Source organism: Xiphophorus hellerii, chromosome 7 (assembly GCF_003331165.1).
Source record: "Xiphophorus hellerii strain 12219 chromosome 7, Xiphophorus_hellerii-4.1, whole genome shotgun sequence".
In the NCBI taxonomy this organism is placed as follows: domain Eukaryota; kingdom Metazoa; phylum Chordata; class Actinopteri; order Cyprinodontiformes; family Poeciliidae; genus Xiphophorus; species Xiphophorus hellerii.
Window position 1 is genome coordinate 17,250,439 of NC_045678.1, and position 72,089 is coordinate 17,322,527.

The window sequence follows — 72,089 nt, forward strand, 5'->3', positions numbered from 1 at the left end:
AACCTCCATACATGGGGCTACTATACTATCTACTGCATCACACAGCCTATATGTTCTACTCAAAGTAGAAACCCAAAATTTTGCCATGTATTCTCAGCTATGTGAAAGGGGTTGAGTTTTTATAAGTCTTGTCAGCCAGTCCATCAAGGAGGACTCATCCAGGTTAACCATAACCATCCATAACCAATTAGTACCCCCAAGTGGTTTCACATTTAGTGGTTTCACATTGCCTTTTCATTTTATCTTATTTGTATTTTGTGCCTAGAGCCAATAATGTTACATTTCTCATCATTCATTGGACAATGTCACATATATGCGTCTATGCAGATTTTGCAATGCAGACTGCACCGAGCTGGATTTTTATTTTGCAATATGTCGTCACACTTTTATAATCACCATGATTCATGACTTTGGTTAAGTATTTCAATGCAACGACTACGTTTTTTTGTATTTGAAGTCGAAAAGAAATTATTTTTCGATTTGTTTTGTTTTTTTGCAACTACAATGCTTTTCTTTTAAATGTTGTGCAAATCTCAGTTTGCTTCATTTAGTTGCTTCCTTTAATCCCGTCACTTATGTGGTTGTTTATGTCAAAAGAACAAAGGCCGTCCCAAATGTGCACTTACACATAAGCCACCATTATCTTTCTGCTTGTGCAGCTGAAAACCTAATGCCTTAGTTCAATAATAATGCAGAGGGGACAGCTTGTTGGTAGCCCAGTGCACAGCAGAAAAAAAGAAAAGCTCCAAAGGAGACCTGCCTCTTTAAAACAAATAAGCAGGTGCTTTAGTTCAGCGTAGGAAAAATGCAGCGAAATATCTTATCCACAAGTGCATAATGTCTCATCAACACCAATCGGTTATCAATTAAAGCAAAAACCATCTCATTATATTAATGAATGGCCTCAGCTAGTAATAGGGCTGTCTTATTGATGTTCGAACGAGGTAAGCACAAAGCCTCTTACACAGCACCAAGATTCACAGCATCAGCAGCTGAGTGCAGATTTGCAAGGATGAAGAAAACAGGACAAAAAAAATGAGAAGCAAATAGAAATTGAAGGACACAACAGGCTACTCTCAGAAGAACTGCATTTATTCCAGCAATTGTCATGCAAGCCTTGTTGTAAGTAATAATGTGGCCTTTAATGACGGAATGATGGACCTGCCAAACACTGGCTCTGCCACGCAGCGCCTGCGTGTCCCCGTCGTCCGCTCCTCGCGTACCCATCTGGGACTCATTAGCATATCCCCGTCAATTCGCCGCCCGTTTTAACATAATCCATATTTGTTGGGTAAAGTCCAACAGCAAGGCTCCCATACAGCGGTCACAGAAAGCCATGACACACTTCAGGAGCCCAGGCCTGCATGAGGCATGCTTGGGCAGCAAAGCAATTCAAAAATGCAAAACAGCAGGGCATACCAACCCCTACCTTCTACCTGGAGGGACAAATCCCTTTTGGCCAGACATCTCCAGACTGTTACCTTGGTATTCCTCCACAACAGTACTTTTTGATTTTTATTCTAAGTGCTCAGGGAAAAAGGAGGAAAAAGAACAAAAAGCAGCCTGCTGTCATAGCTGACAGTGAGTGTGTAGAATACATTGGCCTGCTGAGGCATGTCAAAGTGTATGCTTCACCTATCAGAGAATAATGCCATATTTTGATACACATTTGCTTGGTAAATATTCGTATTCAGATTCTCAAAGAAGTGAGACAGCTATAGATTGCGAGAAAAGAAAGTTTTAAATTAAATCGTGACCCTAAAATAAATACTTACATTTATTTTGTCTAAAATAATTTTGATGGACATCAATTCAGTCAGAGGTAGTTCATCACATAAATATTGAACTATAATTTAAATGGAAAGTTATGTACTGTGATCATTGGACTGTGCAAGAACTAACTAAATTGACCTGACCAGAATCCGGTGACAAATAAATAGATTTGAATTGGATTGAATTTAAAGTATGCAGCAATACAATGCACATCAACTGTGACCAGCTTCATAGTCTCTGCTGAAGAAAAACAAATCGACAACATGATGCTGCCAATACAATGTCTCATGGTTCAGGGTGTTAGAGTTCTGCCAGACATGGTATAGACACGTGAGTCAAAAAGTTACATTTTATCTAAAGTGCACAACAAATAGTTGTACAGTAAACGAATTATTCCACCTGAGCTGTAAATCTCTGTAACTTCATCAAACTTACCAAAGCTGCTGTTCTGTTTATTGTTCTTGTTATTGAGCTTGTAAGTTTAGGTGGATGCCCATGAGTTGGTGGTTTTATTTTCAGAAGTTTGTGAAATGTTCAAAACTTGAAATTTTTGAAAAAAAAATGTAACATTGCTTCTCCTCAAATTTATCCCTGATTTGTCTGCTATGTTACTTGGTCATCATAAAGTTGGTTTACTGGATTCTTTTCTTTCTGTGCGATTAGAGTAACTGGGACTTAATGCAAATCCATGCCACGGTTTTTTATTTTCTTTCCAGTTTACGATTATGCACTACTTCGTGTTGGTCCATCACATAAAATCCTAATTATATGCATTGAAGTTTGTGGTTGTGTTAGCCTCTGTCACACATGGGTAACATCAGTCCACACTCTCATTTCTTTAGTTATGGTTATTCTGTGTTGTCATTAAAAGCTGTTTTATTCATGAATTTAATTATTTCAAGCACAACAGTGATTGCACACACAAAAGCACTGTGTGGTTTTTAAAATAGATTCTGTAATACTAACTTTGTTTTTTTTTTTTTTTTTAGTTTCCTGGTTGAGTGTTGAACTGAGGATTTTTAAATCACAACGGAAGCTCAGCAGGATTTCTAAGTGGTTGTGAGCTAGGGGGTGTTTTAGGTTTAGTTAGGTCAATTTGTGTTTAGCTAGCAGTGATGTCTAGCTGTGTTTCCCCTATTGTTTGTGAATGATTTGACCAAGCTATTATATAAGTTACTCACATGTGTGTTCTTGTGTTATGTCAATCTCATGGGTTTAGTTGTATGTATGTAGGTAATTTAGATATTGTTTTTTTCATTAAGTCAAACTTTTTATAGGATCACAAATTAGTTTTTATATTTGAATTTTTAAATATTTTGGATGAAATAAAAACCCATTTGTAAGATTTTCTTTCTGTTCTTTATGCTATTCTGACTTTCACTGTGGTTATTACGTGACAAATATGCATAATGTATTATATACTTTAAATCCAGACACAAACAAAATACCTCCGAGATCCTGAAATTAATCAGAGACGCTAAATGAACATAGTTTTAATGAATATTACCTGGATCAAAAGTATGACAAACAAATTAAAGCAGCCAAACATGAGCTAAATAACAACAATTCTCCATATTTATTGTGGAGTTCTCTATCGTAAAGAGATTTTAGCAGTATTCCCTCAAACTCGTAAAAGCGATGGCTGTCGTGAGCCATCATCGCACAAGCCTTTTGAGATATAATCTCAGAGAACTTTTAACCCAGAAATTTCAGACCTTCCTGTCAAAGAGAAAGCAGAAATCCTGGGATCATGACACTCAGCCGGCAGCAGTCACACTCCTTTATGCCGAGTGTTTCTCAAGTGCTGGACTATCTGGCAGACTCAAGGGCCAGCGACTGCATTTTTTAATATTAGTTTAGCTGTCTTCTCTTTATGCGTTTTGGCCAACATAAAACCACTGTACTAATTCAAGCATTCTCCCATCTTCCATCAAGATGAGCCTGTAAAATTGTAAATACTGAGAGTGTTAAACATTTTGTGTTGTGTCAGCTGTCAGGTGCACCAAGTGTTTGAACCAGAGCTCGGCTCATGATAATGATATTCACTCACAGCACAATCTATGGAGTATAGAAGATGCCAAATAAATTTTACACTGGAAAATTTTTATATTTGTCCTCCTTCAATTTTCCAGAGCCTTATGCTTGAAAAATGTCACAAAACAAACACATATCTCTCAAATCAAAGAGCAATTTGATTTTCTCGCCAGAGAGGTCAGCCAGTTACCCAGAGGTTCACAGACCCCACCATGCCGCCCCCCACCTCTCCATCTGATTCCCCCAAACGAGGCAGTGAGTGGGACGCTTCTCTGAGGGATGTCATGCTGCATGTCATCAGCTTGGTTAAATTGCACTGCCAGTGGGTAAGCAGCAGGGGTCACATGAGGCCCAGTGTGGACTGCAACATGTAACGCATGGCAGCCCACAGTCTGAAGGCTGGCCAGTAATGACTCCAAAACATTCTGATAAAGATTGAGGAGCAGCTGTTTTCATCTAACACAACTCGTCTCAAACACGCGGTGAAGAGACGGCTATGTAAATCTCTGCGGTAAAACCGTACAAACGCTTTGCTTGTTTGCACAATAGTGATCAATATATCAATACTGACTCATCGGAGCCCGTGTGTTACATGGTAATTGTTTAGGTGATGGTCTGCGCGTGTTTTATTTTAGGAAGGATTAAAAATCTTACAGTGTTGTTTCGGGAGCAGGTCCAAACATTTGCCCTTGTAAACACAAAGCAGCCGTGTGACTGGAAGAGGCCTCAGTTGGGCAGACAGCAGAGGGAGTTAACAAAGCTAATTAGGAGAGGCTGACATGTTAAAGTGAGCTGCGGCTCGGGAGTCGGCTCTATCACATATGTTTCCTTTGTGGTGGGTGAAGTGGCTCCTTTGTTTGTGAATTGATGGCGTTTCGCTCTGCCGTCCCTTTGGGTAGAGGCACTGACCTGCGGAGGCCCCGACAGTGAGAGGAGGCTCCTTTCCCTTTTTTTTTTTTTTTCTGTCTCTTCCAACGCCTGCACCTCCAGCTGTCCCACTCCTTCCCAAACCTACACCTTCCCAGAACCGTGGACGCACAACGAGATGGGCAACACCTGTAAAAGAGTGGACACCCCCTCAGCCCAGGCACCTCAACGCAGCCTGCCCACCTGCTACTGCGCTCTCTGGGCCCTGCAGCTTAAACGCTCATTTTGTGCCTCTCAGCACGGGACTTATTGATATAAATAGCTGTACACAAAGTGCACACTCTGTTTTCTCTTGGTCTGATGCAGTAGGTGTGTGTGTGATTATATTCAATGGCAGCCTCTTTCAGGTGAGGATGAAATATGAGCAGTTTGGACACTGGGTAAATGACAATCTCTGCAAGATTCACTGAAAATTATTGCAGCACGTTTGACATTTATCGAAATGGACAACATGATTGGGGTAGCCATCTTAAACAAGGATTCAATTTCTAATATGTAGACACAAAACACAGTATATTAAACATTACAGATGCAGCAATAGATTTAATGATGACCTTACCATTTGTCTTTATATAGCTTGTCCTTCCTCACTTTTGAATTGCACGGTTTGTCCTTGAATAAGACACTTTATGGCTGCAATGAAAGAGACAATTTAAAGTCCAAATACAGTGCCGGTCAGAAGATTACATACACTCATCATGGGCATGAATGTAATATTTATCATGTGTTTCAAATGATGTATTATAACTTGTGTTTGTCTGGAATAAGGTTATTATATGACAAAAACACTTTTTTTGTCATATTGAAGAATTTTAAGCAAGATTTTTTCTAATTAACCCTGGTTTAAAATATGAATATGTTCACACGTCGCCAATGATACTTCATGAAATGTTCAGTGGCATATCACAAAGATTACAAAATATCACAGAGTAATGCTATCAAAATCAGACATCTCATATCATTTCATGTTATGGTTTAACTTGTTTACCTTGATTTTGAAAATCAAATATAGCAGCTGCTCACATGAACCAATCAAATACGTCCTGACGAAAACTTTTAGAATCAGATGAGGAATAGACTAAGGTATTTTGCAACAATGACAAAAAGAATGTTATCAGGAGCCAAGACAAGGCTTTCAGACCTAAGAACACTGTAATAACTACCAAGTATGGAGGTGGAGGTATGGTGTTCTGGGTCTGTTTTGCAGCCAGAGATACTAAGGGATTTCACAAAGTGAGTAAAATATTAAGGGTAGTTCAGTAAATTCAAGTTACTTCATTGCGTTGGATCTTAATTCTTTAGCAAATGTGTTTGATTTCGCAGGGATAATCTGGGGGTTAGGCTGAGTTTAAACACAAACTACGCCTACATGTAGCTACATGTGTTTATGTATTTGTGGTCTAGTATGTACAGTATGTAGGTGTATGTATATCTTGTTTTGCAGATTTGTGTGTAGCTAGTACTTGTTGCTAAATTATAGTGTTTTATATGGTGAGCACATGTTTAAATATTTAATTCAGAAATAAAGACAAACATATTAAGCAAGAAAAAAAGCAGAAACCCAAAGAAAAAGAAATCAATATAAAATTGTGTTACTTAATACTGGAGAAGCAATTGCTACATTAGACAAGGTTAAAAAATGGCCTCTCTCACCTTTTAAATATTTAAATATTTTAGGTTTTCTTCTTATTTCTTTAATCTGTTCAAATGAAACATGTATTCAACCAAGTTCATGCCTGGACATCAACTAATTTCACATTAGATCCAGTCTTTCTAATGATAAAATTAATCCAGGATGTTGTTGATAGTAAATGGAACAATGTTAATTGGCATTACAGCAATCAAAGTCCTCTTATTTTTATTGACCAATATTTTGCCTGTTTCCTCTGGTCTTTGAAAGAGGTATCTTTAAATTCCATCACTCTAATTTTTTGTCATTCAAAGATTCTCTATCAGTTCTACTTCCAGTCAAAGGAAGCATGTTGGTAAAAAAAAAAAAAAAAAAGAGAGAGACAGAGAGATTCTCCTGAATCTGGATGGACTACACTAGCAAATAATTATAAATATATAATTATAAAGCAAATCAACTATAAACAGCCATTTTTTTTCTTGCGGTTCTTCAGTCGAACAACACAAAGGCTGTTTAATCCCTATTGACTTGACATCACAGTCAGGAACAATAAAATAACTTAATTTTTAAGTATTTTTGTTGCTCCTGTGGGAAGGAGCACTCTGGATGGAATACCATATTGCCTAATTTGGAAAGCCACTACTGGTTGGCCCTGAGAAAAAGAACTATTCACAAATGCACCGTTATAAGCCTCACGGGCCTCATCAGTAAAATGAGCATACATAAACTTCTAAGCGGCGATGCAGTGCAAACCTAACATTTTGTGTCATTTACTCTATTAGTTCTATTTGTTCTGATGGTTTCAGAACAAATAGAAACCAAAGGTTAAGCAGATCTCAGTGAATGAGATCCTAAATTCTGGACATCAATGAGTTAACTTTCCCTTTGAGCATTTGAACAAAGTTGGAAAAAAGGTGAGTCTTTCTCTCTCTCTCTCCCATTCGGCTAAGCCTGCATGGACACAGATTAATCCTACCCCATTAAGATGACAAGACAATTTGTGGAGTAGTTGAGTGTAAATAAATACGTTGAGAAGCAGATAATACATTAGGCTGCGGACCAGGCTATTCCATTACAGCAGCACATTTGTTTCCATCCACGGAGGAAGCCATTCGGGCCGATGGCATCTTTCCTTCATGAGGTGAAAGTGGATTCTTGCCTCTGAGAGGAAAATAAGGACATCAGAACTCAGCCGGTATTAACTTTCATCACAAAAGTCATCTCAGCTACCAGGAATAGAGGCTGTCTCTTTCAAGCTTGCTCATAAAAAACGAACAGATATAATACAGAGCCCTCAGTTTAAGAGGTAACAATAGTTTTGTCTCCATTAGCTCCAAACAAAGAAAAGAAAAAAAAAAACAGCGATAGCAACAACAAGTGCATTTGATGCTTTACTATTTCAACTTCTTGGCTGTAAAAAAAACATCCCAATGATATTTCAGCATCACAAAACAATACTACTTTTTATATGCGTCTTTAAATTCACAAGCTTCTTTACAACTCCAGGTGGTAGTTCTGCTACTAGAGATGAAGCAGCAGAAGCCAAGTGGCTGCATTGATTTTGCAGTAATTGATCTGATGGCTCCTTGTGATAATTGACAATTATCCCTGATTACCAGACAGGAGCTTAAAATCAGTCTAAGAAAATGACCGGCATTATGGGATGTTGTACACTGGGTGAACAAAGGAAAATCAATAGACCTCAGAAACTACTTAGAAAACAAGAAATAAGGGTGTCACACAGGAGCATATGCTGCTCAACCTCCAACAACCCTTCACAGACATTTAAGCTACACATTTACTCAGAAGATGAGAGGCCAACACTGACACAATGGTGAATTAAAAACATGAAGTAGGCTTCTGAGAAGGTCAGTTTAAGATATTTCTGTGTGTGCATATACATGTTGCAAGCTGCAAACTTCTGCATCTTTGTGTTTCCCATGTTAAGCATGTATAGGGGTGCATGTGCTGCATGTCTATTTTTCTCTGTTACTACCCGTCTGACCTCAACTGATTGGTCCTTTTGATTGGAGCGGACAGATGCAACTCATTGCAGCTTAATAAATATTGGGACCCTGGGGATCAAAGCTAAACAGTTCTATTAAGTTGGAAACATGTCAGCCAATATAAAAGCAGTCTGACCCCAGAAAAAGGTCAACTGTGACACGCATGTATACTCTGGAAAACAACCAGAGGCTGGAAGGTCTTGTTTTATCGCATGTCTTCAAAAGAGGATGAGCGGGAGAGCGAGAGAGAGCGCGGGGTCGTCTGGCTGCCCAATTGTTGGTTTTATGTAATTTTTGCGTATTTGAACCCCCAGAGGAAGGGTTGTGTTGTCACCGAGCATCTCATTACACAGGAAAAACACAAAAAGTGATAGATAGATAGATAGATAGATAGATAGATAGATAGATAGATAGATAGATAGATAGATAGATAGATAGATAGATAGATAGATAGATAGATAGATAGATAGATAGATAGATAGATAGATAGATAGATAGATAGATAGATAGATAGATAGATAGATAGATAGATAGATAGATAGATAGATAGATAGATAGATAGATAGATAGATAGATAGATAGAACAGCCCTGCTTTCTGTTGTCACTAATCTGCCTCTTGCATGTGTAATCGGCATATCAAAACATTGAGGGAGAGGAATTTCCGTGCTCTGTGAGCATATTAGGGATGCAGCCGCAGCGCTTAACTAGCATTGATGAACTGTTTGCTTATGCAGTAATAATTAACTTCCATTACATTACTTTGTGTGATTACTTTCTTAATTGCCTGAATTATGCATCAATTTAATATCTAATAACCAGTCCTAGGCATTAGACGCTGATCAGACACACAGTTTCCCTAGCTTTAATTAAACACACCAGAATAAATGAAACGATGTAGGATGGATGTCTTGCAGTGATTTCCTGGGTGCTTAAATATGCTATTTATTATAAAAGCATGTGAAATCCTCCTTCTCCTCAGGAAAGGAAACCACAAGATGCCAATTATAAAACCCAAGTTGCTTTGCCACGGCTTTTCGAGGTTCCAGACTAATAAATTTGTTGAGTGAGACTTATTGTATATTATGCAAATACAAGACTATGGCATTTTTTAAGTTTCAAATCTGCAGAGCAAAACATGTTCCCAAAGATGATTTTAATTACAGTATGTAGCAAAGTGGGCTCCTGTTTTACATTGTTATTGTCCTCCAGTAAGAATCCAGTTAGTAAGGACAATATGAATGAATGGAGATATTGAAATTATTTATATCACTTAACCACTACATATCTCATTTAAACCCACTTTGCGAATTATGTCCATTTGATTACTTGTTAAAGCAACAGATGACCTAATCAGAAATATGAAATCAGTGTGAAGGTATTATGGCCTCAAAGCAATTATATGAATGCTGTTTTGTAAATGTTAGGTTGAGTGTGAAGAAAAACCCAAGTGAAATGACTTTGCTCATCTCTCTCACTGCATTGCAAGAATAAATATAGTGAGATTAGGTCCATCTTTCTCAATTGCAACCTTCATGAAGTCTGATGTAAATTTCATTTACAGGTTGTAAAGCAGCTTTGTGTCAAATGAACAAAATATAATTAAAAAGCAAACCCTTGGAGGTCATTCAATGAATTGATATTACCTTTAAGTCCTCTTGCATCATCATTTTGCCCCCACTCAAAAAGTGACATATGCACTTAAAGAGAAAAATGAGTCCTGTGTTCCTCATCAGCAGTCGTTTTAACAAACATACCTGCATGGATAGGCAGGACTAAAACACCTCCCTACTGTTATTAAACTAAAATATGCAGTGTGTATGACTTATACACGTTTTCAAATTATTGCAAATTAAGGTAAAGTCGTTACTTAAGGAAATTACTTATGGCTTAAGTACAAATCCTATCTAGCTGACCCAAAGTCATGTAAATCCCTGCCACTGGTGTTCGGGTCTGGCAGCATCGTTAGTTTGCCTCCTAAATGATTTCCAGAGCCAGTGAGCTGCTGGCAATGCAAGGTTAGACAGAAAATGATGGCAGCACGAGGATGCTTCACAGACCTCATGATAGTTTCCGTCTGTCATTATTTACGTCTGACTAGTCGCGTCATGTCAGCTACCTAGAGAGACACTTTTAATGTGAACGCCCCTCCTCCGATTGCTCCTCGCAAGCAGTGTAGTATACCATTATTTCTTTGCTTCAGTACCTTTAGGTGAAACTCGCTCTCCCATCAGCCAGAATCAAAGACAGATCCCTGACTTGATATTGCACATGTCCGTGGTCTTACCAAAACTGGCACTGAAGCTACATACCACAGAGAGGGAAGGTGAGGAGGGGGGGACTTTTAACTCATTTGACTAATAACAAAATTGGGAAAGCATACTGGCAGATATGCAGTTAATATTAATACTTAATATTTCAATCTCAGTAGATTTATTCAGCAACTCAATAGTATAAATTTAAAATGTCTTATTCTTACCGTCATATTGTTGTAGTAACAAATACCTCTTAATTCTGGCCTTTCATTTATAGAGGGTTTTTTTGCTGTCCTGCCCACTTCACATGGCCAGCTAGATATTATGATTTTAAAAAATCGAACCCATACATTAATAGATTTCTAAAAATAAGTTGAAAAAAAAGAAAGAAAAAAAAAACATTTTCCAGATCTTCTAATTTGTTGGTCTACTGTTTTTGTTCACAGTGTTCACGGTGTTTTTGTTCACAGTTTTGTTTTTGTTCAGTCATAGCATCGCCGTGGCTGAAATTTGGTGATATTTCCTCCAATGTTAACTTGCTGTTAAACAACAAAAAATCCAAGTCTGATTGTTTGGTTGAAGACATAGAACCAAGCTCTCAAAAAACTAGTGCAACAAAGAAGTTGTGGTTCACCAGGTGAAACCAAGGACGAATTGCACTGATTGGTATCCAGTTAATTTTAATATTTGCTAGATGGCATGATATGCTATGTTCAAGTTGTCTATTTGGAAAGAGATATGTCGTTGATTGGAACAATACTCCTGTAGAAAGCAGTCCAATTCCAAAAAGTGAGGTGAAAAACAGCATGGCTCCAACCAAAAGTAGGGTTTCCTCCACTATCCTACCGTCAACAACCCGATTCTGACAGATGATGGATTGATCTGGTGACTCAGAAACTTGGTGGTTTCTGAAAAAATATGTAATTTTTTCTTCTGTCATGTAGTCTTCCCTCTTAGAATAAAATAGTCAAAAGTTCAAATGACCATCTGACTATGACACTGATTCTTGATCACTTTAAAATCTTTGATCGTCAATAATTCCACTTTAGTTCTTCCCCAATTCATAATATATTACAAAGAAGTTTGTCTTGCAGATTAGTCATACTATAAGGAATAACAACATTTTTAAAAGTTCATAACTATGAGTTAGACCTGTGTAATTTGTCGAGATTTATACCAAATACAGCAACCTTGTCCAAAAACATTCTAGGCTTAGGCTTAAGCATGTCTAAAACAAATCTTTAATGACTTTTTAATAAACATGTAAATAAACATAAAACCAACCAAACATAACTCCTTTCAGTCTAACCACATCAGCATCTACCAATCTAGACAATTTAGTCTAGACTCCTATAAAATTATGAAATTAGACTTTTTTTTTCACATAAAATGCTCATTAGAAATTTTTGTTTTTTGTTGTCCATTACATTCACTATTAGTTTTTTCAGTAGTTCAGCAAAGTGTCAGGTTTTTGTTGATTCTTTCAGCAGCAATCGATTCTTGAAGCATAAAACATGTTCTTTTCTTCCTGGAATTACTTTTAATTACTTTTAATTCTGCGCTAGTGGTGGAGAAACAACTTCCAGCATGTTTGGCCATGCTTATTAATCTATGCATTCACTGCAGGTTCTGCTGTGGGGAATCACAAACGTGATTGACAGAGCTAAGACCTGCCTCCTGGATCTGATTGGTTGTTTCTGACAGAACAGTGAATTTCTGCAGATGGCAGTAGGACCGCAGGGAAGAGGAAGAGGAGCGTGATTTGTTCACAGATTATCTCATACTGACAAGACATGGGGACAGTTTCAACAAAATGTAATAAACATATTTTTTTATAACAGCTACTGCGGCTTTAATTGCTAACCTATGAGGCTGACTTTAGTTTTCATAACCCATTAGAATTTATTGATTAAAGTAGCTAATATTTGTACAATGTTGAATAATAGCAGAGAAAGCATGTTTTCTTCAATAGGAGATACAAAAGGCCACATTGAGCTTCTGATCAACTAATGTAACACTGAAGTCAGATAAAAATATAATCTTATCAGGACTTCCTCACAATATATTATTCCACAACAGTTACCCAGACAGTAAGATGGCCATTTATCACAGCATAACCCATGAATCAAGTCATGTAGTAAGATCGATCATTGATTCACCTTAGTCCCTTGTTTTACCAACGGAGCCAAATAATGATCATTAAACTGACCACTGCATGTCCAAAAATGGATTCCTAATACTCTGAACTCTGTCTGAAGCAACGTAAAAATGGTATCTAGAGGAAAAGCTGACACAGATACACAGAGATAAAACATAAAATAGAGCAGTAAATCTCTGCATCTATTCTTTTGTATCTGCTAGCATGGTTCACTTATTGTAGGAAACCACAGGCCCAAGACCTCTTGGCTGGAGTCCATCTCTACGCTTTGTGCACGTGATCCCAGCCAAGATGAGCATACTTTAATGGGACTGCTTAGCCCCATCATGACCCAATGAGTGCCGGCTGTGGAGTGGATGTGCTCATTGGCGTGTGTGTGTGTGTGTGTGTTCCCAGCAGGGAGACTGGTGCCTTATGAAGGTCACAACTACAGCAGTGTGGGGGCTCTCTAAGTGAACCCTGGAGAGGATAACAAGCCACATCTAACGCTTTCTTTGTGTTCCTCCAGCCACTAATTCACCTGAGGGAAGAGCAGGCTAAAAACACAGTTAGCACAAAGCAAAGCAAAAATCTTTATTTGGGCGGTTTACGAGAAACAGCCACATGCGGAAACATTTTCATTTATGACAGAATTATTATCTCAACCCCGTTTAAAAGGGTATCAGACCTCACTCGAAATGTAGTGTTTTGCAAAGCTATTCTTGTACAGCCTGTATACAAAATGGAAAGATGACGAATACCAATTTCAGCTCAGCCCCAATGTGATAGCATTGCCCTGTCTTATGGCCACCTAATGGACAATGTAGCATTAATTCAGCTTCAGATGAACAGGCAGGACCCCAGAATCAAAAATGAGAAGGGGGAACTAGGTGTATGAATTATGCATATTACATTACCATATCACTACAATACGCTGTGTACCAAAACAAAGCAGCGAAAATTGGCCTTCGACTGAGATATTGAACAATTTTCTACATGGTTCTTGCCTACCATTGAAGTGAAATTGCATTAAGCTGCCTTTATAGCCGTAGAACCCAGGCGAGATTTGTATGTTCACATCAAGCCGGTGAACAAAACACTATGTAAACAAGTCAGGGATAATTGAAAAGAAAGTCTCCTGACCGCTTTACCCGCTACCCATCATTCACATTGATGGGAATTTGGTTAAATGGCAGGTGAGAAATTACTTTTTTCCATTGATTTTCCTTTAGAGATCAAGTGCAAATAAATGAAATGGAGCAAATTACTTTATCAGGTTTTGAAATGGTATTCAAGCAAAACATGTCAGAAACTATTATTTGCAATCATGTTGCTCTTATTAATCTTCAAGAAAGAAAAAGCAATGAATCACACTAAGGAATTTTAGCAGGCAACAGCTTATTTTCAGTATGTGCAGAGCTAAAGAGAGTGGAGAAAAGCAGATGCGGCGAGAGAATATTAAGCAACAAATAAAAGCGGAACTTTATAATAAAGTTATTTTAAAAAATATGTGATTTAAAAATTGAAATAGAACAATTTATTACTATACATTTTGTGTACTTGAAACAACAAAAATAATATGTAATCTGTAGACTTTAGTTTTTTTTGTCTTATTTAAATGTTGTTTCTGATCGTCAAACATATTTTAATATCAAAGATACCCTGAGTAACGACAAAATGCTGTCAGATTACGATTGTATTCATTTTATTCAAGGAAAAAGGCTTGTGAAACTGACCTGACCCTGTGTGAAAAACTTGTCTCTTAAGCTAATAAGTGGCTACGAGGAATCTGTAAGGGAAATAGTTTTAATGGCACTAAACATGGCTGAAATGATATCTCAGATTTTTCAAAGCTCTCTATGAGGGCAGCAGATTTGCCACATACCAAAAACCTCCTTCAATAAATGGTTCACAAATGATTTAGCAACTATTGAAGTAATAGTTGTAGAAGGACTAGAACTGACTATTATTTTGCTGCTTCCTAAAGTTGCTAGCTGTACTGCTTTCCTAACAATAACTTTTAGGGAAACAGATATGCTATGAGGGAAATCAATCCATTAATTCTCACACACTATTCCACAATTTTTTAGGTCATGGCATATGGAAACTTGATGCTGCTAGTTTTATAACCTTCCTGGTGGTTAGCTGTAAAGAAGTGCTATTGCTAAGCATGTAAAATAACACATTCAGATTTAGCAATATTATCTTATTAAAGTGATAAAGACAAACAATGTATGGCTGAGATTACATGCCTGAATTATGTCTCTGATATGTCAATTTGAAAGAGGCCTAAAGGGGTAAGGTCTCAGCCATGTTGCCAAAACTTCTACTTTTCTGTCTTCATGTTGCAGCTGTCTGTGTTGCGGTGCTAACTGTAGCTTCTATACAGCTTCACAACATAGCAAAAAAGCAATAAATAGCAAGAACACAACTTACAAAATAAAAGTTCATGGGCGTTTTAAGAAGTACATTTCTCATTTACTCTAGCAGCTAGCTGTGCTGCATGCAGTGCCTGCAGTACTACTAAATTGTAATAAAAAGAGGGTATTCACTTCCATAGCAGAACTAATATCACTGACAACATTTCTGGTTTCCAAGTAACTCCATGTAGCAGATGATTGCTAAAGTTACAGTTGAGCTAATTTGCTAGGTCGGTCCTTCACCTGCAGCCCAGGCATCTCCCTCCCCCCCATTTCCTACTCTATTATTATTATTATTATGATAAGAACTACACGACTCATCTACATCTCTAGACTATACCTGCAATTCATAAAATAGCCCCATAAAGGCAGCAGCTTTTAGTTATAGCACACACATGGGGTGAGTTGTGTAAAACAGTATGCGGTATTGGTAACTGCTTCTGTTCAAACCTTGTAATCATTACCTGGCATCTTATTGCCTCTGTGGCTTTTAAAGCGGTTGTCTCACCCTCAGAAAAAGGGAGTTATAGCTGATCTTTTATTAAAACTTTAGGAGAGTCTCTCTCTCCGGAGGGGGGCAAAGGAGGAGAGGGACAAATTAGTGTTGACAGTAGACACTTAAAGCAGGAAAATCACAGGCCCACTGGGAGGCAGGAGCCACATGGGGCTCCCCGCCTGTGTAAAGAACACTCCAGATTTCACTTGAGATGCAGTCGCCTTTTAACAGGGCAGGGGGAATGTCAACAGACCCTCTTGAATGAGCCAATAAAGCCACTAAAAGGAGCGGATTAACCAGCTGATATCAGGGACAGCGGTTTGTTTTCAATGCAGCTCCTCCTCCTCTTTGGAGCGCAGCCTGAACACATTGGGCGGAACATTTCCTTTGCCTAACATGCTTTTACGCTTCCATAATTGTGTAGTTAATTGTCCTACTTGCTTGTGGTCACACAAGATTTAACCATGTAATTCTACTGATGTTACAAATACATGACACAAAAGATAATGAAAAAAAAGTGTACATTTTTAACAGATAAGAGTCAAGCTCTGACGTTAAAGGGATCTACCTCAGCTCTTCTGAATTGTCCTTTGTCTATTGTTGCTTTTACTGCCCATTTATCAGGGAGCGATGCTGCTGGTGAGTGAGACTACACAACATGAAACAGTAATTACAAGACATCAGGGGCTTTCAATCTCACTTTAATTTCCCAGCAGCTGTGATCAAACATCCTTAGGCCAATTAACTATAATATGACCCAACAATATCACGACCTTCTCACAACCCCATAAACGCAGAATAAACACGGTGGTTTAAAACAGATGTCTCCGAGCACTGACAACAACTCTGCAAAGCACGAAACAAATAAGCCAAAAAGATAGTAGCTTTTGCTTAGCCACTTGTGCTTAAATGGGGCGCATTTGATGCAAGCATGAATACGTTTTTGGAAAGGTGTATAATTTCAATTTAAGCTATGTGATATTTAAGCAATTGTGATCAATAAAGGTTCAGATCCTTATCAAGGTGGCTTTCATTCATAAAGGCCTTTGTGACATGTTTGCCTGTAGCTGCATTTTTCAAAGATTTAACTGTTCAGTTTTATTTAGACGAAAATATATATCAAATTTTAAACTCAACAGAGGTGAAAATAAATATATTTTTAATTAAGGAATTGTAAGAAAATGTTAGTTACAGTGTTTTGTTAAGAAACAAGAAAATTGGAGATGAAACATGTGTAATAAAAACAGTTAAAGTGTTATTCCTCTGAAAACTGTTTACAAATCTATTGCTTACATTAATCCTTTATCCCATGCGACGGTCTTGCAATTGGCATTACTGTGGTTATGAATGGTCCTTTAAAAGCATTCTATAAAAAATATTTTATGGTTTTACTTTTATAAATTAAATAATATTGTCATAATGAGAAAAAGTATTATTATTTTCATTTATTTATTTGTTTTTAAAGGACAAAGGTAATGGGTATAAAATCAACATTTTGGGGTAAGGAGCAAAAAAATGTCCATTCTTGGTGAATTTCAGTTCATATTCACTATGAGCTGAATATCGGTGCAAAATTTGGTTAAAATCTTGCACCTGAAAACATTATAGTTTGGCTTTATTTTGTTGTGTCTTTTTGTTTGTCTAACTCAGTTAGTTTGAGTTAGATTTTAGTGACTATTATAAGTTAAATATTGTTTAATTTTAGCTTAGTGTTCATCAGTTGTAGTAGTCATTTTGGTGAATTTCAGTTTCAGAAAAAAATTCCATATAACAATATGGAATATTAACATGAGTGTGGAAAAAGAGCTGGAAAACAATTAGTGCTTTTGAGCAGAGATATCTCAAACTTTCTTTTCTATTTCAGGCACGGCGGTGTAAAATGAGTTTCACCATTTGCAGTGTGCAGCCTATTTATTATGGAGAAGGCGAGTCTAAAACATAGAGGGATTTCCCTTTAATCAGATCTCTTAGGAGACCGTGTAGTGGACCAATACCCCAATGAGTTCCCCCTTCAAAAAACAAGCAATATTAGATTGGCTGTGTGCTGCTTTAGTTGGACCATCAATCAGAAGGAATTTGAGAAGATTTTGCTAAATCTAAAAGCCTTTTACGTTTCTGAAAAAGCTCATTTCTTTTAATATATTAACACTGAGCAAGCGGCCATGATCATTTATGCGTTTGTCCATTTAGAAATATTTAAGCTTGTAAGCTCTGGATCTAAGCACAATTTTTTTGAGCTTACGGATGACCAATCACAGAGGTGTGTGAGCCCCAGAGCTCTAAAGCAAATGAATCCTTCACAGCATTGTAAATCAGGACCTCAAAGAGTATTATTTAGCCTCAAGCTAAGAGTGCTTGTTTATCAGATGGTGTCTGAGTCTGGGATAAAAACTTCCTCATAAATTTGGGTACATTTTTATGTGCTCGTGGAGGCGGGCTGGCTCATTCTGGACGCAGCGTTCTCAAGAATGCAAAGATAAGCAGATGTGTTCATGTCAAAGAGCTTGTTGGTGAGATTCCAAACACCTTCTAACTGATTTTAATGTGTTTTCAATTATTTCATTCATTCGCAGCCAAAACATTGACAAATTAAAATGCAATGCAGATTTTTTTCACATTCTCAGGTGCTCTAACTCTAACATGTCCAACAGATGTATTGTTTTATTTATTTATTTTTTGCTTTTTACATTTTATTCAGTTGTCTGATGTATTATCACTCGGATACGACATCGCTAACCCCCAGATGATAAATCAGACGAGCGGCGGCTGCTTCTGATAACTCAATAAGCACCTGGACTCCTCCAAACATGTCACACCTGCACTCCTGCGTAATACCACTCTCATTCTCCAGGCCTCACTGGGGGGCTCAATACACCTGCCTCCTGCATCTCAGCAGCCGAGCAGCTGGGAAAGAAACATCATGCATGCTTAATTAGGAGGCTCAGAAACCACAGGAAGATGTTGGTACTTTTTAATGCACAGGTTTGATGTAAATGCTTCCCTATAATAAAAAAAAACCCTCACTCACATGCTGTGGCATCAGCAAGTGGTTTATTTGTGTAGCTATTTAGTAAACAAAGAAGATGCAGTGGCTGAACAAAAAAATCCAATGATTTCTCTGTACTCAAGTATGCATATATGTGGTGGAAGTTATTTACATCTTTAGCTATTACAATTGGCATTTTCTGCTTCATTTACAAGGTAGAGAATTATAAGACAACTTAATGAGCATGTCTGAACATATTTACCCACATAACACCAAAGGGAGCCTTTGCTGATCAATAATAATGCATTCTTTCTGTTTCGTCAATTTAGTGTCAGTTTAGGTGTCATTACCAAGTATAATGAATCAGCGTTTGTTTAAGAATTAATAACAAACTGGAGACATTAATTCATTTAAACAGAGGCAGGTTCTGAGTCATGTATGGGCAACACACAAAAACACACTGAAGGAATAGATTGTGTTCCATTACACATTGACTAAAATATTTACAATTTTAGCTTCTTGTTTAGCTTGCAGCCATAATTTTGCTGCCACTAGCTCAGCAACAGCGTTTTGACTCTTGCAAAAAAGATGCAAGGAAACAAAATTCAATTTTAGAAAAACGAAAATACATTGGACATATAAAGCTAAATATTTCCTTGAGCTGGAATTTGATATCATATACAAAGCAACTTCAGTTGTGTTACATACACTTCCATCGAGGTAGTGTAATATATAGGAAGCCATCTCAGACAGGAAGGTAAATTTGCAATGCATTTTTGTTGTGCTTCACAAGGACAATCTTGCAGTGTGAGAGGATTGCTTATAGGAAGAGATTGTTTTCAACTCTGCAAAAGCTATGTGTTTATCACAGACTCAGGGTTGTGTATCCAGATCTGATGTTAGGCCCAGAGGCTATAACATCTATAAGGAAGCAGGAAGAGGAGAAGCAGCATGATAACTCAGAACGTCCTGCTGTAATTATGGTATTCATGAAAAGATGAAACTGAGTGCAGACTAAATCTGTAGCTTCGGGCAAAATCAGCAGCTTGGCATTACCGCGTGACCCTGCCTCTCTTGATGGTACTGCAAACATGTCAAAACTTTGCTGCTATCTGCGCCAGGCAGGAGTGAGGGAATGAAGTGCATCGATTGCTTGTGATTATTAACTAGACTGAGATAAGCCCTCTCCTTATTATGCAGATTACTGAGGCTCCCCGCTCCAGCATATTGTACAGATGCAAGGGAGCAGCTGCTCTTACAGATGGTGGGTACACGGATCTATCATTATGCCTCCATTGTCTCCACTTCAATTGTTTGGGGGACAACAGAACTGCATCAAAGAGGAATCCGACTGCAATGAATTAAGAAAGAGAAACAAAACCCATCAGCTAAATTTATACACGGGAGGCCGCGGGATGGAGAGGAGCGTAAAGCCGGAGCTCTCTCATATATGAAACCGTGGAGTCACCCAGTCATGTATACTGTACCCAAATCTGTTGGATGCAGCACTGTGCACGAAACATATGTTGTTGTTTTATTAACAAACTCATATTAATTCAGGATTCACGTATTAATTTGAAAAACAAAAGTCTTTTCACAAACAAACTCAGGCCACACCCGCAGTTGTAATTCTAAAAATATTAAATCAAGAAGAAATCCTTCAAAACATGTTCCATTGTCCCACAAGGGCAACTACAGCAGGGGGAAGAATCTGCAGACGACACCAGTTTTTGCCCTTAAGGGGAACCTCTGGTTGTCCATTTGACTCGCTACAGCTCCTGCTGTGCACTGCTCAGATCAGGACACTAGTAGCTCCTCTGATCAAACATGACATTACACTGGAGGGAACTGCTTGCTCACATTATAACAGAGAAGGTCACACTGTGTTGTAAGTCATGACAGGAGTCTCTTACTGTAATGTAGATCGCGAGGGGTAACATTACCTTAAACTCTTAATGCGGTGACATTGAACTGAGCACCGTACACGATGCAAACTGTTCCCAAGCAAGGTGGGAATTTAAACTTTGATGGGAATGTCCCTGGAAATGCAAGATATATTTACTCCTTGATTTCTAGACTTTTATTCATAGTAGTGGCAGCTTTATAAGGAAGAGAGTAAATGAAGCAAAAAAGCTGCATAAAAAATATAGAAAAACACACAAAAAAATTGTAGTAGAGGCAATAAATATAAAAATAATGTCCAAAATTACACTTATCTAAAAATGTATATTGCACAACTAAAAAATTATGGACAACAAGCAGAAAATGATTTTATTTTCCCTCTAAGTTCCTATTTTCTTGCTTTGTGGAATATTATGGAGACAGAATAAAGGAGCATAATAATAAAATAAGATAAATAGTAACAAAAAGAAATAGGAGATGAAGTTCATAGGTATGTCTCTTGTGCTTAAATTCACAAAGGAATAAATGACTAAATAAATGGTTACTTGTGTCACTTAGATAAACGATGATCATATAGAATTGAAAATATTAGCTTTTTTTTTTCTTTTCCCAGGGAAATGTTCTCTATGAATTGATTTTCCGATGTGTATATCTAAGATGAGCTTAATACTTAAAAAATATTTGACAGTGATTTTTATTTGTTTGTTTTCACAAACAAAATAAGGGTTCATAAACTTAAACTGTGTTTTAAAGAGTCTCTGCTAAGTGTAATACAAAAAATACATATTTTGATCCCAAGAGGAATTAAATAAGTTATTAATGTTAATATAGATATTATAATAGACATTTAAATAAAGATAATCAAATGCAGTCCAGATCTAAAATATTGTAAAATATCCTTTTTAATAAAGCATCATAGATATCACTCAGATGTAGGGCAAGCCAGTATTTTCTCTGTGCTTCACTGCAGCAGAGTGAACTGACTCCCAATTATCCGATGATTAAAACAAGCATTATAAAAGTACTTTGGGGTCCTATGTACAGGTAAGTTTTCCCGTTTTTGACTGCTATGTCCTCCTGCTAGTAGGAGGACACAGTAGATGGAGAGCTGAATTATCCATATCAATAACTACCAGTGCTCATTAAGTTGTAAAATTATATCTTTTTTTTTTTTCAATTATTATCATTAGTTTTAAACCTAATATTTTAGTAACAACATTGCTACAGATGTTTTACAAGTTTTGTCTTCCAGTCAATTGTCACTTTTTTGCCTGAAAAGTCTCAACTTAAAAATGACCAGTCACACTGTTTTTGTATTTTTCTGCTGGAGTTTGAGTTTTAATTTAGAGGACAAATAAACAACGCATTGGAAGAAAACAAAGAAATTGTGATAGTTGGTGACAGCACACCAAACTATATTATGTTGTTTAATAAATAAAATTATAATAACAATAACCAAGAATATTGATTTAAATGTTAGTTTTATCCTAAAGAGAACAAATAAAATGGGCACATTAATCACAATAAGCGGCATTGCAAAAAAATTTGGAAAATCAGTTTTTGTATAAATGCAACAGTCCTGGTCATATAACGTAAGACAAAAACAAGAAGTGTGAAACAAACATGAAAATAAGTTTATACTGAGCTTCAAAAAAACTAGCATCTTAGGAAGACGATTTAAAAACAAGAGGCACTTCGAAAACTAAAGTCACTGCATAAACCCTAATTTTACTCTGCAACTTGTCATGGTGATTTAATTTGAGAAGTTTCGCTTGTTTAAAAAAAAAAAAAAAAAAAAAGCCAAACCATGCAGTTTTTCATCACTCGGCTGCATTAAATATGACAAAGAAGAGAAACTTTGAGTTACGCATTGCACGTTTTCAAATTCCTCACAACTGTAGCAGTGCGGCTGAAACGTCTTGTTAAGTGGGGAAGCTGAAAGGAAGACCCATAAAAATGTCCAGCCTTCGTTATCCAATCATTTTCCCTAATACCGGTGTCAGTGTAGAAAATTAAGCCCAACCCAGCAGATCGACGAGAGCTGGATTCCATTTTATTTCCAGTCGCTGTATAACCGATATAAAGAATGAATGCTGGATCTTTTTTTGTCTTTTGGTGCATTTATTCTGCATAACAGCAGCCATTGATTACAAAGAAAGCATTTCAACCAGAATGCCCACTAGCATCTATACAGTGTTTGCTGTTATTCCCATAAGGTGGAGAGAACAAACATTATTTTCCCCAAATAGAAAATCAATTCCAAGCAGAATATATTCTGTTCTCAATATCCAAAAGAAGCTGTCTGCAGATGGTCTCTCTATGAATTAATAAACTTCTGCGTGCCAACTTCTTCTCGCAAGCTATGTATTTATTCAGTGTTAAAGTAGAAGTCATTGCATAAGTGGTGCTTGCTAACATTTCAAATTCCAATTACGATTTGCATGTATAAAAAGAAAACACATAGGTCACAAAGAAAGTGTTGTAGCAGTAATATTGTAACTTGTATCGGCTTTATTCAAATAAACAACATGCCTTTCTTTACACATGTGTCATGGCTGGATAGATTGAGCTCCTGTCAGAACACAAAGCTCCCCTGGCAAGGCCACATCGCCGCGTCTGTTGTTAGGACCTGGTCCACATGGGGCCAAATTTGATTGGAAAGCCCAAAGGGAGGAGCTCCACCAGTCACAGGGGCATTGTTAGCGCCTCCAAAATGGTCAGAGAAGAATGACTGATTATACAACCACAGCTAGGGTTACTAATAGGAATTCTATTTGAATTTCTAACATAACAGATGTTTGCTGGGCACCTCTATGGAGTGCGCATACACAGTTATGCTAATTTGCCAGTGTTTCCCTTCAAGTTAGCTTAGAGTCATTAGAGCACGCGGCTAGCTTGGATCCCTCTGTCAAACTAATAATTTGCCATTATTGATATTAATTAACATTTTTACTCTCAATGTCCTTTTTGACCCACTATCTGTTAGTAAACCCAGTTAGGGCAATAAAATCCACAGGAATCCATTGTAGCTGTGAGTCATTTATCAGGAGGAAAACATAAAGCCAATTAGGAACGGGTGCAGACAGTTGACTTCATTCTGCACTGACTACTTCTTGATCTCCATTATAAATTGCTAATAGAGCAGATTCTGGTGTAGGGAAGAGGTGGGGGAGTAGAGGGCTGGAACTTTCATCCATAAAACCAGGTGGATAGCTTTCCTCCATGATGGAAGGTGCACAACATAAAGCATCGGTTTCATCTGTCAGTCTTTTTTATGAGGGTTGTCATGGTAAATCTCCCTCTCTATTGCCATGCTAATTGGCATAAATTAGGAATATAACCGAAAGATCTTCATAAGTTGATTATTATTCCTCAAGCAGCCCTGTTTTCTCTTATTTTGCTTTGTGATGAAAAAAAGCATAAAACACATATAGCATTAATGGCTTAGATAAATAAGTCCTAATCGGTATATGTGGAATGGTTTATTTTCCAGAAATCTCCACAGGGACTGAGTGAGAAAATACATCACAAAAGGCTGGTTGGATCTTCCATATAAAATCAATAGCAAACCTTAGCTGGATTTAGTTTTCACACTGCTCTCACATCATTTAGAAGACTACATGGTGCCTGGAAGAACTCACCAACAGTATTTGTCTGAAAGGGACACAACTCAGCAACAACAAAATCTGTCATACTATCCGTCTCCTTTTCTCAGAGATTTTTTTATATAAGATCACAATGACAGAATTTAAACCTCTGATCAAAACTGTATCTGCTTGTGTTAGTATGTGTTCTGCTTTCTGTATCCAATTTTTCCGCATCGTAGCTTTACGACGATGTACACTGGGTGCTACGTAAATGAGTGGTATTTAATAGCCTGGATTGAAGTGTAAAGGCTTTCTCCCTTGAGTATTACTCCAAGAACCTAATTACAAGTTTCATCATCAATCATCAACATTATTTATTCAGCGAGATGAATTTCTAATTAATAACTGATGAGCATTATGGCCTCAAACACTGTAAAGCAATTAATTACATTTGGCAACAGGGGATATCCCTGTAAAGTACTATCTGGTGCACAGTCACAGCAATAGGTGCCAACAGGCTAATGACCCCACCAAGATTGGACATTGGATAGTTGTCATTATTTACTGGGGGATCTCTTTAATACATATTATTAAAGTGACAAATAAGTTCAGAGAAACTGTATACAACTCTTATAAACTGTTAATTTTGATTCAGTTTAATGCAAAAATGTACACAAGGTTACCTCACAAATAATCCAAAGTCAAAAGAATTACACAATAAGCACCGCTGACAGCAGCGCTGTTAATTAAGATTCTGAATACCTGACTTAAATCTAAATGTAATACTTGAAAACTTAAAAGGAGAACTCCAACTAAAACACATTTGGTTCATCAGCACTGGCCACCTCTGTGGGAAGGACATTCTCAGGCCAGCTGATGGTCTCTTTCCTGGATTAAACCACCATATTTTTCATAGATTCCTAGATTACATCAAACAATTTCTAACAGGAAAAGGTCAAATGACTAAGTACAAAAGGTTTTTAAATTATGATTTCATTCATGGTATTAACTTACAAAGCTATGGAAATCAATCTGATTCTATGTTAAAATGTTTTGCCCCATGTTAAATAACGAATCAACTGTTATTACCCGTATTTGTTTTGGAAAACTAACAAATTGCACCTTTGGGTTTTACCCTCGGGCTTTGGGACTTCCGTAAACCAGATTAAGAGCTTCTAACCACAACTAGGCAAAACATGAAACTGCAGTTAACCTTCCCAAGAGTCATGAAGATAAATGTTCAGCCATTGGTTTATGAACTTAAGAGTAAGAGTTCTCGGGTTAGGAGGACAATGATCTGAAGCATGCCGGTAATTCCACCTTTGACAGGCTTAAAAAAAAGGAGATTAGGGAGTGATTTATTCAAAGAGCGTATGATTGACAGGCTGTTTATACTTGAAAATCTGGCGGATGTTTGATAAAGTTATTCAAAAGAGGGAAAGCTGCATGAAACTAGCAAATGTCAACTGGATGCTCATTTAGATAAAAAAGAAAAAATCTTAAAAGATAATCTCACTTTCAGAAGCTAAATATTTGATGATAAACTCAGAGTTAGTTTTGTGTGAACTGCCCAAAGATTTGTTTTTAACATAATAGTGTTGTCATCAACACTACAAATATTCTACAAATATTACCATTTTGATCAATTCATAGTGTCAATGTATTTTATTAATTCCCCTTCTCACTATTGTGTATCTGCCGTAGGTTTCATTAGTGTAAGAATATCAAAGTAAATAAGGCTCAAGAATCACATTACAAAGTATTTGACACTGTAGCATACATAATCAACAGGTTAGACAGGTTGCTACACATTTTTTGGCATGTTTAAAATTCACATCATGGGAGGTTTACAGCTTGAGACACCACCATATACCACTAAGGATAGTGGTATATGGTGCTTTGAGAAGCATGTATGGAGGTACATGCTTCTCAAATGTTACCTCCATAACCTTAAGCCCTTACTTAATCTCATGTTACACTATGCAGACACTCTGTTTGCACTGATGAAAGATCAATTCACCTGAGCATGCTGAATGGTCAAATCGGCTCACACTAATGCACTCTGACCTACTTTATTGATTCATCTAATGATTACTGCATAAATAACTGATGTATAAATACCCTTTAGGGGCAGTTATAGACTACATGAATATCCAGATGTGTAAGTGTGCAAAAAAATAATAAAAAATACAGATGACAGCAGCCTAACTTTTGTTTATTTAAAAAAATATTATAAAAACGGTCAAGTTTGTCATTTTATTCAATTTGGAAATAAAATAACTAATTGTGAGTAATAATTTTGTGTTTACTCACAATCTAAGCAGAGATTCAAAGTGTAAGTACTTTACATCGGTAATATTAACTGCATACTATAGATACAGAACACAGATGGATTTAACCATCTTCTGTACCCATTTAATCCACACTGGGTCTCACGGAGGTTGGTGCATTTCTCGGTCCCCATTACAGGTCACCATCCATCACATTGCAAAAAACAGACAGATACAAAAACAGCAAAGCACAGTTTATAGTGGCCAATTAAACTAACATCTATTTGTTCATCTAAGTTAAAGTACCCATGATTTAGAATTAAATGTAATATTTCTCCCTATAATTTTAAGTAAGCTGAGACTATTTAAAACTTTAAAAACCCATAGCTGATCAATAATGTTACTTTTATCAGAAGAGATTTTTAGAATTTTTATTTTGGCTGGTTTGATTTGTTGAGTTATGGATGCAGTGATCATTTCAAGATATAAATCATGTGAAAAAGCAGACAGATGCTTTCTTGATCATTTTAGTTTCAGCTGTCCTGCCTAAGGTCACAAAAAGGTAGAAGCTCACAGCAAGAAGACACACAATTACTGAGGAAAAATAAATTTTCTTTCCATTTTAGATTATGTAGATGATGGGATGAGAAGATTATAAAGAGTGGGGAAGCTTAAATAAGTCAACGTGTGGCTACCTTTAATTAAAATTATTTAATATCCATTCAAAGTAAACAGTGTCCTGTCATGTTCATGTTATATATGACTCTCTTTCTTATGCTGTTAATGATTATTTGTAGATTTCTTGAATTATGCTATAAATCTTCATATACAAACCAACTGACATTTATGCCACCGCCGCAGTTTGGTCTAATTTATACAAAGTGTTACATCTTCATATCACTATAATTGTGCTGTCTCTAGTTCTTTTCAAGCCTCATTTCAATTGTGGCATCTTTGCAGTAATCATTGGTCAAATCGAGATTGGTTAAAATTAAAGTAGATTATTGTTTCATCTGCCTCCAGACACTAAAATGAAACAATCACATTATGAAAGAAACATGAATAAAGTCCAAAATGATGATAAAGAACCACGAGGAGCAGTAATTCTTTCATTTAGAAAATGAAAATCAGTGAACCAGCAATTTAATTTATCTATTGTTTCCATTTCAGCACAATTTTTGCCCATTTGTGGCATATTTTTAAATACACATGTATTCATCTCACACCCAGCTCTATCTGCATGGAGCAGAGATGGATTGAGTCATGCATGGCTGTGTGAGCCTTTCTGAGTAAATGTAATAAATGTACATGACTTTAATGCTGAATCGCAGTAGTGTCTTAATATGTAGCACTGCTTCTTTATACAACAGAATTGTATTCTGCATATCCCTTAAATGAGTTTTGTGGTGACTTCTTGTGGGTACATAACTTAAAGTTTAAGCCAAATGTTTACATATACCAGTATAAAAAACACAGCCTTTTTTTCCCTCACTGACTTTAAATCTGACTCAACTTTACCTTTTGTATGGCAGTGATAACAATTATTTCTAATTGCTACATTTCAAATGCAAGATAAGTTAGTAGAGAATTTTTTTATACTTACTGACAAAAAGAAAGCGTAACTTTACTTACTTTTTTAGTGGAATTGCCTTTTAAACTGCAAGACATGGGTCAACCGTTTTCTGCATTCTTTCACAAGTTTCTCACAACAGCTTGCTGGACTTCTTGCTCATTCCTATGGACAGAACTGTACTTTAGTCTCAGAAAGTGACAAAAACAACAGTTAAAAGCCTTTAGCTGATCTAAAATGGTGCAACAAAAGTTCTGAAACTTCCCTCTTTTAGATTCCTCACAGAATAAAATTGAAACATATAAAGGCCTAAAGAATCCATGTGTCTAAAAATGTGAATGTTGAACTATCTGGTGAGTTCAAACTGAAGTTGTGTTCATATTCATATTTTTAACGGTATTTTTTATTGAATATAAATCAATAAATCCCCTACCTTTCATTAGCCATAATTACATTATACTTTTATTTTATACTTATCGGTATTTTTAAATAACTGGCTGTAAAACTTGACAAAGAGCTCCAACTCACTCTTGCCTTGTACTTCTGGATGAGTGAGACATATAAGAGACAAGACTGGACTCATTCTATAAGAGTCCCTCTCTGTAGGTCTACAAAACACACATGCACGCCCCTCCAAACACACACACTCCAATCTCTTGTCTTTCCATCTGGTAAAGTGGGCTGTTGTGATTGATTTGTGGATTTGCTCCCTCTTTTTTTCTCTCCATTTAAGTGAAATAATGTATGGAAGCAATCTGGCGACAGACATTTTGGAAAATCTATTTGAAATCATTTCACTTGAAGCCGTGGCAGTTTGTCTTCTTAGGGGAGAGGACCAAAGTATAATTGTCTGCAGTCTAGTAAAACACAGTATAACTGCCATCACACTTGACTGAGCTTATAGCCAGCTAGTCCCGTGGCCTCTAGAAGATAGAGCAGTTAATGTTCCCTTTTATTTTAGAGGATATGTCACTTGTATCGCAGATTTATACCATGATACAGCAATTTTGTCCAAACAGATGGATAATGGTGTCACCAGCAAAAAAAGCCCTGCTTTATTGGGTTTAGAGCATATTGTTTAGATAGGGGGATGTGCAGAACAGATCCTACAGCATTTTCTCTCTTTATCTCTCTAATCTTGCCCGTATTAGATTTGATCATTTTACTTTGAAGGAGGAAAATGTGGCTGTAATGGCTTCCTAATAGCAAACACAAGGGATACAAATCCAGGGACCTTGTTCTCTAGTGCTTCCATAAGCACCACTGATTTATAGAGGTCTTTATGACAGAAAAGAAAATGATCTGCTGCAGGTATAAATCAGGTGAGGAGTAGGAAATTGAACTTAGATATCATCTTGTCAGATGCTTAATGCTCTTCCTCCTGTCACATTCGATAGGACCAATTTGGAGAATCCTGCAGAGGTAAAAAGAAGACAATTAACAATGACAGTGTGGTAATAGATGAAGCTATAAAATGAACCCTGCTGCCTGCAGGATGCTTTGTATGATTTCCACATGAGGTGGTGGAAGTAGTTGGCTGTTTTAGCCTTCCGCTTCTTCCCCTCTCGTTGCAGTTTTTAGTATCCTTTTGAGTGTCATTTCTCAAATACAGGCAACATGAAGCAAGTGGAGATAAATTTATAGTTTAGCATGCTTTATAATTGAGTTATTATTCATCATATAATAGAGCTTGGGAATTTAGATGTACTTTTATGTTATTGAATGCCAGCGCATATTACCCCCTGAAGGTTTATTGATAAGTTTGTCAGTGGGGTGAGTGTAAAGTAATTATCTCACAAACAACCAAAATAAAACCCACTTATTGTGTTGAATTTTGACGTAAATACACCAATTTAAGTAACACCTACTAGAGGATAAGCTTTGGAAGGTGTTAAAATATTTGGAAATATTTAGCAATATAGATATAGATATTTCGGTCAACCCTATTAGTTTCAAAGTGTAACATTTAATAATGACTTCATTTTGGCATTAGCAACTGTGTTGGATTCAGACTTAAATAAACTAATTTAAATAAGATACACAACAAAAAACTAATTTTCAAGTGTGTTAATATTAAATTTTAAACTTACTTAAGTTTCAAACTGTCGTTATTTTTGTATGTATTTTCAATAAAGAAAATTTTAAATATTAAAGCTTTTTGGAGACAAATCCTAAACAATTGTACTTAAGACTGTAAGTTTCCTTTATTGCATTGAAACAAGAGTTCGTATCCAGATTTAATAACAGTGCTAATACTGCAAACTGAGATTCTTAACTCTGAGTTACTTATTGCTAACAATGAGTAGAACTCAGATCTGACTGTCATGGAAAAGGTTTACATTTCACATTGTTGAAAATGGAGTTGAGGCGTGCCGTGGTGGCGTAGGGGTGACCCATGTTTGGAGGCCTTGAGTCCTCGACGCGGACCTGGCGATGTTTGCCGCATGTTTTCTCCCCTCTGCTTCCCCCTTTTCTGTCAGCCTACTTTCATATAAGGGACACTAGAGCCCACAAAAGACCCCTGGAGGGGTACAAAAAAAAAAGAAAATGGAGTTGAAAGATTATGTCTAGCTTTAACTAGTTTAGCAACAGTGCTAATGTTAAAGTCAAACCAGCTTGCATGTGCTGAGGCATGTGCTTGCTAATAATCAACAAGTAAAAGCTTCACGTTACTTTGTCAACCTGGATTCACACTGTGCAATCATTGGCCGTCTTAGTCAAAATCGTTCATTGTAAGTTCTCTTCATACAAGATATTGTGATATTAAAACATCTCAGTATTTCTCAATGAAGTGACTTCTGTCTTGCAAGCACTAACCAGATGTAGTCAGAATGACTGTCTGACAAAGTTGTGATAGAAAATGCCACAGCTACTCGTAAAGCATCTTTTTGGCAACATTTTGGATTTCCAGTAGGAACGATAAATGGCAACAGAGTGAAAGACAAGACACACAATATGTAAGCACAGAAAGTTGTTCAGACACTGAAGGATACAAGACACGTTGCTGTTAAAAACAATGGTTGCATGTCTAGAGGTACATTGAGTTTGTAGCAAAATTGTTAAAAAGGTTTTTTAGCATAGTAAATTTGATCTTTAAAATTTTCTTGAAAGTAATATTAAAATCCCATCCCATCTCATTCTGATGAAGTCAATAACTAGTCTTGTCTTGTGAGTTTTAAGTATCGTTACATCCCTACTGACCCCACCAAAGACTAAAATTAGAAAGTGTTACGAATTATCAGGAAACATTTTTGCAGTGAGACAGCTACTAAACCAGATATCTGATTTATTTTTCTTCTTTTGCCTAGACAAGAGTGTTTCTGCCACTGTCTTTTTTTATTTCCTTCTCTCCCTTTTACCAACCTCTGCCAATAAGAAGTTTATTAACATCTGTAACTTTTGTAACAAATTACTGATGAACAGCATCTAGTGGGTTTTAGAATAGTTTTTAAAAGATAAGCAACTTTAGCTAGCTTTGCGACCGCAGTAATGTTAAAGACATCCTTGCTAATAAGTTGAGCTGCTTCTCCCTACAGAGCTGTTGTCAGTGAAAGTATTTTATCTGCTCTTACTCAGATGTTCAAAACAGTTTTTTGAGCAAATGTTTTTTTTTTTGTTTTTTTTTTTACTTCAAGTTAATTAACAAAATTTTCTGACTAATATTATCTGCTTTGTTTAATACTGGCGGTAAGCCTAGGCTATCACAGGCTAGTTGATTTAGGCTTTTTGATTACATTCAGCCTTTGGAGTTTTTAAAATCAATAAGAAATTAACCAATTATGTTGAGTTAATACACTTTAGAAAGTGTGGACTTTTACTTATTAGAATTAGTTTAGCTTTTAAACGTACATAATTTGTCTTCAAATATTTTGAGTCAAAGATGACATCTTATTGGTTGAATTACAGCTGTTTTTAGTTTGCGGTTTTAATAGTAACTCTGCTTATTTGTTTTCTTCACGTTTTCTAAATGTTTTAGAATTTTGTTTAGTTTACAGATGTATCTGCTGAGGCGTTACGGTTCTCAAACATGTCATAACTCAGCGGTATAATGAGTACAGGGTGGGACAGAGAATGACAATGCTCTCTGATCCCTGAATGTCACTTTGGTCTAAATGCAACACACAGTTTTATAGATAGGATCATGCATTTGGCCGCATGCAGTGACATTTGACAGATACAACTGAGGGGGGGGGGAAATGAAACCCATCTATCTGGGTGTTTAGGTTTCCACTGACTTAAATCTTTTTAAAAATCTGATTTCTTGGTAAGTGATGACCTTTAGTGAAAAGCTCTGTCAAGTGGCAATTCATGCCCAGGCACCCAAAGAGCTTTAGAGCAATAACCAGAGAACCACAGCTTGGGAACCATCAGCCCTCGCAGCTCATCAAGCCAGGCGCTTGTATAATCTAATTTGATTTTAATGCTTCTCCGAAGGAGATTGTGCTCTTATTACTGTGTAATGATGCTGTTGTCAAGATCCAGTGGTGATGTCTAATATCACACCCATGTTAACTACTTCTGTGACACTCATCTCAGCATTGTCTCACTCCAAGATGGCTTCTGCTGTACACTTATGACTTTGTTTTTCTTTCTGTTGCATTTGGCTTCATGACTGACAGAAACAAAAGCTTTTTTGCACAGCTCCCTTCCTTATTACCTCTGCCTGATGTGGTACTTTTTTCGTATTCAGTACAGTAGATAGAGCATAACGATGAAGGTCTTATCTGAGATGAGGAGAATTTCAAGTTGCTCTCACTCGGGGGCAGCAAATGGAAAAGTGACAAGCCTGGTGCACTTGTCTATTTTACTTATTCTGGCGCCTCTGTTTCATATTCCGCCTCGCACCGCAGGGTTATTTTCCTCCAGGGTTCAGGAGGCCACGCTCCTTCATTTCTTCAGAAAATTGTTTCGCAGGATTTCAATCTTTGGTGGCTAGATATGACAAAACTCAGTATCAAGAACACTTATGTATCTTATCTGCCATTTTTTCTAGGTATAAATAAAAGATCAGTATAAATTTAAGTCAAGTGGCCTCCAATACACATGTGAGAGATGAGCATATGAAGAACTATGAACCTTGGGACAGCCACACTGTACATTTTTATTGCCTGCTCAAAATTACCTTGGAACAGATTTTTTTCCCCCATCATTTGTCATCCTTGGAAAAAAATGAGTCTTTACGTGAGAACACTAAATGTCATCTTTAAACGTAAATAAAAAGCTACAATGTAAGTAACTATCGATTAACTAATGAAATTTTGATGCTAGAAAATCATTTGACCAGTCAGAGGTGCATCTCAAAAAATGAGTAAAGTAGAGCAGCATTTCAGGAAATTATTTGTGTTCATTTTGATAATTATGGCTTCCTGCTATACAGCTGGAGACCATAATTTTAAAGTTCAGACAAAATGAACATAGCACAGGACCAACATCTTTAAATCTGTAATGTTTAAAGATCCATCTTTAAATACATTTGGTCCTTTGTTTTTCTTCCACTCAATTTTTCATAAATTTGCTTGGATACAGCACTCTTCTTCAGCAGTAACTTTTGGTGGCTTACCAACAATAACACCAATCACTCTGTGTGCAATTAATGTCTATACTATGAATTTTACTAAAGAAATTGAATTACTGAAATAAAAAAAAAACATTTTATTGATATTCTAATTCATTGAGATGGACCTTAAGGGACTTTGCCCCACATAGATCACTGCAGACAATATACTGCCAAAGTACCAGAAATAATATGTTCTGTGATTATTTACCTCTCTTTATAAATTATGAAAAGAAAGAAATCAGCAACAAATACTTGGACAAAAAGAAATGCATTGTGCTAAAACTTCGTGGAAAGATTAACAGCTTTAAAATCTTTTTTTTTTTTTTCTTTAAACATAAGAAGAATACAGTACAGCAATCTTTTGTAATATACCATACATCACATGAGGATGCACATACAAGCAGACTATGTATACTGAACAGCATCCCAGCAGTGTGACAAAATCTAAACATTGTCCTATTGATGTCCCATTTTTTCCCCCTTTCTGTTCGGCTCTTGTCAGAGGTCAACCTCAAACAGCATGCGGTGGAATCAGGCGTTACTGTTGGGTGTCACATTGATGCATTACAAGGCCCAGGAGGTCACGTCTCAGTAAACATACATTATCAAAACCCATAGAAGATGTGGGATGTTGACCCCCACAAACACTTTACACGGCGTAGTCAGGAGGAGAGAAAAAGAGGTCACATGACGGCAGAGAGCAACTTTATTTGGAGCAATGACTTTTCTCGTCACAAATCAAGAGGGTCAAGCAATCAAGACTGGTCAGGCTCTATGTCAAGCAGCATTATCTCACACTGTCTGAAATGATCAATGAGCAAAAATAAAATAATCACAAGTTTGGTAATGAAAACAGGCTGTTAAACTATGGGGGAGCAGCTGGATAAATAGAAGACTGGACGGCACATTGAAAAGATACTTTAAACTAGTTTATGTTATTTGGATTGTTAAGAGTGCACAATAAATTATTCTTTCAACCCAAATTCTAGCATTATGTTGCTGGAGCAGAAGGTTTAAAGTTTTAACCCAAAAATTTGTGAAATGTTGTGATTCAGCTTGCTAAATAAGAGGCTAAATGAGCCTCATCGTTCTTGACAAGCAGACATTTTCAACTATATAATGACCTGTGCAGACTTTATAGAACCTCTACAACAGGGTGGAAGTCTGAAATGTTAAAATGACACATTTATGTTTCAAGCTTGAGGAATCTGCTTTTTAAAATCATGAAGAATTTTAATAAAGGTGAAAAGCAAAAACACCAGGCAACCTGTAAATTTTGTCCACTGACCGGATTAACGACAAGAGCCGGACGACATTTTAATTACAGCGGCCATAACGACAAGCAAGTAGCAATGCTACATGCACGAAACCCAGTTTCAACACTATGCAGATAAATAATAATACGTAAATTATAAACATATAGCATAAAAACACACAGCAAGGCTAGTGCAACACTGCTTTAGCCATGGCTAACAGCTTGTGCCTTCATTTCTGCTCTTTTTGGTGTTTCGGAATCGCCGCTCTAAGTGGAAACTCACTAAACCAGCAGCCGACAAAGAGGGAAAATAAGGCTAATTTCATCAAGCCAAAAACATAAATCCAGTCTGACCTTCGGTGTTTGTGTTAGAGAATATCAACTTGGCTCCAGTAATCTGTTGTCCTTGTGTTATCGCCGTGACCAACACTATTCCAATTAGCCCCTTGTTTTAGCAACTTTAGCATTTGCTATACTTACAGTCTAAAACAGGGCAGAAAATGAACGTCATTGTTCATAATTTCTCCTTCTGTTCGTTGATTGGCACGGACAAAAATCAACCTGAGATATTCTGAGTCAGGTGGTGAAAACCCAGATTGTGTTTGAAGCTAGAATTTTGTCCAGGCTAGGATTCTATTGGCTCTGAGGAAATTTGCGTGTTTACATGGACTAAAAACGTTCAAATGCTGAATAATTTACTGATATGTCCAAGATACGTGTTTTTAGGACACATATCTTTGACATATCAGAGTATCAGATGCTTTTTAACAGCATGATACTGATACTCTACTTGCCTTTAATCAGAGGATCATATAAAAAGGATTTTTTTTAAATATGACAAATCTATTTGTCATATTTTGTTTTCTAAATTTGGCATGCAACTAGTGTCTAGGGTGAAGTTTCGTTTTTGGCCATATCAAAACTGGTTTGTTTACAACTGGATGTTGCCACTGACGCAAACCACGAAGATGATAGGAGGTGGTAAGAAGATGTCACCACGTGTTTTTTAATGACTTGTCTGTAAAGAAACCTAAGTGTCATTTTGATTTAGTTTCTTGTTTAATGGAAACACCAAGAGCAAGCCCTTTGAGGTGGACACCAACAATACTTTTAGTGCTTTTGGATATGTATTAACCTAACAGTTTTAAGTTTAAAATTGTCAATTTATCAAAGCACAACCTGAACCAGGTGTTGTAATCAGGAACCAGTTCACACAGGTTTTTCTCAAAAGTTTATTGTGTGTAATTTCTACAGCACATGAATTTATACATCAATAGTCTAATAAAAACAGGTAGGTAATATTGTCTATTAAAATGTTTCATTTTATTGACAAAAAAACAAAAACATATAAAATAGGCACTTGGGAGAAGAGTACAGTTGTAACAAGCCTATTTTCCTTGCTTTTAGTGATAAATACATAATGTTCTGCATGTGCATTGGGTCAACAGTACCATATCTGTGTAAAAACATATTTCCACCTACAGGCTGCCAAATATCCCAGTAAGCACTGTAAACAACAAGTCCAGCTATAAAAGACAATTGGCTATAAATATGTCATAAATAACACTTTTCTCGCAAAATACTTCATGCTTTGCACTATTTCCTGCTTACTGAAACAAAACGCCAAAAGTTCAGTTTATCACAAATAAAATAAGACCAAATGACAATGACCACAACATACAATTAAACTTTGAAAATAACATATCTGGCATAATCCTTTGCTCTATTATTTTATATAGACAACTTGTTACTTCTGCTACAATTTTAAAAGCTGTTTTTAGCATCAAGAAGTTCAGCAGGTTTTAAGAGCTTGATTATTATTGTATCTTTGTAACTCGAAGGATATTTACTTGTAAACTGACTTATTTAATTCCCTCAAACAAACCCTGTTACAGTGTACCATGCTGAAATCACCACCCTGCTATTTTATTCCACTTCCATAGCAGAAATATCCTGCTCATCATCAGATTTCTCAGAAGGCGAGTCATGTGGCTCTGAGCTGTTTTGGCTGCCCAATGCAGAACCAGGCTCGGTGGTTGTTATTGTGCCTGGCTCCTGGGCATCACTTCCAAGCGGGACATCAGCAAGCTTGGCTTTTCCTGAGAATTAGACAAATGCTTCATTTTACATGTGAATGTGTCCCAAACAAGTATATAAAAAAAGGAAAAAGAGCAAAACCGATACAACAGATTAATATTGCTAATATTCCTATCACATTATCTGTCTTAAGGCCCCCAAATACTTGGGTGTACTTCTCTCAGCGGAGATACCCACATGCTGAAAGGAGACATACGAGCAAAGGTACATTTTTACAATGGTGTACTCCAAGTTGCACAGTAAACTGCCTAGTAAGAAACTGTATTCATATCATATTGTTTTGTAAGCGCCACCGAGCTGATGAGGTTGAGAATCGGCGCAACCAGTCAGCCAGATTGCTACTTTGTTCTGCAACAGATGTATGGCGGCTGCCCTGGTGGAGAAGAACTGGGGTTAAAGGTCCAGCTAGCTCTGCGAACTTCCCAATATCTATTTGGATATTGGGAAATGAAGGAATTTGTCACGAGAAATGTAGGCAATCGGTACGCTCAATTATGAAATTTCAACTGTCCGCAAAATTTCGGACAGTTGTGTGTGTGTGGAAGCTTTATGGCTTCAAAAGCGTGCAAAACCACAGCTTTATGAAAATAACATTCCAGCATTGCCCATCTATACACCTGAAAACAGCAGATTTCATTTACAATTTGTAGGTCAGCTTTGAGCTTTTATTTAAGAAGGGTCAGAGTTTTAGTCAGGACTCACTTTTGTTGACCCAAACTCTGAGACTCTAACCAAAAACAAAAAATCAGATTTTTTTTCTAAATACCTGAAAGAGGCTGATCCCCTTCACCGGTAGCAGATGATGACGAGGCTGCATCGCCTGCTGGCATCTTTAGTTCAGCAGCGAGCTCAGGGAGTCTGGGAGCCTGAGGTCTGGTCTTTCTTGCAGGGTTCAAGAAGTAACAATATGCACATCGGAAGGCTGAAACGACACAAATAAAAGTGCCATGTATCTAGTTAATGCATACTCTCTAATACACTGCCAAAGAGACAGATTAATCTAAATAAATTTTAACCAACGACAAAATTTGACTCAGATGCATAAACATTTCAGACTGATGCGACTTTGTGCATTCAATCGTGTTCTGTTTTCGCTTACAGGAGCTTGTAGCAGAGGAGGCATTTAAGAGCCGTGTGATATACTGTGCTGCCAAACGCTAGAGGGCAAATGAAGGCCCGGCCTTTGATTGAGACTGATAAACAGTGCTGTGATTCTCCAAGTCTTACCGATGTATTCAAATTCTTCTTTTAATGCCATGCCGTTATGGGAGAGACATTGCTGGCAGATGAGAGCATACCTACAAGAGAGCAAAGGCAATTCTGTGAAAATGGCAATGTTGTACAAGATTAGGAGAACGTGAAGGGAATTGCTAATGAATACAATGATTGCATTAAATGTTGCTCCTTTAAGGTCTGTACGGTCAACATTTGGAAAAAAAAAAAACATTATTAATATATAAAAACTACAATCACCGAGTTTTCAAAACTGCATGTCAGCTTCACCATCTTTCCATCAACTCAAATCAGGAAACATGAGGAAGTTTTGTAAATACTTTTACCAAACGTATTTTATTCAAAAGAAAACAAGTAATTTTTAGTATGTTTAAGTACATATTGCGCACCTGTTCTGAGGGCCGTCTCCGACAAGATACTCAATGACTCTGTCCATCGCACCCCTTTCCCTTGGGAGTACAGATCTGACCAGTGGTGGACCTGGGGGGTGCATCCCTGATTTAAAAAAAAAAAAAAAAAGTTTGTTAAATATAGTCTTATCTTAACTACTAACCTAAATGTAGAATGACCTCTCAGAGAAACGGCGTGTTGCACAAACCTTTGACTGATTTCCCAAAAACCAGCATATTTCCCCTTAATGATGCCACACCTGATCTCACTAGGAAAACATGTTGTGAACCCCTGCTATGTTAGTGGGTAGTAATTAATATAATTCAACATCAAGAGCAATCATAGGAAGATGACTGGTCATTTCTATGAGACTTGGCAGAGTCTCAGTGTCCTGCTGCTTATTAATTTACCAACATATGGAAACTCTGTGGTGACTCTTTGTATCAAATTGCTTTTCACTTTCAATTTTCAACAGACGCAGGTGATAACATGAAGTCATGTAAGCCATTTGTGAGGTGTTCCTGATGCCAAAAGCAATTTCACCAGGAATTATAAGGCACTTAGTGAGAACCCCACCACCACTGCCCACAGAAGAAATGCAGATCTGGTTAATTAATCATACTTAATGTTATCCAGTATTGTGCATACCTCAGTTGGCATTCCACTTGGCAATTACAAAATGCAAAGTCCTTTACTTCAAAAACATCTCTTTAACCATTTATCCTTTTTTTAATGCAGAGTAGTGATTTCATAGATTTCTATTAAATATATAAATCTAAACTAAGAAGCTCTGTAGCATGCTGGTGAGACATTTTTCTTTGCAAGTTGCCAACAGTCATTTTTATTTTGTGATAAACATTATATTATTGCCTTGCAGAAGTGTTAGTACCCCTCGATTTTTACAACATTGTGTTACAACCTCAAAATTTAAATCTCAATAATATACATTAAGCGGCAACGAAACAAAACAGAGGATACCTGAAACTGAACAAAAAAAAAGACATGATTTAAAGTTTTCACAAATAATCTAAAAAGTGTGGTGTGCATTTGTGTTAAATGGTTGGCACACCAGGGACATAGAGATGGAGAGAAGGGTTGCATGTATAGACAACCCATGAAAACTTTCTAATAAAAAATATATTGTTTCAATCTAGTTCTGAAATATTCACAAGAAAACAAAGAATTACAATCTCATCCCTAATTTGCACAATTTCATTGTAGCTCTGTCTGCAGGTCGAGGTCCCTCCCCCGAGGTCCCTGCAAAATAATAAATATTTTGCAGCCTCTAACATGTTCTCTCCCAGGATTGCACTGGATGTAGTTCCCTGTACCTGCTGGACAAAAACATTGCCACAGCATCATGCTGCCACCACTACAAAACACAGTGCAGCGCAAGTTTTCTGAAAAAAGGTGACCAATCAGCAGATGAAGGCATGGGGCTGAAAAACTTAGCAGTAACGTTTGGAGTGAAGCGCACATATAGGAGCATTACTGGTAATGTTGTTAATAAATGCTGTGAAGATCAGATGTCTGGGCATCTCACCATCCATAGGGTTTTCTGTCACACAGAACTTTGCATAAGCCATAAAGTCAAATATTACACCTTCTGATTAGAGCAAATGTTTGCTCTGTTCTCTACATATTTGCTGCGTCTCCTGTAAGACTCGTGGCAAACTGCAAACAAGACTACTCAAGGCTCTCTTTCTGTGTTGGTCTAACACAAACCCTCCCTTCCAACAACCCCCCCACCCTTCCAAGAAAAAACATTGCAGTTTGTGTTTGCCACATCCCTAAATGTAAAACTTACTTGCAAGGCACTACATGCAATTTCAGGGACTGACCATATGCCTTTTCTTATTTCATAATAACACCCTATTTTAAGAAAGGTTGAATCGTTTTAAAAGACATTTGAATACAACATTTATGCAATTATCTTTTACAGCTACTGCATTACATACCACAACCTTGGCGAAAACACAAACCACAGAGCTTTGAGCAACTGGGGACACAAAGCCGGGGATGAGTAAATCATACCTTAATCGACCACATTATGATCTGGTCCCCTTGTGTGCAGGTAACTCACCGACTCCTGGAACAGGTGTTCCTGGGGTCATGGGCCTCCTCATCAAACTCTGCTGAGCAGCGACTGCTGACAGGCCCCTCTCTGGGGGTCCACCTGGAGCAGAATGGGAAGCTCGGCCAGGATAGCTGGGCCCAGAGGCGAGAGGAGGGCGGGCAGCAGAACCGTTTGCAGGATTCGGCGCCACCAGTGACATGTTTGGAGTGACAATCCGCTGACGGAGCTCTAACAAAGAAAGATTGCAGACAATATAACAGTAGGCAATCCTGGATTTAAAATAGCATCTGAAGTGGCATCTTCCAGCCAGTAAAGACTAATTCATACCTTGTCCTGGTTTGGGAGTCAGCTGGGGTCCAACTGGAGTGGATTCAAGTTCCTTTACACAAACGGCAAGATAATAGAAGAACATGATTTAACAGGAGGTAATTAGTTTAATGGCCAAGCTATTTGAGAAAAAAAAAAAATCCTGACAACTCACATTTTTTTTCTTAGACTCAGGATCAAACCTTTCCAAAATCATTTTGGCATTCTTATACGTCTCAGTTTCCATAACTTCCTCAAGCTTGGAAAGAAAAAACAACATCAACAAATATTAAAAACACAAGCAGACTGCACTAAATAATTCCTCACGTATTAATCTGACGGTACACCAGTGTTTTAGTAATCGTTTGATCAATACAACGCAAGCAGATTGAATTCATTGCAACAGTTACTCCCTTCAAAACTATATTCTAAATAAAATATTGAACACTTGTGCATGTTTGCATTTAATATGAAGAATAATTGGATTCACTACTTCGATAATGGGGAGTGTGAAAATTCATCAGCCCTAATTATTGAAAGTTATTAGAACTTGACAGAGGATGACAAGCAATTTATCAGATTTATCTCCTTTCTCTATTAAATGCCATTAATTAAAGTGACATTAGTGGATTGGCTCGTTGGGTTAACAAACTCAAACTGTCTGCATAAATTCTACATGAGCTAAAGTTGCAAAATGCCCTGACCTACATTAAGAGCCAGGATAAAATCACCAACAATTCCGTCAAATGGTTAAGAATAACAATTTGAACTAAAACTTAAAGAAAATAAGATTACTTACAATTTTCCTTTTTTGTTCTTTAAGATCTTCCAGTTTGTCATCTGAAAAACCAAAATATTGAAATTGCAATCTTTGTAACAAAATCCTTCAAAGAATAGTTATGCGTAGAAATCAGGAAGGATCTTACTATTTCTTTCAGTTCTTCGTGAAAAAATAACGACAAGTGCCTTACGAAGTAGCCACACTCTGAAATTCGGATTTCAAAAAGAGTTACTCGGCTTTGTCACGTTTAGGTTTTAGTGAACTTTCCATCAGTTCTGTTGTATACTTACAAAGCTGGAAATACTAAAAAGAGTAGAGTCAATACGAGTCGTCCCATTAACTGTTCAGGCATGTACCACAAATACACAACAACGAGTGTGACCAAATACAGCAAACATGAGTAGAGCAGCATTCCTCCGGCCCATTTCTTTAACTGCTTTTGATACTTTTCACTGTAATCTTCAAGAGTCTGGATTTCCTGCAATGAAACAAAAAAATTCAAATTCTATTTGATCATCAATATGATTTTACCCATCTTAATCTTGATACATCTTAATTCAAAAACATGCCCAACAATGTAAATGTGTCAATCTTACACAGCATTTGAAACTAAAAATATTTATGGTGACATACAAGTTCATCTAAATGATGCTTGGTATATTCAGATATATGTTTAGATCAACTTCCAGATACACAATTGTGGGGAAGCCTGTAACTTGGCAACAGCAGACACTCATCCACACCTTCCACAAGCTACACATTTGTTTTCTAAAGAAGATTGTTGTTCAAGTTGGTATATCAAAGAATAATAACTGAGTGAAAGAAGAAAAAAAACATTGTGGAAAAAGGTGAACCACCAAAAAGAACAACAATCCTGCCTTTTCAAGAGTTTGGGGAAGATTCACAGGCTGAGCACTTGAGCTGAGTATGTACAATATGTAATGTTCCAATTTTCAAAAAAAAAAAAGGATTTGTTTAGGTTTTCATTACCTGTAAGCAATACATATCAAAACTAACAGAAAAATGCTTGAAATAAAACACTGTTCATGATCAATATAATACAAATTGTACTGAAATAAAATAATCTTTTAAATGCATTAGAATTGAATGAGATCCAACTCCATCCCTACCTTACAGAAGGCATTCCTCTATATTATTTTACCTTACGACACTGAAATAAATTTTAAACAGCACAATCCAGAAATTACAGACTGACGCTGCTTTAAGACTAGACACTGTTTAGCTTTCACATTCAAACCACATCTCTTAATATTGTATTGCATTTGTGCTTAAATGCAAATGAAGGCAAATTCATGTAAGGTTTGAAGGTCTACTTCTGAGAAAGAACCCAATTGTCTGGCATAGGAGTCAAGATTCAAAGGTCACTGTATTACACAGAAGCAGTAATGCAAATACCACATAACAAGGGAACGTCCAATCAGAAAATAATTAGGACAAAAAAAAAAAAAATTACCAACCAATTACATTTTAAAGTTAAACTACTAATTAATATTCTGATTCTCTAAATGGAAAATGTAAGCCCTGCTTCAAAGTGCTGACCAGGCTAGCTAAAAATAGCCAGTGGACAGAATAGGTCCCCCTCCTGATCCCTGGCATGTCACTGGAACATGTGTGTCTGTCACTCTAGGCAACAAATGAGCAGATTTAATTTTCTGTTTTACTATACAGTAGATCCTGCAAGATTATCCTTTCTTGTGCTGTAAACCAGCAGATAAAAAACTATATTCTGACAGAATTACAAGGGAAGACACAAATAGGTCTAATTCCCATCGCTTCACAACCTAAATACCACTCGACATCTTTCCGACGTGCAGACCTCTTGTGAATACTACTCCAAGAACACAAGCTGAAAATAGCCCAACGGTGGCTTGGTTTCAATACAGCAATGAAGCTCAGTCACTCAGCAAATCAATCAAAAATGTTGCCTGTGTTTTCAGTTCTTTGGTATTACAAACTGACTGAATGCAGCAGCTTTGAAATGCTATACAATAGTTTTATAACCTGGAGAAAAAAAAACCTACATGAAATAATTTCACTAAATTGTAAATAAATGTAAAGATTATGATCAAATTAAAAATATACTGAGATATTAATAAATTATTTTCCCTATTATGTTCAGAAATAACTTCCCTTTCAATTAACTTTACCTTTTCAAGTCTTTCCAAAGTTTCCACAGTGGAAGGTTTAGCCTGAAAGACAAAGAAATTCAACAGAGTAACTTATTTTCTGAAACAAAAGTCAATTTCCTTGCAAATAGCTTCTTTGTCATTTTCTTTGTCACCTTTGCTTGCTCAATACTTTAAAAAGTCTCAGTACATTACATTATTCAGGTTTAATGCAAAAGGGAGACAAGAGAACTTTGTCATATGCCCCGGTTACATGATAAATCTACATACCGGTAAAGACTTTCAAATGCAATATTAGATGGTTGCAATCAAGTTGAGTGTTAATCAACCAATACTCAGCACTCTGGAGGACACATAGAGAAGTGATATGCAGACTCTGTTGTGCATAAAAATGTATAATTTAAAAAACACGAAGTTTCAAAGTTTCTGTAAACTGTGGAAATGATGAGTGGAAACGTTTTTACTTTAGTTCTGATCAGAAACTAGGAGAATAAACTGGAGAATTCTCAAAACAAGAATAGTATGGGAGGATTTGTAGATTTATTCCTATTTTTTGTGCTGCCAGATTTAATATAGCTAATAAGCCCAAATTACTCTGCTGGTAATAACAGCCATGCTTCCTTGTGGGATGGCCACTAACACACTTCTTACCTAAATGACCAAATAAACTGATGTTGTGCTTCACTGACAACACTTTCCCACACGGATATGCAAAATGTTCGGTAGCAAACCACTCATAAACTGGGCTACATTTGTTAGTTGGAATTGGGTGTCCATTGATTCCCTACAACTTAAACAAAAAACTAACTTTATGATGTATGTTTTGCTCTCCAAGAAGATCCAAAGCGTACAATCTGTGTTGATTTTGCAACCGTCTAATCTAGAAACATAACTAGGAATACAAACCCTCCATCGTGAAATTGCAGACCCCATGCTTCTCCTCTTCTTAGGATCCTTCCCTGTCACTGGTTTTATATCTCCACCTGGGTACAGAAGTGGTTATCACTGAAACCCAAAACTAATTTTAACTCAGCCCCCCCCCCCCCCCCCTTTTTGAGGAACTGAAACATTTGACATTGCTTCATCTTCGTGTGTTTCATGGAAGAAACACACGAAACACTCCGTGTGAGGCAGTTTACCAACTTTGCCAACCAAATTAAACACGTTAATACTTTTTGGCATGGCTTCAGCAGAGGACGTGGTGCCCCTTGCTAACTCCTATTAGCAAATCTTTACCAACGTAGCTCTGTTTTCGATGGCATTAGCAACAAAAGACAGATATTTAACGCTTTGTGTATGTTTGAACGTGGATGTTACAGCAATATGTCACTAAAACAACGTCACAAACTCCAACACACACGCTCAATTATTACCCGCAAGCGCTGTTGTTACTCTGGCTAACTTTTGGATAGCCGCTAGCTAGCAGTAATGCCCCTGTCTACAGCGGCAATCAAAACAACTATCAAGCTGAAGTTTCTGCAGAGGTTGACGTTAAATCGGTTACAAAAGTAGCTTTTTTCTATACGGGTACACACGGCGAAGTTACCTTAGCAGTCGAGAAGCCCAGTTTCAGTAGCCTACAACGAAACAACAGCCCGTCTTGTCTTTACTCCGAGTTAACATGGGGGAGTGTCTTCCAGAGGGCAGAGCAGAGGAACAAGACAAACAGGGTTCACTTCTCTACCCTGGGCGACTCTTTATGCTTTAGTCATTTAAGTAGAACCACAAGGCTCAAATCCACATGATTGATAACTAAATTGTGGATAGTTATTCTGGTTATGTACCTAATTGATTCCTGAACCTTCATGTTTGTCAACAGGGCCGTGCAAACGTTTTAAGGATATGTGGGTGCCCAAAGTTTGAGAAGGAACCACACACAGTAAAACAAAAGATGCTAAAAACAGAGGTGGGTGGTAAGTAAGTAGATACATTTACTGAGTTATATTTACTAGAGTAACTTGGGAGAGGGGGAGATATTTTTAGGAGTTGGTTTACAGCACTGTATCTTTTACTTGGGTAATGTTATTATAAAGTATTGCTACTCTATGGAAAAAATTTAGTCTCATTATAATCAGACTTTTTTTTTTAGAAAATGAATTTATAATACTGATTTGCTTTTTTTTTTTATCTTGTGCAATGATGTATGTGATATTTTATCCCTTTAACTCCAAAACTCAGAAAATTAATGGCTTTATTAGTGAGGCCCAGTAGTAGGCAAGAAATTTGGGAATACCAAAATAGCAATTCTCTTTTCTAACACGCAACATCCTTACTTCTAACAGATCCAATTGTTTATTGCAGAAACCAACTGGATCTGTTACACACACACATACATACACACAAAAAAGGGTTTTTAATCTGAGTATGTAATGTTTTGCATAATCTCTTTTTGCCAACAGGACAGCCCTTTAGTCTTTAACTATATCATTGAGGTTTGAGCATAAAGAGGAAGATCTTTGAGAAATCCTCTTTGCAAAACCCTTCTAAATATTTTAGTCCACTTTATTCAGTTTACCATTTAGGCCTGTGGGTCAAAATGCTCACACACAAAAACTTATTTTGTATGTGGTGAACCATTTCTTTGTTAAATTGACCTTTATGGTTTGGATCATATGGCAAAACCTATGGCACGGCTGAAAGACCCAATGACATTTTTCCTTTTCAATCTCCTTGTATTTCAAAGAATTAATTGATGCTACTCTAATAACGCCCTTTGGAAAAGAAATAGTACACAAAATAATAGATCTTTTACCTTGCTTAACAGCCAACATGGGGTACTATTCTCTTTCATTCTTTGTTTAAAGTCAAACCCACCTGAGTGCTCCAGTGAAACTCAATCTGATTTTACTAAGCCCTTATCCACTTATACCTATGAGTAACGATTGAGTGGAAAAAGCCCCTTTTTCAATACCTACTTTGCTGGGGTTCTAAGCATGCTAAGTGGGGCTGAAAATGTCAGAAGACTGCCATTCACTTATTAGCTAGATGTGGAGTCGGTTGTCTCACAAAAGCAACTTGGGTACAAGAATTGTTTCTTTCATTTGTAAAAACTCACAACAGCGACAATTTAAAGCTTTAAGGAATTGACAATACTGAAAACAAAACTGTGGTCCAACGACAAGGTGCACATGTTTTATGCTTGGTGCATTGTATTGCATATGTCATGTTTCTTTTCAGTCTCACTGGCTGCCCAGCTGTGACTACAACATCACATAGAGTTCCAGGTATTGAGATAAATAAATAATTAAATAAATGGGTTTTCCACCCCACTGGCAAATTGTACCCAAACTAAAAGATGGATTTTTCAATAGGAGATCTTTTGTGAGATTTTGCAGCTGCAATAAAGGATGAATTTATTCAGATTTGTACACATATTTACTGGGGTTTTCTAAGAGTGAGAAAAGTTATATACTGTTTATGTAATGATGGTGCAATATCTGATTGTATTTTAATGGTAACTATAACTACTAATTTAGACAATGTTATCTGGTTCAGTTTATTTTAGATAATTCTTCTTTCAGCTAGTTTACAATCTGGAGCATCAAGATTATTTCAGCATCTGTGTTAGATTTAATGACATTCTGTTCAGAATTGGTGTGCCACTTTACTCAGTTAGCCTTCTGATGGTGTTAGAAGAAAATTTGGGGAAACACCAAACTTATTAACATTTATTGTAGACTGACCCTTGGTAGCTATAAAAAAAGGGATGCAGCTATTATCCAGCAGATGTGGAGATAAATCGGCCTTTTGGTGAAGTAATAGATCAACAACCTAACATTATCATTTTTAAAGCCATCTTATGCCTTTTTAGCTGTGCAGCTAAAAAGCACCAGATGGTGCATTGACGTTTTTCATTGATTTAATTTTCACAAGTGTTAGAGGCACATTGTTTGTAGAGAAAACTGTAAATAAACACATCCCCATTAGTGAGGCAGTCCAAGAATGTGTTTAGTTAAAAAGATAAGTCGGGCATCCTATTCAATCAGGCATCCTTGTAAGGACTGAGAAGGCTCATAGTAAAAAACATTCTGCAGTGGTTAGTGAGTGGGACCAGTAACAAATAAGATGTATATGAACAACTAACAGGATTTTTGTGAACACAATTCAAGCCAGCCTTTTAGATGGTTTTTATGTAATGTTGTCATAGGAAAGACGAGTGCAAAATTATCTTCAGTGACGTGATTAAATGGTCCCAACAAAATGTGACTATGCTGTTTTGTATGTTTGCCCAGTTAGTGTACTGTGGTTACTCACCAAAATCTGAGGATAATCAAGGTATTTCAAAGATCTGATCAAGGAACGAATACAAGAACTGATTTAATCCATGCCCTCTTCACGTTTTCCCAGTTATAACTAATATAAAACCAACCAAGCTTCTTAGAAGAATGTTGTTGTTTTTTTAGCCAAATGTACTGATGAAGCAGACATCCTGTCCCATAAGGGTTTCTCATTCTAACTTATCAGTGTGCTGTTTGTGTGTTTAACCTGTTTTCTACCATCATCAACAAGACACAGTGGATTTATAAACCTTATCATGTACATGTATGAAAATGTCATGTTTTGTAATGTGAAAAGCCGAAAAAAAATGAACAAATCTGTCACAGAATAAATGAAAAGAAAAAGTTTAAAACATTTGTAAATTTGTACAATTTAAGTCTGTCTTGCAACATAATTGAGGAAAGTGGTAAACAATCTAGCAGGAAAAGCATAAACAAAAGACAAAACCCATTTTTATGGTATAAGAAGAAATTACAAGGGAAGGCTGCAAGGTTTGCTAATTAAATCGATGTGATTTACTACCATTGTAAACTGTGAATCTAAGAAAAGACATTTTAGGAAGTGTCATGATTTCATTGTCTTGAAGAAATAATATCAGCAATGACTTTAGAGGATATTGTAAAGGTGCCCATTGATTTGAGCAAGTGTTTTGAGGTTTTTTTTTCCAAACAATTGACAGTTGTTCTAGTGTGAAAAAGGATTAAGTTTATAGCTTTCAAGACAACCAATTGTTACAAGATTGACGGTTCACTGTGTAATGCTTGACAAATAGTAAAAAAGCAACAAGTTAGAAACCATGGGCTTCAGTTAATATGCTGAAGGTTGGTTTGTTTGGAGAAGTTTCCAGGATAATAGATGTAGAGGATTGGTGGATTAAACTGTGACTTTTGTGATTTTCTTCAGTGAGCCAGTCTCAATCTTTTGTCCTTCAATTCTTATCAGAACAGCGAGGTCTTGAAAACACACAGATCAGATCTAAAGCCTTAAAAAAACATTTTGAAAAGTCTCAATTAAATATGCGGAAAAGATTAGATCTGATGAGCTTATATGCATATGTATAAAAAGAAGATGGTGTCGGGGTTTATTGTAGGTTTGCAAAGTTGCATCCAAGGACATTTGCACTACTGGAGCAATGTTCTTTGGACATTGCTCCAACCAATGTCCAAACCAATGAGCACAAAACCATTGTGCTCAGTTGGTTTTCTTCCAGCTGAGCACAATGCCCAGCTGGAAGAAAACCAACAGATTGGAGGCATCTTAAGGTCACTTAGATGACCCTGAACACTTCTGAATGCATACTGTGAGTTATGACATGCAGCATTTTAATTTTACAATGTAGCAGCAATGAAAAAATGACAGTACTGGATGCAATCAAGACAATGAAATGATTGAATAAAACGAGATGACATTACTTTTGGGCCATTTTTACTTCTACAATCTCCAGCAAGCATCATTTGACCAATAGTCAGGTATAACTTCTTCATATCAGTATCAGAGATTTGATTAGTAAGTCACTTGGATCCCAATCTTCATTAACAGAAATTAGCATTTAAATAAGGAATTTCTTATGTAGGAAAATAAATGAATTTTGCATTGAGTTCCTGAATTATTTAGATAACTATTTGGTTATTTGCTTTTTAAAAAAAATTGTTTATTGTTAAAAATGTGGAGTCGTAAAATATTTTTGATACACTGAAAGTATAGCTCCAATTTATATTACCACCTTAAATAAATCCAGGCGGAATGAGCCATTGAAGTAAAAACTCATAAACCAATAAACAGCAATTTCCAAAATAATTGAGAACATGTTTCAATACATATGCATGAAAAAGGCATTTTCCATACCACCGGCTCATATGCACAGCGTAATTGATTGAGGGAATGACCTGCTGTATTAAATGTTATTTCAAAACCATCAAAACGCTACAAAATTGCAAATTGCCCAGCTTGTATCTGAATTAATACCTCATTCATCATCATTATGAGCTGATAAGTTAATTTAACCATTTCATTCTGTCTTAATGAGCTATAGTTGAATTAATGTCATGTAATATATGAAAGTAACATTTGAACAGAGGCAATGATTTGAGACAAACAGAGCAGAGACTGCTTTAGATGCATAATAGTGACATGGATCTCTGCAGGCTGTACATAGTCCATAGTGCACAACACAAAAGCAGAGCATTCTACAACATAAATTATGTTTTTATGTATAAATTGCAGTAGAATAATCATGTAATTACATAGCTGCGCAAATGAATTTGCACCAGTTAAGCTGTCACAATTTTAACCATTTAATCACTGCAACTACAAATTTCAGTTAATGTTTTTTTTTTTCAATAGGTCAAAGCAAACTAGTGCATAATTATGAAATGGAAGAAAAATCCTAAGATTTTCAAAAGCTTTTTTTTTTATAAATAATAAGTGTGACATGAATTTGTACTTACCACCTTTTAACTCTGATACCCCTAAATAAAATCCAGTGTGAGAAGACTTTAGAAGTCACCAAGTCATGTAGTAAATAAAATCCAAATTTGTGTAGCTATATCGCTATATAAATACATCTAGGCAGAGAACTGCTTGGTGAACTAACAGCATCATAAAAATTAAGGAACACACTAAACAGTTCAGGAATATTAGTTGTGAAGATGTTTGAAGCAGAATGTTTTGATCACATCTGAAAATGAAAAGAGTGTGGTACAAGCGTAAACTTAAAAGGTCCAAGATTAAGAGGCGTTTAGCTTTGGAGGAGCTGTAGATATCCAAAGCTTAGGTGGAAGTATCTGTCGACAGAACAACTCTGATATGAACTCCACAAATCTGGAGTAACAAAAAGGCCATTTCCTAGGAAATCCCTAAGAACTGTGGTTTCTTAGGGATTTGACTTAGGTCAAACATGGGGAAGAGATTTTCTGGTCACATAAGACGAAATGGAAACTTTTTGGCATTTGTACAAGATGCTATGTGTGGTTGGACGACTAACTCTGCACATCTGCTGAAAACACAATGGCCACTCTGAAACATGGTGGTGGCTGCATCATGATGTGGGACTCTTGTCTTTAACAGGAGCACGAACACTGATGGGAAGATTGTTGAAGCTAAATACAGTCCAAGAAAAAAAAAATCCAGTGAAGTCTGCAGAAGACTTTAGACTGTGGCAGAGGTTCTCCTCCAGGAACCCTAAACATACAGCTAGAACTACAATGAAATGGTTCAGATTGCTGCATATTCACGTGGTAGAATGGACCAGTCAATGTCCCAACATAAATTCAATTTAGAGTCGGTGGCAAGGCTTAAAATTTGATTTTCACAGTTTGACTGATCTTGAGCTATTTTGAAAAAAAAAAACCACCTATATATATATATATATATATATATATATATATATATATATATATATATATATATATATATATATATATATATATATATATGTGTGTGTGTGTGTGTGTGTGTGTTTGGCAAGAAAAAATTATGTTTTCCTTCTACTTATCAATGATCTGCTACTGTATGTTGGTCCACATAAAGTCTCATTAAAATACTTTGACATATTTGGGTGTAACTGCACAAGATGTAAAAAAAATAAAAAATTAAAAAAAAGAACACTGTGAGAGTTGAATACTTTGAATACTATCCAGGATACTGCATAATAAATAATGATGTACTTTTCCCATCCCCAGTAAGCAGCCAGTCCCTCCTCTGTTGAGCGATTTGACCGTGCATGTGTGCTCTGTGCTGTCTTCCAGTTCCACCTTAAACGCGTTTTGGCCCCGCTTGCTCCCTGTAGTTTAGCTTTTTTTTTTTGTCCTCCCTGCAGCAGCTGTCACCCTGCATTACTCGCAGTCAGCTAAATGAAACATTATTCTAAACATATGCATCGTAATCAGTCCGGTCACACTTACAAGAACACGCGTTAATAAGGCAATCAATCACTCTGGAACAAGCGAGTTGTTCTGTAACAGCTCATAAACAGTGTGTAATGAAGAATTGGAGGTTGGCATGACACGGCGCTGATCAGATAATCAATGTCAAAGATGCGATGAATGTCAGTAAATGCAGTTTTCATGTCGTTTCTATAAAATCCACCAATTTACCACAAGCAGTTCAATTACCCTGAAAATACAGTCAATTAAACGTTGGGGGGGAGAGGGGGAGGGTGATTGGACAGTAAGGTGCAGGATCATCGATCTTTGCATTTCTATCTCGCTGCTGGACGTTTAATTTGGTTTTTCTATTAGCACCAAAATAAAGAAAATATAAAATATATTAAACAAGCCAAAGATTTATTTTCTTGTCAAAAACCATTCAGTAAGGGTGACAGACAGTCTTCTACATTATCATGAGGTGTTTTTTTTCTCTCTCTTACTGTCGCGCACATTGGATAGAAAACTCATCACGTTATAGTGGGCAGTGTTTTTCTGGCCTCTGTCTTTTCCCCTTTGCACCCCCCATCTATCTCGTTCCAACCCTCTGTTTAGTAAAGAGCAAGCAAACCTGGTGATATATCACAGCCCCTAATCCTATTTCTTTTAATGGGGACGTTCAAAAAAGCAACTTATCTTAAAGTCCCCCGGGGACAACTCATGGTGTTGGCTATATTTTTAAACCAAGTGCAATTAACGACAGTATCAGCTTGTATCATTTAGAGGTAATGTAAAAATAATGGTAAATTATAGGGCCGGAATGACCCGTGATGGCAGGCCTCATATTCCCTGCAGCTTTCTGCGTATTTTTAATTAATGTTTGAGGATTTCTTTTGATTTACCACACTCTCCAAATAAGCCTAGATATCTTCAAATAAGTTAAACATTTAGGTTATATTTATTTTCTTAAATGTGACAAGTCAATTGATAATTATGATTTAAAATTAATCTTGATCTTTCACTTATTTTTGCAATAATAAACAAATTTATGTAAAGATTTTTTTTTATTTATTTTTCAAGAACAAACACGATCAATAAATAACAGGATTTACATTTCATATTGCACATTTTTTTTTCAAGTTAAAATATTTTACTTCATACAGTCATTGATATTTTAAATACAGAGTTTAACATAGACCCAAAATGAAAAAGACTAATAAAAAATAAAAATAAAAAAATAAAAATTAGAGGGCCGTGAAGAAATGTTCTCCATCTCAATATTAATTCTCAATTTCGCTCAGGAATTTGGACTATTGTTGAATTTACAGACCAATAGGCAGCTCCTTCCAGTGTTTAAACATTAAAAAAACATTCATCAGGTCACACAAAATAAATTATATATATATATATATATGAAAGGAAAAGTGTTTGGAAAATTGCCTACCATTTACATTTAATTGTTTGTTTGTTTTTTCCAGATCAATAATCCAGTTCTCAGCTATCAGTAGGAATATTTGCATTTTTTTTTCTTTTACTTTTTTTTTTTTTAAACAATTCACATGTTTTAGAATTAACATATTGTTGATGTCCCAACAGGAACAACTAAAATGCACATTTTAAAAAAAATTCTTACTGCTTTTTTTTTCTTTTCTTTTCTTTTTTTTTTTTTTTTTACAGGTGCAGTCACGTTGTGAAGCATTGTGGGGCCATCTGATCGGAGTCCAATCCCATCACTGTGTGTGCAGAACAGGTCCTATAGGAATTATATATATACTGGACTGATGTAATGAGGTTCGGTAATGTAAATAAAGCACGTCCTGCTGTGTAAATCCAGTTTCCCCCCCTTGTTTGGAGCAGAAGATTATTCAAGGAGCTCTTGGAAAGCTGCTTTATCTGAAACATTTTAAAGCCTCCATGTGTCAGCCGGTCTCCTCGTACAGGGCGCCAGGAGTGTCGCTTTGTTCCAGCTCTTTTGTATGTCTAATGACTTCCCTCCGCGGGTTGTTAGCACTTGACAGCGGGTCTCAAAACGACGAACTTTTCTTGCGGCCGTGTATTCAAAGGAGCTCCATCTAGGTGCGATGATTGGCAATTTTTGTCATGATGCTCTCGTTATTAACATAAAAATTGACACGGAAGACGCGATGTGAAATTATATGCACCTTCTAGCTGATTAGGGACGTCCCCACAGAGCAGGGACTGGGTGTTGGAGAAGCTATATTGCTGCCAAAATATCAGTCTGTTAGAGGCCTTAGTGAAGAAAGATGGACCAAGCTAAACATAATAATATGAACACCTTCTGCTTTTTTAAAGTTTGACGGAATGTACTTTAAAGCTGACGTAAATAGTCAGGTAAAAGTTTGATTTTCAAACCTTAGAAATGTAGGACTCCTTTATGGAGTACATTAGTATGAAATGGCACCCTGGTTGAAAAAGCCGATGTAAACTAATTAAAGTGGGGGGGTGTTTTGTTTTTGTTTGCAATCGGACAATTCGTCACGTTGCAGCTTCTACGTCCAGTTCGTACCCAGACAGGTCAATCGGGTTCCCTTCTATTTGCGTATCAGTTCATTTCTGTGGATAGGGTTTTATTGAACTTTGTGTCAGTTGTCCCCTTACAACAGTACATCAGTTTCGTACACAATTATTACCATTTCATTTATTTATTTTTGCTTCCATTTTTTGTTAAAAATAAAAATGTTGAATGAGTTGCTAATTTCTCCAGGTGGGTGTTTCTGGGATGAATTATGGATGTTTTAATTCTTGTGTAATTCATAGGAATATGTAAGATTTTACCTCCCTCATATTTCCATTGACTATGACTCCAATTCATATGTGATCCAGTCCGAGTAATGGCAATTTCGTCATTCAATACTTTTCTCATTTTGTTCGTTTCGTATGCAACTTTCTTTTTGGGTACGAAACAGTGTTGTCTCAGGGGACATATCACTTTGTAAGCCAGCAGATGGAAGTTTTCTGTCGCTTTAACAACCCATTATTTAAAGCTACTTTCTATGTTCTATTTTAAGGAAATGTGGTCTTATGTCTTCAAGTCAGTGCAGAAGGTTGCATCGAATTGTTTTGATTTCATCAGATAATCTTTCAGATTTTATAAGAATAAGCTGGTCTTTAAAAGGAGATACGAACGAATCTAAATGGGTACTGGGTTCCAACAGGGTGCTAATATTACGTATTTAACTAATAATCTAACACTGAATTAAAGTAAATGGGAAATTTGAGCATTATGATTTTTATCTCCAATAATAAAAATATTTACGAACAAAACTAAATTCATATGCAGTCGTGAAATAAGCAAAAATGGAGGTAATGGACGAAATATGGGAATAATTGACCATGAAAATACTCCTTCAGAATTTTTCAACATGTTATATTATTAATTTTTAAATATTTCTTAGAACCCTTTAATATCACTGATTTTGATTTTGATCTGTATCTCAACCAATATTGCAGATTTTGACTCGGATCAAAATAAATATCTCTGAACGACCTCGTGCTGGTTTTAAACTTAATCATAACACATTCCCTTACAAATTACAGGAGCAGACTGAGGAAAACCGCAATAAATCATCGCTTCTCGAAGCAGGAAGGAATGGACTCGGGGTCAACACGAAACATCCGGTGGAAGATAAAAATGTTGGGCACGAAACAACCAAAAAAGCAAAAGTAAAGAAAAAAAAAATGGTGGAAGGGCGAAATAACCAGCCAAGAAAAACTGGTCTACTCGCATGACGGGGGCACGTCTTTTGAAAACTGTTGGCTATATGAATTGCAATATTTGATGTCCACTTTTGCTGTTGCTGTCGTTGTTTTTTAGAAATAATACTTAGAAATGAAACATTGTGTCTGTTTACAACGCTTGACGCACACGTGTCTTTTAAAAACAGAGGCAGGGTGACCAGTTATCTGTTAAGTGAGCTCTCCTCTCGCTGATCAGGTGATGGGACTGATGTCTTACTGAGAACAGCGGCGGAATACGGTAGAAAGCTGCTCTCTGATCTCTGCGTGGAAGCCGTGCAGGTAAAGTCAGCGCCGGCGCTCCTGGAGCCCAGCGCGCTAGCTGCCTGGCTGCTGCTGTGGCAGCTCAAACACGAACAGGGCCCGGAGGCGGACGGAGCGCTAACCGCGGCCGCCGCCGCAGCCGCCGCCGCCGCCGCGGAGGCCGCAGCCGAGCTGTTTAGGCCCGCGGGCGACTGGTAGAGTCCCGGGTGTCTGAAGCTGCACAGGAGCTCTGGCCGCGAATATGGATGGGAGAGGGCGCGGAAGGTATCAAGAGGCCGGATGGAGGTGGCGAAGGGTGAAGAGGCGGCTCCGGTGGCCGCGGCGGCCGCTGCTGCCGCCGTGACGCCGACGTGCGGATAGTAGTGCAGAGGCATGTGCGAGTGGAAGGGGTATGGTAGACTTCCTGTGGCGGCCGCATGCGTCATCATGTAAGTGTAGAAGCTGGGGTCTGCAGGATGGGGCCAGGACATGGCCAAGCGCTGCCTCTTATCCTTCATCCGCCTGTTCTGGAACCACACCTGCGCACAGAGTCAGAACAAGGCCCATATTGAAGCTGCCGTGTTGCTTTCAAGCACCACATTTAGAAAGGGGAAGTGTGTGCTTGAGCGTGTGCAGCAGGAGGGACACACACACACACCCCTGCTTTGACGATAAATATTTATTAGAAACGCTCCCGTTTTTATGAAATAGCAATAAAAGTGGGATTTAGATAAGATGCAGCACTTCATATGAGCAAATTCGTTTTGCTTGTGCAGTTTATTTATAAAAAATATCCTAAATGCAAAAAAATAATAAATAAATAATAATAATAATAATTTTGCGTGCACGTTGGATTAAAAAAATCCCCCAAAGACTTGCAATAATTATTAAAACATTTGCATAAAATTGTTAACTTGTAAGATCTGTTTCAGCTATTTACACAGCGACCACAGTTCTTTTTACTCCCATCGAGCATCATGATTTGCAGCCTCACCTTAATTGTTGTTTCGGGTAGATTCAGCGCTGCGGCTAATTCGCACCTCCTCGGTCTGGAAACGTAGTTTTCCCGATAAAACTCCTTTTCCAGTCTCCCGATCTGTTCCCGGGTGAAAGCAGTCCGATACCTCCTGACCTGGTCGGTGTTGGAATTGTTGGATCCTCCCGCCGAGTTTCCGTTCATGTTCTGGAGGGAGTTCGAGCTTGTGTTGGAGGACGCTGAATTACTGTCAGAAAAGACTGAAAAATAAGAAGAATTATAGGCCTATGCTTTATTAATTATTATTATTATTATTATTAAGAGCTCACTAAACTGCAAGACAAAATGGACTCTTGTGCGCCTGTGTGGTCCCACAACTGCATATCTTTTGATAATTTTATTTTTCTTATTGTACCAGTTTACGGTGCACACGCAAAAGAGCATGCTCAAAAAACGAGAAAAAGAAAGAAAAATAAGAAAAGATCTGAAAATTGATTGCACTATTTTTTGCTGGAATTGGGAGAAATTTAAATGTAAAATTATGGAAACAAAACACATTTTCAATTGTGTGATTTAAATTTTTGTAAATAACTCCGAAAAAAAAAGTAATAATATTAAAGAGCGGTGTGCAGGCAACACAAAATCTCACCCTTGTTGTTTTCCTTGTGCTGGCTCGGCGAGCGATGCGCAGGGCATCCCACCTCCACATCACTATTTATGTCTGATTCTTGCGAAACTTCGGAGTAAAGACTCATTTTCTTTCTGCTCTCCGACGATGAAATCTCCGCAGAAGAGGCGTTCTCGCTGCCGTGGTGCGTCCCGAAAAGACTTTCTATTTCAAATTTGCCTTTCGTCGGGATGTCCCCGAGATTCCCATGAAGGGAAGCGGAGGTTATTCTCGGACTGAGTCGTCCACCGTGTTGGGAGTTTTCCAGGGCCTCCAGAACTGAATTTCCCGGCGCGTCCCCGAGCCTCTTCCCCGCAACAGGACTGTGCAGACCCCTCTCCATCAATATCATCTCTTTTCTTATCCTCTCCATCATTGAGTCGTGCCAAAAAAAAAAAAAAAAAAAAAAAAAGAAAAGAAAAGAAAAAGAAAGGGGAGGAAAAGGCACTAAGACACAACACTTGTCCAGGGATGGGCTGGCGCACAAATGAGTTGTGTCAGAGCTAAATCCGCATGCAACTCTGCTTTACCGTGTCTGGATCAACCGTTTTATAAGCAAGACGCAAAAAAATGTAAGAATCTGAATGCAACCGAGCTGCAGGCGCGCATCCTTCCTTACACGCAGCAGCGGGAGGGGAGAGAAAAAAAAGTCATTCATCAAAAAAGTGCTCGATGTCCGTTGTTAAAATGCTGCGCTGACGCTGCTCCAATGATCATTTATTGTAACAGGTTTATAAGCAAATAAATAGGAGAGGGCTGTCACTTGATGATGGAGGCGGCCTTCGGTCAGACGAATAATATCCAAGTGGAGAGGGAAGAGAGGAGTGAGGAGCGAGGTGCGCGTCCCTGGCTTGATCTCTGAGTCTGTTTCAGATCGCTCTTGGGTTTGGCCTCTTGGGGGGGAATTGACAGTCTGATTAATAAAATGAGCCGAGCAGCATTTCCCTCTTCATTTAGGAATATTATTATGCTTTGATTCTCTATTGTTTGCCTCCTCTCTTTTCGCCCTCCCCCTCTCTAATCCTTGTTCTTTTATTTATCCCGCTTATTACTTTTTTTAAATTTTTTTGTAATTATTATTATTTTTGCAACTCCCTTTGATAAAATGTGCATTTTAGTTCCAAGATTAAAGGGAAAAACAATCATCTTTTTCACCTATTGATAAAACTATTTCGTCTTTTTTGTCTTTAGTTGAAATATGTCAATTTTTCCACCTATAAAGCTCACAACTATAAGTTATTATGCTTTACAGACGCAGCTTCAGGAAGACAAAATGCACGTTTTCATGGATCCCCTGACAAAAGCACAAAATATCTATAGACCTTGGATAAAAACGCAAATGATATTTAAAAAGCCTGAACGTGTCAGTCGATCATTTAATGACACACTGTTAAACAAAAAATAAAAATTCGTTTCGTTGACGGATTGCTATTTTATTTGGTCTTTTATTTCTGCATTTAAATCGAATTCAACAACTTAATTTTTATCGTGTTTTTGCCTTAATCTTTGAATGAATTTAATTAATGATTTCTTCTGATCCTGAACAAGTTTCTTAGCTTTCAGTAGTTGTCTATTATAACTGTAGTTTTATTTGTTTAACATGCTTTCTTTATGTAATAAACAATATTAATACTCATGCATCGACGCATTGTTTCACGATTTGAGAGGAATATGAAGACGCCTTCAGAGTTTCCTCTGCGCGTCCTCTGGCGCCCCCTACAGGTTTTTAGTATCAACTACTGGCTTTGATATCAGAAGCGGTTCATTATAGGCTATGTCCTGACTTGTCTCTTTCTTGACCTTTATTCGGAATATTCGCAGGAATTGTTTTGCATGCCAATGTCTGTAGTTATTTTGATGAAGCAGTTGCAAAAGGGAAACAGTCTGTAGCTCAGACTGAATTTTGAATTATAAACGTGCCTTGATATCAACATGTCTAAATTATGTAAGTTAAGTTAAAATTGTTCAAATAATAATCATGCTTTGACAGAAATATTTATTCAGTTTTTTAAATCTTTTTTTTTTTTTTTTAAATCTCAAAACATAGATGAAATAACACACAAATATGTTTCTGCAGGGCCGTTCAGAGGCATAAGTAAATATAGAAACTGCTGTGGGCCCCCTACATATCTGTAGCAGGAATTGTTCACAAAGAGCAAATTGACAAAGGCATCAGCTGTATGCCAATTACAATCACCACAGTTTGAAAGTTATGATGACAAAGACAAAATAATTAATTAATTTCTGCTTTTCGTGTGTTACCTTAGAAAATATTTTATTTGCACTTGTGAATTGATTAGCGAGTAATGGATTTTTTTCTGTGATTGTGAGTAGAACATCAAACTTACCTCTTCTCTGGCACGTTAAATAAGTAAATAAATAAATAAATCATGAACAGCATAAATGGAAAGTTAGTGATTTGTGTATTTATCTGGAGGTACAGTATGTGCACAATCTTATACTGGAAATGATAGAAAAAAAAAATCATATCCACTAATATGTAATTTATATTTTATGTGAAAGTGAATGCACCTCAGTTATTGCCACCACAGCTCTTAATTCTTTGTATGCCCCCTATTTGCCAGTATAATAGTACTGATCTCTTGTAACTTTTCACAAGTTTGCAGTCTTGGATCCTCTCTTATTCCAGATTCTTCTCAGTTTAGGAAAATGTCTCTACGGTACTAAGATGACCATGGCAAAATGACTTGTCTGGTGAAAAGTTTCTTGTGTTTGGAAGTGATCCATACGTTTTTGATTAACTCCCAAATCCCAATGGGTCACCACCAGACTAGTGGTGACCCATTTTTCATTTTTTACACAGTTTAATTTAATATCTTGGTATTTTTTAAATAATTAATAGCACCACAAACAAGGTTTTAATAAGGTATTCAGTGAGTTTGGAATAAAAACAAGTCCACTGCATCGTAGATCCTCCACCATCTTTAGCAGGTCTGAGGCTCTTTGTTTCACACTAAACTCGCATGGAGTGTTTAATTCTCTGACAAATAGGAAGCAAAGTTTAAATTCTGCTAAAGGGCTCAAATTCTTTGTTCTGTTAAAGTTCTGGTGATTTACATCTAGCATAATTAGATTATTTGCTCAATGAATCAGATGTCACAAACACATACAAATGTTTGCACTAAAGGCAAACCAAACGAAGTAAGACAAAAAGTTTCAAACTCCGTGACAAGAAGGTAACATGTTATTTTTTTTATGTCTATCAAACTCTTGGCAGTGTATATACAGCATAGTTCCCAGAGAAATTGAAGAACAATTTTGCAGTTCAGAAAAATTCTCTCTTTATTTATTAGGTCTAAGGGAATAGATCTAAGCTTTTATAGTGAGTGTGTTTACAATGATTGCACTTAGCGGATCATAATTTTTTTTAAAGAGTAAAATTCTGTTGTTGTGGTACAGCTTAATTCTTCTTTCTCTTATAATAAAGATTATGGGAACAAGTGAACATAGATAAATACATTTCTTTTTCATGACAAAGAAGAGCCTTTTAACCTTCTTCGTATTGTTTAAAAGGTTCCGTTTGAACCATCTCTTGATTGATGCGATGATGTGATACTCTGGGTGTGAAATAGCTCTAAATTTTATTTATGCTGTGCTATTATGAACTGTAGGAAGTACATGTAGGGAAAAAGTTAGATTTTCAAGTGAAATATTGCAACAACAATAAACTTATACAGTGATAACACCAACCTCATCCTTAGTAACCTGTATCATTGGACTACAAAGAGGTTGTACATTTGAATACCACATTTAGAAGGAATTTGTACTGAAGACAGAGATAAAAAAAAAATAGACCATGACCCAAATCCATGTTGTTTCACTGAAAATAAACAAAAGCTTTTATATCTTTTGTTATTATAAAAAGAAAGGTTTGGCAAACTAATTAACATATTCTGTCTGATTTAAAAAGGAACCTGTCAACTTTTCACAAAAAATATACTTTCTTTGTGTGAGTAAAACAATGAATCCCATTGGTTTATTACTATCATATTTCATGGCTGCTGATGATCCATTCAGAAACTTGCCAGAAAAAGATTTTGGAAATGACAGATGAAAAATGACTTTAGTCTGACCAGTTTTGTTGGACTCAGTCTCTCTCCAGTGGTCAATGGAGGAACTGCAACATATCCCGCTAAGGAGCTATTTGTTCCAAAGGTCCAGAATCCTGGTTTCCAGAACTTACTGTTCTTCATGTTTTAGGCATTTTAGAAATGCATAGTTATGCTTCTGCAGAATTTGTTGACATACTGAGGAGCAAATACAATTTCTTGTGACTCCACAACCTGCATAAAGGTTCTTTAATTGATCCCCCCTTTATTGCACCAAGAACTGGCAACAGTTATGTAGATTTTTACTTTGGTCATTTTTGACAAGAGTTAAACTAATGAAGTCTGAATCCCGTCATTTGAAAAACTTTGCAAGAACAAAAACTGGCAACCATTATTTTGCTTTTTATTAGTATTGCATGTAAGATTGTGTCTTTTTTAGTCTTTTGTGTGACCTACGTACATATGTAACTTATAGACCAAGGATTCTGAACTTCATATGCACCTTTTTTTATCATATCTGCAGAGAATTTTGATCACATATTAAAACCTTTAAGAATTCACCCCAAAACAAAACTAATTTAATGCACTTTTTTGATCAAATCATTTTATTAGAACAAAAACACATATTTAAATAGAGTTAAATACTACAGATTCCATTAATTACATTGAAATCTAAATCATCCTTAGCTGTTATGCAAAATCAGATATTATTTTCCCTTTGCACAACAAAAGGAAGCACCACAAAATACTTTTATGTGGTTGTGTTGCCCTGGGCAGAAAGCCACATCACCCATTTTCAGGATTGTCAGTGAAATTCCAGTTCCAATATGGAGGTTTAGAAATGTTTTTTTTTTTTTTTAAACCTTCCTTTCCTACCTTCTGTGTGGTGAAAAGATAAATACGGGCAATGTTTGTCCAATTTCCAGTTCTTTACCACCTTCAATTGTTGGTATATTGATATGGGCTGCTGTCTGGAAGTAGTCTCAAAACTGTGGGAAAGTATATGCCCCTTTACAAATTCTTCTGTTTTTGCTGTTCTTGTCTCACCCAAATGTTCTGGATTATCAAGTAAATTTGAATATCTGACAAAGATAACCCAGATAAAAACAAAAAAGTAGTTTTAAAGTTATAATATAATTTATTGATGAACAAATCCATTCAAACTAACATGGGCCTGTGTATAAAAAGGGCTTTGTTGAGTCAAAAAATTGTGAATAGCCATTTATTTGGAAAGCCAACTTCAAGTTCACCAGCATGTCCAGGTGTGATGAAAAACACATTTAAATAGAACCAGTCTGACTAAATGAAGTAGGCTACAATATATTAAGCATGCGGTAATATGAGACATTCACAACACAAATGAGAAAGTCAATGGTGTCCATTAGTCTGGAAAGGTTTGTACAGTGATTCAAAAGACTTTGTGACTCCAGTGAATAACAGGAAGAGCCATTGTCCACAAATGGGAAAAACATGGAATATCGCTGAACTTTCCCCAGACTGGTTAGCCTACCAAACTTGCTCTGTGAGTGCAATGCATGCACATCCAGGAGGACAGAAAAAAAAATCCCAGAACAGCATCTAAATACTCATAGGTCTCACTTGCCTCAATTAGGTTCAATGTTCATTATTCAACAACAAGAAAGAAATGGGGCAAAAGTGGCTTCCGTGGGAGAGTTACAAGACCAAAACCCCTGTTGAAACAAAGAATACAAAGACTCTTCTCACACTTACCAAGATGCATCTTAATGATCTTTTACCATGTAGCTCCAGCTCTGGAGTCAGTGTCCTGACAGGTTTAGATGTGTTAGTGCTCACACAGCTGATTCAGATATGTCCAACATATATCAAACTTCTGCAGAGGCCTCCTAATGAACCTCATTTGAATCTGGTGTGTTGGCCCAGGGAAAGGGCTAAAACATACCGGCCCTTGAGGACTGACTTTGAAAAATATCCTGTGGATGGGTTTGACAACATTTTGGAAGGTGTGTTTCCCATTACATCTGGAATTAAATGAACACTTTGGAAAAATAGAATATAATGCTGACCAACGTGATAGTGGTAAAGTCATTGTCTGGTTTGTTGATTCAGGATTACTCAACATAGTTTATGGAACTCTTCTGTTCTCTTGTAGAAGATCTGGTCACTAATTCATGACCATTAACTCAAGCACACTGGGTTGAAGAGTAGACTTTAAAAAAACAACAAAAAATAAATAAAATGAAAACTTTGGAGTGGCCAAATTTAATCTTTGACTTACATCCAATTAAGTGTTTTTACCTAAACAGGCTCTAAAACATCCCAGTGTCATAAAATTTAAACAATTTTGCAGAGAAAATTGGACCAAAACTCCTCCTGAGGAGCCAATACTGCTGGCAAAGGTAATTACATTTAGGATACAGTTATGTTTTTCTTAAATGATCAGGTTGGCCTAGATTACAATTTTTGCTCAATAAGCTAAATCATACACTGCCCTTTATATTTGGAAGAAATTTGTCTGATATTTAAATTTGTTTTATTATATGAAACCTATTAATGAGACAAAAAGGCAAAACTTTGAGAAAGGACAAATTGCAATGTCAAATGTAAGCATTGTTGTATTTGGTATACTTTTGGAAAAGAGAATCTGATCAAAGCAGATGGGAAGAAGGACAAAATGCATAGAAATCTTGGAAAAAAATATGAAGTTTGGAAAGACTTGAGAGTGGAGTGGTTCACCTTCCAGCATGGGAATGACATTAAATGTACAGCTGTGGAATGGTTTAGATACATGATTCTCAAAATAGTAGTCCTTTTGCAGCTCACTATACTTAAAGGTCATTAACTGAACTACAATTTAAATCTAAAAAGCAGTGGTCACCAAGTGGATAAGTACCTCATGGAAATATTATAATATTACAATATGATATTGCCTGGAAATACAATTACTGAAAATACAAACTCCTTTGGTTGACATGAAAGGAAATTGTATTAGCATCTATCAAGGGCAGAGCTAAGAAACAGCTGGAAACTGAAGATGCACAGTGGTGAGAATATTTATTACAAGTTATTTCATATTTGTATACAAGTGAAATACAACACAGCAGGAAACTTCTCTAGTCACAATTTTCCAGAAATGTGACAGATTATTGTTGAAAAAGACTTACAAACAGCTTAATAAATATGTCCTGCAAGAGTAAATACCACTACTGATTTTTACACCCAGCTTGATGACATTTGAATAGTTTGGTTGTCTACTAGAGACAGAAGAGAAGCTTGTGCTACAATCCTCTAGTGTCTTTCACTGTGGTGGTAATAGTGAAAGACACTATTTCACAACAAAATACCCAACAGTATTTTATTGGGTGGCATGTGGGAATAGTTTGGATCAATGCAAATTGATGTGAATTTGGCCTAATCAAAGTCCAAAGAAATCCAGTTGAGAATCTGGGGCAAGATTTGAAAACTGACATTCACAGACTGTCTCCTTCAAATCTCACTGAATTTGATTTATGCAAAAATGAAGAAAAATGTTACAAATATACAAGAGGAAGTAGTAATTTAGTGAAGCTGACTAGAATTACTTCAGACTTTTATTATAAAATATATTTAAACCATGCATCCTTTCCCTAATTCATAATATGCACTTATATGTGCTGGTCTATTGCAGAAAGTCCCATAAAAACATGTAACCCTAATCAGAAAACAACTCGTGTTGAAATCAATATGGGTTGGTATAGTAAAAAAGGCTACATTAATCCATTAAATCAATTTTTGTTCTTATACACGTTACCTCTTTAACACTAGGAGGGCTCTCCTAGTGTTAAATAAGCTTCAATCATTATTAAAATAACTATTTTTGAAAATAATTTTTGAAAAATTGTATAACCTTTTAATGCCATAATAACATGATCATAATTACAACCTCTATTTGTTATTTATAAAACCAGACAATATATTGTACGGAAACTTAAGCAGAATGTTTGTGGTATTTGTGTTAAAGTCAAATGTTTCTATTGTATGAAATATGCAACAAAACATAGAGGGGAGGGGGGAAGTAGCGTAGACACTTTCATCAGCAGTGTAGTTGGCATTTCATTTTGACTTGATCCAAATCATTACTCTGCAGAAAATCTGACTCCAATAGCAAATTAACAAATATTGAATATTAAAAATTAAAAAGTGGTTCAAAGGATCCGGGTGGGTCCACACGGAGGGATAAGTATTGGGTCGAAACATGGTAAAATGTGTAAATCTTAAAACATAATATCGTCTTAACCAACAAGAAGATTATATTTACTTATCAAACTGTCTAATTGTCAGTGTTGGTGTAGTTTAGTACATTTGTCTTCCACAAAAGAGTTTAGCCATTAACTACTCTGATAGCTATTCACCCAGGTTTCTGTAAACTAAAAACGGTCAGTAGGACGAACCCCCCTTTGTTACAGGAGCCGCATAATCAATTTTCTTTCCTTAAGAGAGAGGGCCATCTAGTGGCAGCTTCTTGCAAGTGCAGAAAACACAACCAGCAAAATGGTTGTTCAGGCCAACCTCTTTTTTTTTTTTTTCTTTTTTTAAAAATAAATTATAAGTCTTTCTATGTAGATTCAAACATTTTACTGTTTACCGTAGAAATTGGTTACAGGAGATTTACTTTTTATTTTTCCCGAACCTTGGAGGGTTTTCTCAGATTGTCTCACATTCTCAAAAACATTAGATATTACCGAGTCACGGATTATTTCTTAAAAGTGCATTTGGTGTCTCAATTTTTGCTTAAGTTTGCTTAAATGGCGCTAATACACATTTGTTTAATATCATGGCGTTTTTTCTTTTTTTTGTGCTCTGTTTGACGCTTTGTTGCTTTGTTTAATTTCAGGACGTTTTGCAACAGAAATAAAACATTATGTTGCTTTCGACCAGGTCCAAGGTTCAGTTCATATCAAATTAATGCATTTTAACATTCCATAAAATCATTACAAACTATATATGCAAGTTAATTTATTTATAAAATGTGTTTTATATATAAAACCACACATATAAATGTATTTGTTTTCTAAAAACAATAAGTGGTTCTAAAAACACAAAATAGAACTGTTTGTATATGACCATAACCTGCTTATATGGAATTGGTTGCTGTTAACTCATTGCAGCCAATCGAGAAATGCTTTCAGAAGCAGCACCTCTTTCTGCTCCTCAGCAGCAGCTTGAACCAAGACTCTTCCGTTTGTTTAATTCTCCACTTTTCCTCGTGGTTTACTATTTCCTCATTTAAAACCCGTGATCGTATTGTTCTCAGTGAGCTCCATATTAAAGTGGGAGCTGCATCACAGCGGATTATTATCACCGGCGATAATAAACAAGCCGCGTTTTTACATCAAACGAGCTGTTTAATTTTCCACTCAGTAAAATTAAATTGCTTATTCGAGAAATCACTCTCCGCAGCGAGTCTCAGCCCGCTTCCGTCTCCTCACTGTAATAACAGACAGATCGGAAAAATATTTAGCTGGAAATTATCTGTTTTGTTTTTTTTTAATTAGTGCCTAATGGCTCTTCTTTTGAGATTTAATTTGTTTGAGCATGATTAACTCACGGCTTCATAATTAACTTTGCAAATATGATAAAAAATAATTCAGTTTGCTCCTGATAATGAACACTCGGGTCTACTTTTGGTTTAATGCGCAATAAAGCTTATGATTGTTTGTGTTTAGCGAAATAAAGGTGATTTTCCAAATCCAAAGCGCGTTGCTTATTAACATGTGTGTCTTAATATTAGGCGAAATGAAAAGACTATTTTTTTTTCTTTTCGTCTGTTGTGCTTATATCTTATGTCCTCTCACTAGCTGTACGCTGCTGAGAGTCTGGACGCTTCGACACGTTTCTCAGTGCAAAGAACTTGAACGAGGGGAGCAGCAAGTTTATTACCAAGGACAAAGGACGAGGAAGCGCTTCAGTCAAAGGCCATGGAAATCAGCCAGACTTGAGCTCCTCACTTTGGCTACTGGCACCGTAAACACGGGGATTGAGGAGCTGTAAACGGCACTAAAACGTTGTCTAATTTTGCAATTTGGGCGTTTATGAGGAGAGTCCGTAGCTTTGGAGCCAAAATCAACTCAGAAAAAGTTAATTGGCTAAACAGGCAAATACTAACATTCGCATTTGTTGCGTTTGATGTGATTCAAGGAAAGATCAAAACAATCACACGTTGCACCAGCGGCGTGGCGCTGAATTAATGTCCGTTTGGCTGTAAAAAATAAATATATATATATATATATATAAGGGGCCCAGACAGTTGTCCAAGGATATATTATAACTTGAATTCCTTTTCTAAACGTCTGCGTAGAGCACATTTTGAGGCGCGTACAAAAATAATATGACTGTTGTCCAACCTTTGTATCCAAGCGAGGCATCAAACAGTGTGGAAACAATCATAACATTTCTGATTTAGATGAACCCCATGCCAATGATGAGAAAGCTGAAACTCCGCCATTAATGAAGAACTGACTCCAAGGTTACCATCTAAATGCGCTTCTATTTAACTGAGAAAAGGGAGGAAGAAGTCGGACACACTTGTAAAACAGCTTGTTGCAATTTGATCAATACGACTGAGTTTAACACCTAAAAGACACTTTAGTAAATTAGTTGAATTTGATTTATTGTTATTTTTAAATACATTTCTAACTAATAAGACAATTTTGCTTAACTCATCATCGGGCCTCAAATGCTGACGAGACTGAGAATTGTTTTCTGATTTCGGCGTGAAACGTTGCTGAAACATTAACAAAGCTTTTTAAGGTTAAATAAAACCAACTGGACATGTTTTATTGTAATATTTACATTAACAAGCTGAAAAGGGAAATATGAGGATTGTGTCAGGCTGGGGGAGGGAATGTTACATTAGAAGGGTTTAGAAACTGTTCTGTATGAATTGCTATGTGAATTGTCACACGCACACACACACACACACACCCACACACACACATAAAAGAATAATAAAAATAAAACAAATCTATTCCACCGAGGTGCATATAAGCCCTTTCCCTGACAACCAAAGCTAGAATGTCCTGCTTATTGGGAGCGACTGTCTGAAGGTTAAAAAGCCCCACTTATTATTTTGTCTTGACTTCAGCATAGCAACGTGGTTAAAGTTGTTAAAGAAGAACTTAAACTTTTATTATCACATCTACAGAAACTTTCTCAACCGGAAACGTATGAAAACTTTTCATTTATTCATTCAGTGTTGCTCATTACATATCAGCCTCACTGTTATGGATTGAACTTTGGACACAAGGGATGAGAATAAAGATGACTGAATTAACATGTTCAATGGAATTAAACTTAGTTTGGATTCGTCATAAAAAGAGATGTGGCTACTAAGTAAACAAGGAGTTTCTGTTTTCACTAATTATTGCTGGAAAAATGATTTTCCTCCTGAAATGAATGAAGTGTCTAATTTAGTTTAATCGAATCCAGTCTAGTCTGATGTAGGTAACATTTTATTCTAACTTTGATTAAGGAAAACAAACTAATATGTCTGATTGAAACATAAATAATTTCATCGCCGAATATTGAATACCTTCCAAAATTCATTTCTACAGTGTGGCGTTCACTGTAGAAATGAATTTTCTACAGTGTCTCCGAAATGTGAATTCTCCGAAATGTCTTGAAAAGCATGTTGAACAATGTGTGGACACACCCTGCATGCGTATGAAAGCCTTAGTTTTGAACGACATAAATGCACACGTACAATTGGGTATAGAGTACAATACAATATTATCATTCTTTGGCAGGATGCATGGGAAAATAGGAAACATTCCGAGCAAGAGCTCACAATCTGTAATTGAGTGCGTCTTCTCTCCAACTGTGTTGTGTGATGTGAACATTTGCCTGAATCATTAAGCACAATCAGAGATGGAAATGTGAGTTCCTTGCAGAATCATTTACAGAGAAATGATGCGGTTCTTGTGTTCTTCTTACTGTTGAAGGTTACTTGCGATAGAACTGCCGTTTTTAATTAAACTGTGAATATTTGCTCCACAGCGGATGTAGATGGAACATTTGGAAACTGAGTCAACAATTTTTATGAACAAAACATTAAAGGAAGAAGAAGAAGAAGAAAAACGTTGTTGGCCAAACCAAACCCAGCGGAGCTTTTCGTGCTGATGTGTGTAATTATAACTGTGCCTTTTCCCGCAGCTTTAAGGCCTTTATACGAATAAAACGTGGCTTGAACAGCCTGTAAAATGGAAACCACAAAGAAAGAATCAACAGCAGCAGGTCTGTTACCACAGCGGCTCGGAATCTTTCATGTGCGGCTCCCATAATATGCTTATGTTGCGCTTTATGTGAAAGAAGAATCGTTCCTTGTGTTCCCCTCTTGACTTTCAGTCACCCTGGTCATGTTATAGGTTCTGTGATAAAACTTATATTCTTAAGAGCTGAACAGAAAATAAAAAGTTTCATAGGATGTTGTAATTTAGAGGTTCCAGTGTGAGAAAAGCTGCCTGTTCTAGTTTATACCAACATATTACCCCATGGATTAATTTTGCTTTGTAAGACTGAGACAAGGGTGGGTCGGACAACATATTTTGCATATCACGTGATTCCGCATTAACAAATCAACAATTACCTTCCCTTTATTCTTCTGGAGTTGCAAAAGGACCTTGCAAGAAAGCGGTTTGTGCAAAGCTCCATGGAAATGTGTGAACGGAATCCCTTAAATCCCGGCTATGTTGGTTCTCTGCTGAATTTCGCTGCCCCAGAATCGCTCTACTTCACCAACCTTTGCGGCAATGGGGCCCATATACCAGGGCTGCATCAGCTCCCTGCGTATAGCAGAAGAGAGGTTTGCGCGCACCCGTGGTCTCCATCAAGTTCGTGTGCGGCGGCTCCTCCGACTCAGAGCCGCCCCTTCGGAGGCTTCTGCCCGCCGTTCACCAGCTCCACCGGCGGCCTTGTCAAGGCGCACCCGGAGGAACGTGACCACGCTCGGTGCTTCGAAAAGACCCAGGAGGCTGGCAGGCTACAGGAAGCGGTGTATGCTGCGTCGGAACACGGGATCCGTGGAATCTCAGAGTTAGAAACAGAGTCACACTGCTCTGAGACTCAGCTTGATCCGGATTCATCAGCGCCTCTGAGCGGCACCAAGCAGGAGCACAAACCCACTGAGGCACCATCAAATAACCCGTGCTCCAGGACCACATTTGGCCAAGGTGAAGGACAAAACAAAGACTACTTTCTTTGCATATTTCAAGTCTAGTTAGGATAATTTGCCTCTTTTAACTCTTTAAATCAGATGTTACTAACTAAAACCTTTGGTTTGGATTTAGGATTTTAAGAAACGGCTCCCTAACCCCCCTCTTATACACAGCTTTTTGGAAAGATCCAAAATCCAAGAGTTTACTTTTCACACTCTGTGCTATGCAATTATGACAAACAGAGATACATTCTATTCTGAAACAATCATTGTTATATATATATATCAAAAGTATATAACATCGAACTAAAACAAAACCCATTAAAACATAAGAAATATAACAGTTAGACGGCGAATACTAAATATAAAATTGAATATAGTTATAGAAATTTTAAATTGGCCCCGAATTATACATAACAATGCAAATCTCCTACGAATAAAAACATTAAAAAGCAACAGAAGATGAAAGTGAAAACTCCCAAAGTAACGTTTCAAATATGACATATGAACACGACTGGTGCCGTTATGGCAGCCATGGTGATATGTGCATATAAAGTACAAACTGGAATCGACATTACAGTAAGACGCAAGTGCTTTTTAATAATTCAGAAACTTCTAGAAAAGCATCGCTCAGGTCTTGCTGGATAATACAACTTTCCAGTTTTCTTTGAGAGCTTCCAGTTTGGACCTTTCCTCTTTTAATTTTCCAAGGACTAATATCAGGAATATATGAAAAATATATTAAATCACGCTTCAAGTGTAGCACTTTACAACCCAAGTGCAAAAGATGGAATCACAAGATACCAAGTGCATCAACATGCTTTTGCTTTGTGCATTAACAGGCTGTCAGAAATAGAAGTTCTTACTTCTGGTGCGTTAGATGAAAGAGGTGTGAAAAAAAAAATCTGCTTCTCAGTTTTTGATGATCAGAACTGATCCAGAGAAACTCGACTGATTCAGGCCTCTGGCCCATTGATCTGCGCAACTCTTGTAATTTGCACCGCTTTTCTTTCTTTGCACTTCTGCATCTACTCATAATTAAGTTCATTTAAGTCTGAAAAAGCGGACCCACTTCCTTTGTGACATGATGAAAACCATCCAATTCCGTCCGATTACATGAACAGATTCAGAAGTTATTCACAGTCCAATTTGACCGTAATTCTAACAAAATACAGTCCAACTTAGTTGAGTAACATTTGCCGTTGGGGAAATTTTGTCTATCCTTTTCATCAT

General features: G+C 36.8%; 3 protein-coding genes across 3 annotated transcripts in view; 1 reads left to right on the forward strand and 2 right to left on the reverse strand.

Annotated features, from left to right (window-relative positions):
- Nucleotides 1-36,099: 36,099 nt before the first annotated feature.
- lnpa (limb and neural patterns a) lies at nucleotides 36,100-45,602 on the reverse strand. Its single transcript, XM_032568173.1, has 13 exons — nucleotides 45,381-45,602; nucleotides 44,741-44,817; nucleotides 43,856-43,897; nucleotides 41,978-42,165; nucleotides 41,833-41,891; nucleotides 41,706-41,746; nucleotides 41,082-41,165; nucleotides 40,928-40,979; nucleotides 40,607-40,828; nucleotides 38,523-38,628; nucleotides 38,128-38,198; nucleotides 37,667-37,822; nucleotides 36,100-36,902 (listed from the first exon to the last, which is right to left on the reverse strand). The coding sequence occupies exons 2-13, from the start codon at nucleotides 44,765-44,767 to the stop codon at nucleotides 36,730-36,732; spliced, it is 1,221 nt and encodes a 406-aa protein (XP_032424064.1). The 5' UTR covers nucleotides 44,768-44,817; nucleotides 45,381-45,602; the 3' UTR covers nucleotides 36,100-36,729.
- Nucleotides 45,603-53,498: 7,896 nt separating this feature from the next.
- On the reverse strand, nucleotides 53,499-58,511 carry evx2 (even-skipped homeobox 2). Its single transcript, XM_032566740.1, has 3 exons — nucleotides 57,600-58,511; nucleotides 56,969-57,210; nucleotides 53,499-56,513 (listed from the first exon to the last, which is right to left on the reverse strand). The coding sequence occupies exons 1-3, from the start codon at nucleotides 57,991-57,993 to the stop codon at nucleotides 55,896-55,898; spliced, it is 1,254 nt and encodes a 417-aa protein (XP_032422631.1). The 5' UTR covers nucleotides 57,994-58,511; the 3' UTR covers nucleotides 53,499-55,895.
- An 11,788-nt stretch (nucleotides 58,512-70,299) lies between these two features.
- Nucleotides 70,300-72,089, forward strand: part of hoxd12a (homeobox D12a) — a 3,881-nt gene continuing 2,091 nt past the window's right edge. The window contains exon 1 of the mRNA XM_032566728.1: nucleotides 70,300-70,872. Within this exon, the coding sequence (XP_032422619.1) occupies nucleotides 70,353-70,872 (520 nt within the window). The 5' untranslated portion in view covers nucleotides 70,300-70,352. The remainder of the gene's footprint in view (nucleotides 70,873-72,089) is intronic.

Excerpts from the sequence above, each read along its gene's own strand:
- evx2 (XM_032566740.1), bottom strand. The coding sequence starts at position 57,993 with ATGATGGAGAGGATAAGAAAAGAGATGATATTGATGGAGAGGGGTCTG. Across the intron at positions 57,211-57,599 it reads GCACAAGGAAAACAACAAGG|TCTTTTCTGACAGTAATTCA; the intron begins GTGAGATTTTGT and ends CTTATTTTTCAG. Across the intron at positions 56,514-56,968 it reads TACCCGAAACAACAATTAAG|GTGTGGTTCCAGAACAGGCG; the intron begins GTGAGGCTGCAA and ends CTCTGTGCGCAG.
- lnpa (XM_032568173.1), bottom strand. The coding sequence starts at position 44,767 with ATGGGGTCTGCAATTTCACGATGGAGG. Across the intron at positions 43,898-44,740 it reads CTGCAATTTCACGATGGAGG|GCTAAACCTTCCACTGTGGA; the intron begins GTTTGTATTCCT and ends TTTGTCTTTCAG. Across the intron at positions 40,980-41,081 it reads CTGAGTCTAAGAAAAAAAAT|GAACTTGAATCCACTCCAGT; the intron begins GTGAGTTGTCAG and ends GTTTGTGTAAAG.